Source organism: Styela clava, chromosome 7 (assembly GCF_964204865.1).
Source record: "Styela clava chromosome 7, kaStyClav1.hap1.2, whole genome shotgun sequence".
In the NCBI taxonomy this organism is placed as follows: Eukaryota; Metazoa; Chordata; class Ascidiacea; order Stolidobranchia; family Styelidae; genus Styela; species Styela clava.
This window is the reverse complement of record NC_135256.1, coordinates 18,472,091-18,533,038: the sequence shown is the minus strand read 5'-3', so window position 1 is coordinate 18,533,038 and position 60,948 is coordinate 18,472,091. Positions and strand designations below refer to the sequence as shown.

Here is a 60,948-nt window from a genome sequence, read left to right as displayed (position 1 = left end):
TTGGCAATTCTTCTTGTCAAATAATAATTCCTTGGTACAATTCTAGAAAAATTTCGCACAATAATTCCATTCTGACTGACTCAAACTGTAAGCGTGGAAGGCTTTTTTTCAAAATAAGTATTAAATAAAATGGTATCCCTCCCATTTGTGAGAATATCTATTTGTGGATAACAAAGCCTTAATCCCGGGATTTTTAGGAAATAATTGCGGGATCGGGATTTGGGATTGAAAAAAACAGTCCAACTCCCGAGATTTCGGGATTGGGATTTCTCGGGGTCCCAACCCTATGTAAAATAGATCACCCACCATCATGTGATGGTTTTTGAAGATAGATTTAGGGGGCCATCGCCGATAATAATAATTAATATTATGAAATATTAATGAATGCGCGAAATCAAAATATCCAGAGCACAGAATATCTGATATAAATAAAATTGACAACCGTCGTCTTCAGATGCCCGGGACCGGTTTAATAAAATAATCTCAATTTGTTAATAAGGTCGCGGGGTAGCGTGATAGAGCAGCAATCGTTGGATTGTCGATTTGATGTGAATGCCAAGGCGATGTTTGCTTTCTGTATTTGGGGAGTAAACGTAGACCGGGTTTGACCGGGTTTTGATTTTTACTATTCATATGTATTGGGGGGAATGGGATTAAAATAAAAACATGGAAAAAAAAAAACTATTTATATATTTATAATAAAATGATTTGATACCAAAATATTAATACGAAAATTCTGTTTGGCATTGGAATTTATTTGGCACAAAAAAAAAAGTAGACCGGGTTTGTTAATATTCCTCGTAAAAAAGTCATAATAACAAACTTGCCCAGTTCCATGAGTTCTGTAATTCTAGAATCAGATACTGTAGTTAAGACAATGTTCTTCAGCTTTCCAAAGTTGCATGTACCGTATGTAATTCGCTTTCTTCAAGGGCCAAGGCTGACATTGCATTGTTATACCTGTACCTGTGTAACTTATTGAGTTATTTTGTGTTGATACAACCCATGCATGGGTGGTGGAAAGTTGAGAGTAGGGGCTGGAGGGTCTGAGGGTGGAATTGTTTTGTGGTTTAACTTAACCAAACAATATGGCGGACATCGGAATGTAATATGTGTACTAGGTTAGGGTTAGGCCATAACTTTAGGTATAGGGTGGCTTACCCACTTTGCGGCCACGACCTATTTGCGACCATCAACTTCATCGAATAAATTAATGCCTAAAAAATTAACCAACCGCGACGATATTTCTCACGCGTTATCGTCCACTCATCCCTTGCAGCTCTGCGAAATTACACTAAAATGTGGCCACAAACAAAAAGTTTACGACTGAAAACCCGACCGAAGAAAAAAACGGACCATTTTTCCATGTCGCCAACTACCCATTGTTCCTTTGAAAAAGCTTGAAAATCCACACAAATATAAGAGATAAAAAGATGAAACTTGGCAGGTGGGAAAAGTTGTGTTTCTTTTAACCATCTTTAAAGTTTCGTGTTCCCACATTTAAAGGAGAGGGGATAGGAGGGTGCGCATTTCCAATACGTCGATAATATCTTTGTCCACCAATTTGCGACCACCGTGTTTTAGTCTGTTTGATTGCTGTGATGCGGTGTTTTGTTTATAATTTGACGAGTTTTGTTCGAAATAACCGTGTTCTTAAAATATATGACGGTCAGAAATGCAATTAGAAGCCCATTTTTTCACGCATGGCTGCGTATGCCCTAGTCTCGCCGCAGCAGAAACGATGTTCAAGGCTTGAAATCCGTGGTCGCACACTGGTCGTTCGGTCGCAAATGCGTCTTCAGAGTGTCGTACTTCGGTGGTTTGTATAGCTTTAACCCCTGGTCGTAGAAAGTTAATTCGAGTTTTAGCGTGTAGAATAATAAATGCCAATGCACCTACCGTAAAAAAATCAACGGGTTAGAAATATTGGTTTTTGTTTTATAGCGGTTTGAATGAAATCGTCCGCAGACTGGCTACACCACCCTAAATACTACGGGCTGACGGGAGGCTCTTGGCTAGTCTTCGAACTGATATTAGGATTAAAATAAGGAAAATTGGAAAAAAATTATCGCCTAACCCTAACCGATGTCCGCCATCTTGGTTCACATACTTCGGGAGCACCCAATATACTGACTGAGTGATCTTGTTCATATACTTGGTATAAACAGTAATATAGGTGCATGAATGCGAAGGATGTCAACTTTCTGACTTTATCTGTCTATACTGATATGCTAATACAGTAGGACTCAATTCTCTGATTCCAAGATCTCCCGACATATGATACGGTTCAATAAAATAAACCCTTTAGTTGTCTCTAAAACAAGGACATCTGGCATGACGGCAGATAGGCTACCATATGTCTGTATGTCAGATTCAGATCGCAGGACTACTGGACTATTCTTGGAATCAGAAAACTGTGTCCCACTGATGGAACTAATGTTTTACTTACTGCTGTACTGTGCTAAATAATGTAACTAGTTAGCAACAATAACCTTATACATCAGTACATATGTGATATTTTGAGATTTATTTATATTTGCTTACAGAATTTTCATTTGGTTAGGAAACTTTCGTGCTTCAAATTTCAATAGTCAATCAGTCGTAGTACAGAAGAATTATGGTTTAGATAAGATCTCCAGTAATGAAACAGCTTGAGCTGTACCAATTTTATATTTGAAGACATTTTGCAACTTTGAAATGACTTCGGAGAACTCACTCTGGCTGAGATCTTTACTTGCTGATGTTCAGTTAGAACAATTTTATGCTGAAATAAGGGATGCATTGCAGGTGAGATGTGTGAGAATACTGGATCCCAAATCAAATATTCGAATCTTTCTATCAGAGTTAGTTATTCAGCATGAAGTTGTTCTATTCTTATTGCTATAAATAATCAAACATCATAGTGATGTAAGTCAATGAGAGTTGAGACATTCGGATTTGAACTGTCATAGTAAATGCAAGTTTAATTCAACTAAAATCTTGAGTCGTATTTTTGAAACAACGAGTTTAATATAATAAAAATAGGATAAGAACATGTTTTATTTGTGATCAAGGTCATTTAAAATCCAATTTATTTTTGTCAGTGTCCCTATATCTGTATATTGTTCAACAAATATATTTATAGGTCACAGAAATTTTTTTGAGAAAAGCTCATTGCAAGATCATGAGCACTTGATTAGAAGTAAATGAGTTTGTTCCCTGAGCAAAATTATGGGCGACCAATGATGGCAAACTAAATACTTATGAGCCGAACTATGCCACATTTTATGAATGCTATTTTTCAGGTCACCAGACTTTCTCATTTTGACTATGTTAAAAGTGAAGATTTGGACAAGATTGGGCTCGGCAAACCAGCTCAAAGACGATTGCTTGATGCAGTGAAAAAGGCCAAAGCTGCTCAGAAGAAGAAAAACAAGGTTTATAATAATCTTTGAAATAACATTGTTTGAATGCTTGAGGGTCTTGTCATCTGTTTATACTGTAGTGGGAGTTTGGAATATTTTTAGTTGGAACCAGAGTTTATATTTCAAAATCCCTGTTGCTAGAGTGGAAATTTTTGTTTTTCAACATGGAATTGAGGTCTAAATTCCTATGAACCAGGAGTCACAGCCGAAGTTTTTTTTAAATTGCTTGAAACCTCCTAAAATGAATAGTTTGTTATATGGTAAATACCGGTATTTTTATTCACTTATATTCGCCTATTTAATCTTCAAAAATTTCAGAATAAACCTGGAAATTTGAATATTGCTGCCAAAGATTTTGAAAGATCGAGTTTGACCTGTTTTATTAGTGAAAAAGAACTCACTCAACAAGAAAAGATTGGTGATGGATCATTTGGTGTTGTACGTAAAGGAGAGTGGACCACACCGAGTGGAACTACGGTTAGATTTATGTTGGATTTAGTAAAATATCTAGCACAGGTTGATGTATTCTCCTGCATTTTTTAGGTAATGGTATTATTTTGTTAATAGTATTATTTCATTTTTACAAGTATGACTTTCGAGAAGTTTGTTTGATTGTCGCTAATAATATGCCACATTGTTTGTTAATTTTTCCGTTAGTCAATTTTTTATTTATTTTAAACTTGGGAACTAGTGGTTTTCTGATAAAGGTAATTTGATACTCAGCGTTCTGATGTTATACATCAATTTTCATTGATTAAATTTGACAGAAGATGGTTTTTATTGGCAATCAATTGTTTTGATCATTAGCATTTAAAACTCCCTCATAAATCATGACTCAATAAAATATTCTTTTTGGTAAAATCCATGTTGTCCCGTCTTTTCAAGTTTGATGTTGTTCAGTTACTGGTACTGTCATTCACTAAGTTTGGAAATATGTGATGACTAATTACTCTGTAAGGTCGATATGATATAATCTTATGATTTAATCTATGAAAATAGGCAAATTACAGTATCTATGAATATGATCTATGATTTTATCTACGTGACCGCTGACCATAAATGGTTCTGAAACTGGTCACAGCAAGAATTTTTTTCATTATAAATTATTTTTTATATTTAAAGTAGTTTTGTCTTGTCTCAATCAAGGATGGAACAATTTTTTTTGTATGTGTGAAAAATGGTTTGAACTTGACAAAGCCAGACATGTTTTGGTTTCCTATGTTCAGAATCCATTTAGAGAAGATGACATGGTTTCTTTCGTGTTAATTAATTTTAATTATAAGTTGTTCCATTACTGTTTTAACATCTTTGTCAGTATAATAAATGCTATGTGCAATTTGACTCAATGGTAACATAAATAACCAAATTGGCTGGAAGAAAATTTTTGAGAATATTTATCAAAGAAATTGTATTTAAGAAATACAAAGGAATTGTAATAAAATCAGGGTTTATGTTTTATAAATTCATAAAAGTTATGTTATACCACTTTTTCAACTATACTGTATATGGTAACTATATTCTACTCTTTTATTCATTTTTAAAGTAATACTAATACTAGAGATGTCCAAAACTAATTGCATATTCAAATCAATTCAAAATAAATTGTATTTGATATTCAATAATTTTGATTTTCAGAAATTATTTAGAATAGTTTCAATTAAAAAAATTATCATCTTCAGTGATGAAGTCTCACAATATGACCAACTATAAAAATGACACTGAACTATAAAAATAGATAATCTGACAAATCACTGTTTATTTATATAAACTTTTCTGTGTTTCCAAATTCAAACTTATTGACTTCCATATTATGTACATGTCCAAATTTAGTTTTTAGGATATTACATTATTTGCTCTGGTCTTCATTTATTGAGACACATCTGGAATGGTTAACCTCCAGTAAAATAATGTGCAATTCATATATATTAGTATCAATGTTTTAAATTTTTTAGTATGTGCCAAAAATTTTTGACTCATACTTTCAAGTTGTTAACAAGTTCGTGTCAACCAAAGGTAGCCGCCAACTTGTCTACTCATAAATTTCTTAGTTCAACATTTCCTTTTCAGATCGCTGTCGCCGTGAAAAGTCTAAAGTTGAACATGTTGACAGAACCGGAAGTATTTGAAGATTTTGTAAAAGAAGTGAATGCAATGCATATGCTCGACCATCCAAATCTCATTCGATTATATGGAGTTGTTATATCATCTCCCATGAAAATGGTAAGAATTTTTGCTGCATTTTCTATAGGACGAACTAAAAATTTGGATATTGATCCACTAGTGTTCTATAAGCGGGTTATCATATCAACATCCACGTTTTGCCTTTTGCCCAGGAAATAATAATTCACATGAATGTAGAACGATGAAGATTTTATTGCATAAAGTTATAGGAGAAAATTGCCTAAGATATGTTCATACTTATATATACTTTTACTTTGGAAAAAAAAGTAGAAAATTTCTGGAAATTTAATATTATTCCCTCTTTTTGTCGAGATAATCATTGATTAGAATATTTGTCCCATTACCTATGATGATTTATTTGTATCCTAGCAGTATCCATATTTATAGTTATTTCACTGTTCTTCCTATTGGTGCAAAATTGGAATTAGGATTTAAATTGTTTCGGAAGAATTCATATTTCTGGATATTAGTTAGCTTTTAGTTGAATACTGAAACATATTCGCATAATGAAAAGTTTTCTCCTTTTATGGCAAATTCAATATTGTTGTTTTGTATTGACCGTCAGTATAATCAACAGTTACGAGCCTAAACTATTGTAAATATTCATATATTTTCACTCATCTATGTTGAGACTGACACTCTGGTATGCAGCGATATCCACAGGCTATATCCAACTGTTTTTGTTGTTTCTTTTGACGTCATTGTCTTTGTTATTCTTAAAATCTCTGGAATGTACACATTTAATTAAACTACTAATATGGCCATATTGATAATACTATGAATTCAGTTTCTATCTGCCATATATGAATGAATTACGTTGCATTTTGTAACTAACACTGAACGCTTTATCTTATGTTACGCTGAAAAGTATGTAAGAGGTCATATATGTATAAACTTCACATTGTTTTTCTCCCTAACTGATTGATGTGTGTTGTAAACAAAGATTAGCAACAAAGTTAAGCTTTTCTGTGTCAAAAGGTGAATTTGTTTTAGGTCTCTTTGTTTATTAAGCTCAAGTTTTAGATCACAATATTATTCATAAGTATTGTTTGCTTATGTTATTTAGAATTGAACTCAGTACTGTGTTTGCTATTACAATAGTGTTCTCTAGGTACTCCCATATTGTGTGTACAAGGTTAAGGTTAGGCCATAATTTTATTACGATTTTCCTCGTTTTATTTTTGTTATGGGTTCGGGGTCTGTATGTGTTAGCCAAGTGAATTAATACTCCCATAGATTTCAGTCCCTTTACACAACTTGATGTAAAGTAGGCGAACAAAATTAGTTACCTTCATATTGGGAGACACACTTCTGGAGTGTTGTTTATTATTCTTTTGTTTATGTATGCCGTTCATGCAACCAAGGTCACTATTTTCTATTATCTGTAATGCAGTCTGAAGTATTATTAATCGCATAGTTTTTCTCCTACTTTATAATGAAGGGAAGTTTAGACATGTACATTGAAATTTATTCCAATTTATACCAAGCTTGATTTATTCCACATTTACAGTAAATTTATAGTTTTTATATTTAATATAATTTATAGAACTTGATAAACTTATCTCTTTGATAAATCTTAAAAACTGTTCTCAGAACATGCAAACAGCCATTTAAAAAACTAATAGCGACTGAGCATCTTATTGACCAGAATTTTTGTGGATTGGCATAACGTAACAATTTTAATAAATCTTAGTTAGCTAGTATGTCTTACTAGACTTCTAGGCTGATCAGCCTAGAAAACGGATCCATTCAATCTGTAATGCCTTTATTGACTAGTTAGCACAATGTCATCACCGCTAGTTCATTTCACTCCATTATTTTTTCTGTTTTATTTCTATATATGCTTTCACAATGTTGTGGCATATAATCTACCAGAATATGTGTTTGAAATTTGGATGAAATAATGTTACCCAACCGATGGAACTCGTCTGTTTATAATAGTTATATAGTTGAATCTTATATATTTTTTTTTAGGTCACTGAACTTGCAAATTTGGGTTGTTTGCTTGATCACCTAAGAAAATTTCAACGTCATGTTATTTTCACGCTCTGTGAATATGCTGTTCAAATCGCCACTGGGATGGCTTATCTTGAACATAAACATTTCATTCATAGGGATCTTGCTGCAAGAAATATATTGCTGTCTTCCAAAGAAAAAGTGAGTTGAAATATGTGGTATTAGAATTGTAGTGAATTCGGATTAATGGCAGAATCTTGATAGTTTGTAGACTTTGTTAAAAAATTTTCCAATCAGTTATATCAACTTATATGAAATAAACTATTTGTTCGGTTTCTGAACTTCTGATTAAAAAACTTTAATAGTTTTTCTTCTTTACTCTTCTTGTATCTCACAAGGTGGGATTGGCCATATAGTACTTTCATATCGCATTTTTTAATTCAGAAACCTGATTTGAAGTTTTAGAAATTCCAGTAGGTTTGTTATTTTTTGTACAATGGTGGAGATTATATTAAACAAACCATTTTTCTATTCTCATGTCAATGCTTAGAAGTTCTTGTCCTTATACAGTTCTTTTGCATCGATTTGCTTACTTTACAATATTTTTAACATAGCTGGTGTCTCATACAAATTTTATTCATATCTTAAATCTGGGTAGCCTTATCAGTTTTAGTTTTGTATGTTGTCTATATTTTGATTTATAGTTTCATACTTCACTTATACTACTATTGCTTCCATCAGGTAAAGATTGGTGACTTTGGTCTCATGAGAGTTCTTGATACTAAAGATGATCATTATGTCATGGCAGAGAAAAGAAAAATACCTTTTGCTTGGTAAGTTGAGTAACTTTTTAGGGTATTCCCGTAGTGTGTGTACCAGGTTAGGGTTAGGCCATGATTTTCCTTGCCCACAGGTTTCAGTCCTGTCATACAACTCATGTAAAGTAGTTAAGTAGGCAAACAAAATTAGTTACCTCCATAATGGTACACACACACACACTTCTGGAGCTCCCTTTTTATTACACAAGAAATGAAAAATCTGCGTTTGTAAAAAAATATTACCTATATTGTCCAGAAATATCAATACAATGCAATTTACAATTTTTTTTTCTATTCCAAGTGGCAAATATTATAGGACCTAATCTCAATCAATATATTGTAATTCTATCCTATGATATCCTAAGAAGCAAATTCAATGATACAAACTTTTTATGTTACATTTTGCTGAAATGGCTTGCTGAGTGTAATACAGTGCATTTCTAAAGTACCCTTGCGATTTTAGTTTTGCTATCAAATCAGTTCTCAATATATCTTAATTAACCTGTTTTTATTATTTCAATCAGTTTGCATTTAATTTTTATTATACCTTTCAGGGACCAGCAAACTTATATGGTATCAATAAATTCCCTATGCAATTTTAAAAATCTCAAGACCTCATGAATATATCCTTTTGAAGAAAAAAAAAAATTAATATACATGTATGTTACCTTATGCTGAAAAAGGCTTGTGAATTTAATAGAATATGCAACCCTAAAATCGGTATTTATTCACTACAGTTTTACTACAATGCTTTTTCTTTTTTAGGTCTGCTCCAGAATCTCTAAAAAGACGTCAATTTTCCCATGCAAGTGATGTATGGATGTTTGGAGTTACATTGTGGGAAATGTTCACTTATGGACAGGAACCATGGTTAAGTTACAATGGTGCTCAGGTAGGTCCAGATCCAAATGCATTCGTTTACAGTAAGTGTAATCGTATGTAATGTATGTAGGCAGTTTCAATACGAACGGTTTTGTTTAATTAGTAGCAAATATCAATGATAACTGTGAGGAATTTCATATTTATATCTAGTTTATTGGATATATTTAAAGATGTTTTTGAGGAATTTCCATTATCCATTTTTAACTTGGATTGTTGTGAAATATTTTAGGTTTTGCCTTTTCCACTTTACTGAAGGTTGAAGTAACAAATAAATTTCTATTTTGTATTGTTAGGTGTTTTCCTATTATTTATTAAAGTCTTTAATTCTTTCAGATATTACACAAAGTAGACAAAGAAAATGAACGATTATTGCAACCAGACAATTGTCCGAATAATATTTATAGATTAATGTTGAATTGTTGGAGGCTTCAACCTGATCAAAGACCAACATTCAAACGAATAAAAGAAGTCATTCCCCAAGTAAGAAAACTTTCATCATTATTTGAAACTGTAAATAGCCTTGTTTGATTATTGAACATGATTTATGGATTATTTCACTGAAATTTTGTTTATGGGGTATTGTTATTAAGAATAAGATTGCTGTTCTACTGGGCCAATCAATTTTAAATTTGCAATACCCAAAAATGGAAGAAGTCGCTATATTGCTAAATACTTGAATTTTTTTTCAAACTTCTTTTCGAGTGATATTGGACCTGATATTTTACCAGCTGAATCAAAGTTTTTTACAAACAAGACATTAGAATATAAAACCAAATTCTAAATTGAAGACGAGTAAAAGAATTTTCATCCAAATATTTTAGCGCCAAATTACTCTCCTTTCATTTTCTATGGCATTAATTTTGTACATATACGATCATTTACAAGATATAAAATGTACGGTAATTGTGATTAAATTCTTATGATGAATTATCTTTCTCTTATTATCTTGATCTTGGTAACTAGTGAAATTTAGGTGTCATATTTCATACAGTATTGCAGAACGATTCTTAATTTCTAGATCTTTATCATCAACAAACGCTAGGTCGTTTGTCAGAACATATACTTTGCTTTGGATTATATTTTTTCTCCTAACTCAAATTGGTCTTATTGATCATGATTCTCAAGCTATGCATTGCATTCCTGAATAATGAGCCTTTTACAACTTGACAAGGATTCGTTTCATGTTGTGTATGTGTATGTATGTACCTTGCGTATAATGTTTGTAAGTTAGTTGTAAAATCGTACTAAAATGCATAAAGGTAAAACATGTTTTAATAAGCTGGCTGTTTTTGGACGATTTTTTCAACCCTTGTAACCTTCCCGCTGGCTGGGAACGCCAATCTCTTTTTATTCAGACACACTCAGTTTGTTATGCCTTGCATTAGGTGGGCCCATGCTTATATCTATTGCTCATACAATGCCAATACACTAATTATTATGTCGGTTGAAATATCTAATATTTATCTTATAGTCCTATATTGTGTCAAAATTGTGTGTTATATTAGTGTCAAGGCCTAGCGATCCTGGTTGAAACTCCATGACCAACCTTTATGTAGTATATTTTGTAGTAGTGCACATTTCATTGACTGCTTGTCTTTTGCCTAGTTTGGAGAAGATATGTGTAAGAAGGGTTATTGCTAATATGGTTCACTAGAGGTGTTCTTATTGACTTTTCCATATCCAAGGATAACTATAAAATCCTATTTTATATCTGAGATTTAACTTGAGGGTTAAGAAGTTAAGCTTCCCAACAGCATTGCTGTTCAGTTCGAGAATATGATCATACATGGTCCAAATGTATTTTGAAAGTTTCTTCCTAGTTTTCCAATCAATCAATAAAATACTGGAGATCAATAGTTTTAATCTTGATTGTAAATATAACAATCAAAAACTTTTTATTAATTACTTTTCAAGTTATTTCTATAGTATAACAGGGCATATGTGTGTGTGGCATATATCACTAATTTGGCGTTTAATATTAAAATAATATTATTAATGGCTAAAAGCCACTAAAGAGGATTATACTTTCGATAAAAACATCTTGTAATAGATAAAATGTCAGCTTGTGCCAAATTATGAACAAACAGATGCTCCTAATTTGAGATGTTATTAATATTTTCATATTTATTATATAATAGTTCATTAGTTCGCTTTTATTAATTTCCATTTTTAATAATCATTGATGGCAGGAAGTCACTGACATGTGACTTCCTGCCGGTCATATACCGGTTATAAACATCCTTTTCAGTGATGGACCGTTACTATTTGCATATTATTCTATTCTGGCATGTACATTCTGCCTAATGTTCCTTGGCATGGATCGAATGCACAATTTTAACAGACAATCACTTCCGTCCGCCTGCACGATTTTTTAACGTGATCTAAAAAAAATGGACTTCCTATCCGCTTTGTCTCATCGCATGAAAAACGCTTGTCGCTACTTGTTTCTCGTCATTTTTCTTCAGATGTTCCCGAAAGAACTTCTCTCGACCTGTGACCTTAATGAACCAGATCGACTGAAAATCATGAAAGGAGACAAAATCACTGTTATACGTGGAAGGTATGTGATAAAGTTTTTTTCAATTTCTGTAAGATTTTATTTTATTTTTATGAGCTCTGAATAGCTGTTCGTTATTTAATATCATATTCTCGTATAGGATTTTGGGATGGTTGTCTGTACTTTGTCAAGTATTGCAATAAAGACCTGCATTAAATTAGGTGAAAATACTTTGATGTGCTTCGTGCACCAAATGGTGGAAATATAAAGGTGTATTAAAAGGAGTGAAAAACTTGAATAAACAATGGTTATTTATTAGGCCTATACATTGAAAACTGACTTCAAAACAAAATTTTGATTGTAACTGAATTTTATGATCATTTACATTATTAATGCTTTTGCTTAGTTGAAATGGCCTAGCTCAGGGGGATCCAAACCCAGGCAACTTCATTATCTGTGGCCCGCGTTACATTCGGAGAATAATTAAAAAATCGCATTTCGTGTTGTTTCGTAATAAAATTTAGCAGAAAAATCTTTTGAGAAAATTGTTACATCTCTAATGTCACTGAATTGACTAGTGTTATGGCTAACGGAGGCAACTAGCGAAGTTGAATGATGTGCTTGGCAGTCTAAATTATTATCTGGCTTTTCATCTTTTGGGTCGGAAATATATGCTAACAATACAGGCATCATAGAAAACTAAAAATCGAATGCGGATTCTTTTACCCTTGAATGGCTGTGTCTGATAACTATGTGTTTGCACAATAAAAGTGTTTGTTTTGTATTGCACTGTTTACCTATTCTTGGCACTATTGTGGCCTGCGAACAATGCAAAAATAAATTTGTTGCCCGCGGAGCCCACAACCTTGAACCAGCCTGACCTAGCTTATCTTACATAATATATTAATCTAGGGTGTCTAAAAACAGAATATTTTATAGAAGTGTGTTGTTTATATATTTTTATTCGATTAAGAAACAATAATAATTGAACTTATGTTCAAATAATAGTTTAGCTCACTGATTTTGCTTTTTTTTCAAGTTTTTGTAGTTGATGTAAATTTATTCATGAAGTTCCTTTGTTGTTTGAGTTGATCCACACCTAGGGAATTCCCATTTCTACATTGTATTTTATTTTAATTTTAAATGATTTTAAATATTTTAATTTTACCTGAATTGATCCATAATTGCAGAAGAATCATGGTTTATGTAAAATTTGATCAATAAATCACTGCCTGTATATCAAACAGTTCTTGAAAGTATTGTATTTGTATAATAACTGCAGATGCAATAAGATATTATTGAAAAAAATTTTTGTATCATAAATACTGAAAAAAATTTAATAAATTAAATTTAAATTAATTTAATAAAAAATTTAATAATAAATGCTGAGTAGTAAATGCTTTCTACATATCTAGTAGAAACATCAATTATTAATTATCCACAATTTTCATTTTGATTCAATATTGCTCGTTTCAGGGCTGAACATCATTGGTGGAGGGGCCAAAATAAAAGAACACTAGAAGTTGGAGTTTTTCCAAGACTAGTGACAAATTCAGGTAATTTAATATGTTAATTTATTTTGTTTGTCTGTTTGTAAATTAGTCAAAGTATGATCCCTTTTACGTTCTACTTCATTGGGTAATGATATCAATCGTTTATGCCTGGCCAAAGTTTTTTTTCTTTCTAGAAAGATGTCAAAGATCTAATACATAAAAATTTCAGTTTGGATTCCTAATTTCAAATTTTTTAACTACTCGCGGTAGAAGCAGTTTTTATATTTTTATTTTGACTTAATTTGCAGTATTGTTTAGATTTTATTAAGCGTCATCTTGACCAAATTTCAGAACAAATATTTTCACCACAGTCTGATATTGATTAATGGGGCGAATACCAGGCATATTTATCTATTGACTGTAAACATTATCTCAAGCCTTATCTCACTAAGGAGATAATCTGCCAGTTACACTTATATTATTATTAAGTGCCCGCCCCGGTTTCCCTTTTCAGTGGCCTATTCTCCTTATACGTAATTTGAAGTCGTCTACCAGTAAATAATATAGCGTTTTCCATGAGAAACAAATTTAAGAGGAAATCATGATATTTGTACCTTTTGATCAGATTATTTTGCCGGATTGATTAAATGTAAATTTTTTGTCATTGAAAGGGCAAGATGGATTCAGTCGTGATGATATCAGCCGTCCACTCAAAAACTCGTTTATTCATACTGGACACGGGGATATTGACCCGACTCGGAGTTGGGGATTTCACGAACGAATTGATGAGTAAGGGTTTGGTTACTTTGTAATATTTATTTTGTTTTGTTTATATTGTGTTTTAGTTTGGACCAATCATGGGGAACTTATAAACCAAACCTGAATGACTTGATGTAACCTGCCTGTTTAAATATTTACTCTTCATTGTTAAAAATACTTGCTGATTCCATGTATGGCCAATCAAAAAATCACAAATATGATTTTGATGAGTACAAATAAGCCTCGGGCCAGATTTGACTCAACATAAAAATACCTGAAATGATTATGTTATTCAACTATGGTTCGTGCTTGAACTGATGATGCATCATCATCATAATTGACCCAGTCATAGGTCACCATAATGTTTATACTCTGTATTTGCCAATAAGGATTTTCTCCTAACTTGTATCTTAGTCATTTAATGCCAGAAGCCTGAGACACGGCTGGGTGATAGTACACTAGTGCACAGGAGACGATCGTTAAACAGTCTGTCACCTATGTCTTGAAATGATATTTTTTGAATTGGTTGTACAGAGAATAAGGATATAAGGATTTAGAATTGTTGCTTTTGTGGCTTTGTCAGTGAGTTGTAGCAAATACACAAAAAAGATAATGATAGTATAGGCTGTAGAAAATATTCGTATATTGCAAAACTCGTATGTTCGTAAGTCTTTTCAAAGATATTTTAATAAGTATTGGTTTGTAATAGGGAAAAGGGGTATTTGTAGTTTATTATAGTTTGTTTGTGTTATTCAGTATTCTTAAAATTTTGAAGGTATTGTTAGGATGTCTGTTTTGTTTATATTTAGTGTTGGTTTCGGAATCAGTGTCGTTTGCAATTTTGTAATATTTAGTCTAACAATGAGAAATTAAATTATATTTACTGTAAAAACAGAGTGGAATGCTCTTTAGTGAGAGATTGAAAATCATTGATTGAGATAATTTATCATTCTTGAGTTTGGCAACCAATGCAGAATGCAGTTAATAAATAATGAATAAACCTATGCTAATGTATTCAAACTTTTTATGTAGTTGCATTGTGCTTTTTGGGACATTATATTTTATGGTATTATATGAAGATGTTTTTATTCGAATATTTGGGCATTTTAGAATGCTATCTTGCAATTCATTCAGATTTGAAATCATATCTTTTTTTTTAGAAATATGATAATTTTTTGACATTATAATAGTATCAAAGATGTCTAAAAAGAATCAAATATTTAAATAATTTGAAATTGGGAATATTTGACATTAGCAAATTCAATTCCTATACATTTTAGATAATTTTGTGAATTCTTTTTTTTTTGAAAATTACCCAATTTAAATTGTATCGAAAACGTTATTTCAGGATGTATTCCTAACAGTAAATTATTCGATTTTGGCCATCCCTGGATAATATGTTAATAAATTATGTGATGTGAAGTATGACCATCAGTCATTTAGCGTACTTATCAGAAACATTAGTAATTTCTGCTATCTAAAAATTTGTAAAAAACATATTTAAATGTCCTTCGCATCAAATTTCATCTATAGCTAAATTATTTATCCTTAGCCCTGTATGATGTGTGTATTTAAGCATGCAGGGTGAACCAAAAAAACAGACACATAAATTTTTTTACTTCTATGAAATCAAAAAAATTATTTAACAGTTGCACTTCTGTTTGTGTATGATTCTACCCAAAGTGTTTCAGTAATCTTGGAAGCTTTGCATAAAAGTTATATTCTCTCTAGAACAGTAGTTCTCTTTGAGGGTGGGTGATGCTAATTAAAAATAAAAATATTTGTTAGATTTGATTTTGTCAGTCTTATTATAGATATCTACATTTCTTTATTTTGAATATTCACATTCCTTCCACATATTTTTGACATGTTTTTTGAATAAAACATACTTTCACCTTAGTTAGTTGTAGCTTATTGTTAGCTAGTTAGGGGCGCGAGACTTGACAAATTCTAAAAAGGAGGCAAGACTTGAAAATTTGAAAACCACTGCTCAAGAACATGTTCCACTGATCTGTGTTCTCTTTTTGTAATTGGTAATGGATTCTTCTTGCCACTTTTGTACAAACTTCAGAACTCCTATTCATTTTCTCTCTATATTACAGTTAAATAGTTGTTATCATCAAAATGTTCTTCATTTTAGTCTCTACCTTGGAAATCCTATGGAACCACCCGATCTGGTTGCAATAGATAGTATAGAGAAAACCAACGACACAGAAGGAGGTAATTGCTTGAATAAAATTTAAATTTATGAATATTTCTCCCAGACATTATATAACACATCTGATAGGAGATCAGTGGTCTGGGAATTGAAAATGGCTTTCATCTCCACTTTCTGCAAAATGCGATAATTTATTGATTGATTTGCTGTGAATTTTTCTCAAGGTTGAAATTTGAATACTTCTATGAATATTTATCCAAATTTCTGTTACCAGCCTTACAATCTGACTTTAAGTGTAGGTCTAAGTGGAATTTTTTTTTGTCTACAATTGGCATTTTTAATTTCAGTTTGGTTCTCAGCTCTGGGTCTTCAGTCCTTGTACATTTATTCCATCCATGAGCAGAATAAAATTCATTTATTTCTTCAATAACAAACTTGGTTTTGTAATTGTAATATTTATGATTGTGGAATCTGGATGTCCAAATGATTCGAATATATTGAATTTGCTTGTATTTGCTATAGTAAATTCTTGATTTTATGAATAATTTGAAATGGTTTAACTTGAAATTTGTCAATCTGGGCATTTATTTGATATCTGATAAATAATCAAGGCATAAACAGATTTCATTCAACTTCTAACAGCGTAAAAAAATGGGAAATTTTTTTTTTACTAAGTTTATTTCTTATATATTTACAATGATTGCTGCATATTTCTCTATTGAACATGGTCATATTTGGAATATACTCATAATTCCATATTTGAATGTATTCCCATAGATGAATTATTTAGTTTGGGTCGTTTTAAATATGGCATTTGCTTGGTGATTTACATGGATGTTCTATATGGATTAGTTCATATTATTCTGCTCAAATTTACTTCATATATAATAACATTATAAACTTGAAAATATCTACTTCTTAAAAAAAATAAAATGATCTTGTTTATCATATTAAAAAATGTGAATAATTCATATTTTTGTCATGTTTCATCATTTCCTGTAATCATTTTCTTGTTTTCGATTTTTTTCAAATTGATCATAAAAGCAACTCAATACACTTGATGACAGGTTGTAGGAGAAAAGTGCATTTTTCCTCTCTCAATGATACTAATTTGCTATTTCGAGGTAGAACAGAATAAACATGTTTTTTTTCCTGTTTTCATCATTCGACAAACACTTTTGGTTATTTAACATATTATTTCGCATACCATGATTTAAAAAAAGAATAAAATACAGGATGTTCACAAAGTCCTGTTACATTTTTCACAACTTAATTTCAGGATCTCCACCAGGAACAAGCAAAAGAATATTCTCTAAATCAGCTAAAGACAAATACAAAAAACTTGAAAACACTGTAAAATCGAAGTGAGTTTCACATATTTTATCAATATATTTTGTTGATATTATCTATATTGCCAAAATTCATTGTAAACGGATATTATTGGATCTAACACGATAGTCGTATGATCAGTACATTTACCCAATAGTTCTGATTAATTAATTCAACATACCTAACATGCAGTTCTGAGCTATTGAATGAATTTGATATTTCCTTGTATAATTATAGTCAAATGCAAATAGGTGATTTAAGCTAGATTCTTTTGGTTTGCATAAATTAACCATAAAAATATTTCGAGCCCATAGAAAATTTTTGGCAATGAATGTTACTATGAATGCTTACAAGTTTGAGATGTCAATAACTAAGCAGTTTTAGCATTCTAGAAATCTGTCTTGCTAAAAATTTTCAGAATTTTTAAATATTTCAAAAAATTATAAAATCATGAAACAATATCAATTAAATCATGCCACAAATTATGCTTTTAATACGATATTTACAAAGAAACCAATGATAGTTTTCTCAAATAACACCAACTTTGAATTTTGTTTAGCCATCTTAAGTTTTTCAGTTATGTCATCCTGTAACATTCTGTTTTTTGTAGGAACAGTATAGCCTCTTTAATATAAGTGGCTCCTTATTAAAATGAAGGTGCAAAACACTTCATACAAGTTATTATTTTCACTACCAAAACTTATTTTTTGCTTACCGGTATGTAGTACAGAGGTGTGCAACATGCGACTTTCGGGCCAAATGCGGCCCACAAGGAAAAATTGTGCGGCCTGTGCAACGAGTTTTAATTCAGTTTAATCTGGTACGTGCAAGTAATTCCAAGCCTGTACTCGAGTCCAAGTTGTTCAATCTACACTTATGGTGTTACAATGCCCTCATGCCCTAACAGCTAGCTTGAGCGAAGCCAAAACTCATGTCATAAGATAGATACCATAATTTTGTGCCCGCAACTACTTCAGAGCCCATGTTAAATAAAGGTACGGCCCGCGGCTTCACCCAGTTATTTGTATTTGGCCCTACTGTATTAAAGGTTGTACACCCCTGATGTAGTGGATAAAAGGAAATCCAAAATAACTTTTTTTTATTTATTTCAGAATTGTTTGGAGAGAACCAAATAAATGTAAACAACCAACATCAATGGAAAACCAAAAGAAAACTAAAACTTCTACAAGACAGAGACGAAGAAATTCCTCAGATTATCCAGGGTCACCTCCCGTAAATCATGAATATTCTCATCCTCCTGTTTCACTTGCTCGATCAAACTCTCAAGAAAATCCGAGGGTACATTCAGTACTGGATGAAAGTTTATCGCAGTCTCCAACAAAAGGAGGTAAGAAGACAAGATGTTAGTTTATATATAATTTTACGTTTGACTTTTTACGTTTTCAGTGCAAGGATTTTATGTGTCAGTGATTCGTTGCAGTTGTTTTTTGTACCAAGTCAAGCAAATGAATGATTTACGCCAGGGGTGTGCAACCTTTTTTATTGGCGGGCCGAATACAAGTAACTGGGTGAAGCTGCGGGCCGCACCTTTATTTAATTTAGGCTTTCTGGTAGTTGCAAGCACAAAAATTGCCTATATTTGCTATTGACCTTACGGCATTATTAGGGGTTCTTGCAGAAATAGTAGATTTAAAACGCATAAACTTCTGAAGAAACCGCTATTTAAATTTTTTGTCACACCGACTTCAGACGAATGCAGTGAGAAACACGTTTTTGTAATATAAATCGTGTATTTTGCAACAGAATTTTGCTAGCTTGTTTTGCTAATATGACTGGTATGGGCTTTGCGACGAAAAAGAATAAATACTCGTTTTGCGGGTACACCATTCGAAATTGTTATGCCTCCGCGGGCCGCACAACTTCTTCTTGCGGGCCGCATTTGGCCCGCGGGCCGCAGTTTGCACACCCCTGATTTACACTATATCATTTGTGATTTGTAGTAGTTATCTGTAATAATATCTTACTCTCAATAAGAATTTTTTTTGCAAAAAACGCTTATTCAAATATTTCATGTTTTTAGGATCACTACCTTCGCCAATTAAACCTTTCTACGCATCTGAAAATTTCTTTCCTGAAAATAATGATTCGAAAAATCAGTGGAAGACAGGGTATGATAATAAAGCTGCTAACCTTGCCGAGGTAAAATTTTCTTTTTCCACCTGGACCAGATATTGCAATTTTTGCTTTTGCATGTTCATATGTATTTAAGTGGTTTCTTCACTTTTGAGTTGGTATTTGTGCTTTTCGGTGGGGCTGATGAATAATTTTTTTCAATACACATCGTTTCTAGTCATCTCTGGCTAATTGAACATATGCGATCATAGCCTCAATTATGTAGGATGTAGAAGTACAGTAATATATTATATATATAATAGCTTGACTAATAAGAGAGATTTGCCCTATTAAACTATGCACTTTCTCTACTCTGGAAGGATGTGAATCTATAAATGTATTCGAAGTGAGCAATGCAAAAGAACTTTGAATTTTCTGACGTAATACTGATTTTAATTTTAACCTAAGAGATGACATAATATAAAATATGGGTGCTCCGGTTGTGTGTATACCAATATGGAGGTAACTAATTTTGTTCACCTACTTTACACCAAGTTGTGTAAAGGGACTGAAACTTATGGGCAGGGAAATATATTCACTTTGCTAACACAGACAATCCCCGAACTCGTAATAGAACTAAATTGAAGAAAATCGGAATTAAATTATGGCCTGACCCTAACCTGGTACACATACTACGGGAGTACCAAAATATGTATATAACATTATGTTCATTTACAGACGCAATCGACCCCCGTTTATGATGAAGTCGAACCTGATCGAGAAGATTCTGTAGGTCGTAAGTAATTATATTTCTAGGTGTCACTACTGTATAGTTATGCATGCATTACAATATAAAATTTGCTACAACAGGTCTTAAAATTATTATATAGAGAAATTCTTGAATTAAGTTTTGTATAGATAAGTATATTTTAGATCAAACGAACTGAATGTTCTACAAGAATTAACATTTCGATTTTTGTAAATTAACCTTGCATAAAATTCCCAAGTGTTTTCAGGTAACATCAAGATGGCATTTTTTTTAGTTTAATTGTTAGGTTATTGGAGCGATGTTAAATTTCAAAATTATTTCTTGAATATAACTGGCAATTAATGAAATCAATAAAAGTGAATTTATAATTAAAATTATTTGATTATCTGATTGAAATTATTGATTCATGGAATTTAAAGCATTCGCATGCTTGCTAATGTAACATAAATTTGTTGATTGCAAGTTAAGTTTTTATGCATGTATTGATGCCTTCTACATACTATTTTATCTAAATTTTCTTTCTTCCTTTAGAATATTCATGGGACGTTCACTTTCATGATGATATGGAGAATGAAACAATGGAAGGTGTACGACAAGCCTTACAACTGTCGTCAATGCAAGAATCTGCTATAAAAAGAACAGAACAAGACATTTCGTCTGCTTTCTTGAGTGATAGTAGCGGAACACCACCAAGCGTCGTGTCACAATCACTTGGAAATTCCGCAAACTTTTCTCACAATCCATTTTACGAGACAGCAAACAACAGCAATAATCCATCTCCCAATTTGAGATTTCGTTCTTATTCAGTCGGGGTGCCGGCACCATCGACTCCTCCGCAGCCCCCACAAAAACCCAAGATTGAATTAAAACCAGATGCTTTCGAAGATCTTAAATGTGAATTTTTGAAGAAATATCACTTGGATAAGACCAGTGCAATAGTAACTCCTGATTTATTTCCCGAACGGACAAGCTTGAAATCTAACTCTCCTACCACTGCTATAAAACCTTTATGTATGACGGAACCTTTAACTCCCTCACCGGTAAATTTGTCATCAAGTAGAGGTGCTAGTCCTGTTGTGATACCAGAAATCGCACCTTTTCCTGTATCCCAGCCCAGTACATTATCTGCGTCAGTCGCTGCTATTGCATCTAAATATAATTATGTTCCACCTAGTGGCAGAACTGATGATCATAATGTTGTAAAACGAAGCCATTCCGCTAACGTTCACACAACGAGGGTGAAAAGCTGGTCTGAAGCCCCACCACAGATCCCGCCACGAGAACCAACGCGAATTAATGCTGGGCCTGGTTTTTCTTCTGTTTCCAACAATCAGCAAGTATATAGTACTGATAATGGACAGAAACAACAATGCACAACTCGTTCTATATTCTCTGCAACACCTTCAATAGGTCAAGCACATCCTGTTATTTTGCCAATCATTAGAGATGGAAAAAAACTCAGTTCAACGCATTACTATCTTCTGCCTGAAGAAAAGGTGGCGTATTATTTTTCTTTATTTATCTACTGTATATTGTTTTTAAGCTTAAAGTATGGGTTTAATTATTAGATAAATTCTATTTGTTCCAGAAACTATATTTTCACTATTTTGAATTTTTATCACAGTTAACTCTTGAGCCAGAGCATACTGACTTGCTATAATTTATTGGTATTGAATAGATAAAGAGTTAATTTGCGATGCTGTTGGAGGAACTATATTTGTTTTCCAAAATTCTGAAAATCTTATGTCAGATCTGAAATTTCACGTAAATTAAAGCTGAAGTCTATGTTAAATGGGTACTCTCGTAGTGTGTGTACCAGGTTAGGGTTAGGCCATATTTTTATTTCCTTATTTTAGTTACATTACGGCCTACGGGTTCTGGGACTGCCTGTGGGACTGCCTGCCTAAAGTAGGCGAACAAAATTAGTTACCTCCATATTGATATACACACTTCTGGAGTGCCGTTAAATGTTCTTGAATCCATTGTCAGGGACGAAATATTTGCCAACCTAGAGCTTTTTTGATCCTAGATTTTTAAGTTTTCCGATTCCCATTTATTGATATTAAACACAAAAATCAATTTGAATTTACATTTCAGGCTTCTGGGAGAAATGTACCTCGTGCTCATGTAATGCCTTTTTCTCAAACAACCACTGCCTACAGCTTGCCAGCTTATAATCCTGGTATGTTGCATTTTACACACAACTTATGTATATTATTTTCCTGTACTATCATTATGAAATTTATGGCAAATATCATTTATTAAAATACTTTTTTGATATTTTTTGTAATTAAGAATGGACTTGAATCAAAGTTTTGCGCTATTTTTGTAATTTACCCTTATTCTTAATTTTGATATTTTGACTCAATTTCAGTCTTTTTTTGGCGAAATTTTTTTTCATTCAAATCGAGTCAACCATTCACCTATGTTGTTGATTTTGTATTAATCCAATGGAAATAACCTTTCAATATTGATGTGAAATGTTAAATGAACATTTGCCAATCAACGAACTATCCAGTTTTCCTATTGTTGTTTATGGAGTGTCAATTTTAGAATAGTTCGGTATTATAGAATTCTTACATTAATTTTCATATTTTTATTTTTGATAAGTTAATTTCACTCCAATATATATACCAGATTTGACACAAATCACGATTTTGCTATTATAATTCAAATATGGCAATGTGATAGCGTAAACCTAACTGGAATTATTCCAGTCCGTCCAGTAGTATTTCCTTACATATTGTTTCATGTTAGTTGATGCTTGTATAAGGTCTTGTTTGGAGCAAACATTGTAAATAAGTGTCATAAAAAAGAAACATTCAATTTAATCATCTTAGTTCTTGGAAACACCTTTTCAAATTTAGTTATCTGTGGTTTTGTATTTAAACTATTTATTGAACAATTATAATTGTAATTGATTACAAAACAAAATTCTGGAATTCCAAGCTGTTTGCCGAGTTTGTTGTTAACATGATGGGTGCTGCTGCTTGATAACCAGTAATGGTTCTTATGTAAATTGTATGTCGTGAGTGGTTTTAAGGAAGGTGAAAAAGTAAACTACTGATTAGATCATCGTTTTAGACTACATTTAGATATCCATGTGTGCCACTAAAGTATTTTTTTTTAAAACTTGAATAAGAATTTTTCATTTTAGCCACAACCTCACCTGCTATTCAGACAGCACATAGTAGAGAACAATATGCTGCCTCTGCTGCTGCCCGATTAAATTATTCACAAATGAGACCGGAAGATAAAATGAAAGAATTACAGAAAGAAGTTTTTGGAGTCACTGATGAACAGTGTGAACATGCTCTCAAACTCAATGTATGGGATGTTTCGAAAGCCATCAAGTATTTGAAGGTAAAATGATGCTTAGAAACACTTTCTGCTGTAACTGTGGTCCTAGCATTGCTGTGAGAAATCACCCGATGGCTCATAGTGGTTAAAGCGTTATACCAGGGGTGGGCAAGGTTTTTGGACCAGGGGCCAAAAATGTTGCCCACATAGACTGGCAGGCAATGTAAGTGTGACGTAAAAGTTACATTTTATTTACAATATTTACAGTGTTACAAAAGCAAAAGTCGAAAACAATAAGCTTTGTGCCAAAACTAAATTTAATCGCAATCTTAACACATTCCTTGGGCTATTTTTAGCTGAAACATCAAAATTTGGTTTTGTTTGATTGTGGCCACATCCGGCGGGCCCGATTACATTACCTAACGGGTCGGATTTGGCCTGGGCGCCACAGTTTGCCCATGTCAGCGCTAGACTAAACTATGATAGCATTGCATGTTAAAATTTCGGTTACAAAACCCATGCCCACCCCCTCACCCAGGGTGTAATAAATTGAGTAGAAAATGCTGAACGGGGGAGATTTCAGTTCTTTTAAGATATAGTAGCTTCCTACCAAGCAGTGGCTGTATGTCCTTGTTCAGAGCAAAAGCATATATGTGCGTCATGTCATGTATGAAAAATTTATTCTGAGGCATTTATTCTCTTTAAATAAATGTCAGTTTTATTGGAAATTAGCATGACTGTTATTTTTTAACAAAAATCCAAAAGTTCTTTTTTGAACATCCTTATATAGTGTTAGATATCTGCGAAATGCGCAATCAAAAAGTTTTTATCTGACGTTTCTAAATTTGTATTTATAAGACATTTAAACTGTCAAATCCATAAATGAAACTATATACAATTTCATATATCAATCCATCATTTCTGACTATATATTCAAATTTTAATTGATCTGTATACGAATCGCTCATATTTCATTAGAAATCTAATTCTGGAAGTTTTCTTTGACATTTCGATATTTTCTTCTTTATTTTCTATTATTATCACATGTCAGGTCATAGGCAGTGTCAAAAAAATTCTCATTTCCCATCGACTAATGACTTCCTTTTTGTCTGATCACGAAATATTAAGTAACGGTTGAATAATGTCATCTGACCTTGGAATTTCTGTAAGAAAAAAACAAACTTTGTGTAATGACATTCAAGATGCTATTTCACTGTATTTCTGTTTATGTTTTATTTAATAAGTTGATTCATATGTAATGTTATATTTGGTGATTTGATATTGGATGTGGCTAACCAATTATTAGTAAAAAGTTTTTAGTACTTTTTTGTGATTTTTTTTGTTATTGTAGTAATATACACCAGGGGTGGCCAACCTATTTCCGACAGAGATCGAGTAAATTTTTGCAATACAATGCGATCGCGACTGATCAATAATAAATTCACACACAAAAATTAACTACAATTTTTGGCCTACAAAATTTCGTCATAGGAAATCTCACCGCAGGAAGTTTCGTCGCATAGGAAAAATTGCCCAAAGAGCATTTTGCTGTAAAACAAGTATTTGTGATAAAAACAGTTAGGTTTTTTGAGTACTTTTTTATTTAAAAAAGATTCATTATTTAAGAGCATACCCAAACCCTATACACCTAACTGTTTTTATCACAAATACTTGTTTTACAGCAAATGCTCTTCCGGCGATTTTTCGTGCTATCACAAATCGAAACCGGACTCTAGTCCAAGAATCAGAGCCAGAATACTGAGGTTTACATGTAGGCTGTGACTGCAATATAATAAATCTAATATAGGTCACTGACTGCTGAAACCAATTTTCTGATTTGACTCAAATAATAATAATCCGTATGCCCAATTTCCTAATTCTACTATTTTATCAATTTTAGATTGAGCAATTGTTTAGCATGGGAATTGCTCCTCGTAATCGTTGCCAGCAAATGCTACAAATAATGAACTGGAATCTGGAAACCTCTTCTAATGTCCTTCTACAGGAATTCAAAAACGATGCATCACAATAATAATAAAATTAATCATCCTATTTAGAGAGTAATGATAAAATTGAGGATATACGAGACTACAAGATTCAGCAGACTACTTTTATGCATATTGTTCTCTATTCAAATTCGAAAATAGTTACATTTGAAAATTTCGAATTGGCAATTTGTTCAACTTCTTTGTTATGTAAGAAAAAAGAACAAATTACATAAATTTGATTGTAAATTCAGAAACAGTTTCTTTCGCTGGTGGTAAAATATAAATTGATTCTTCACAAAAATTTGTGAACTACTGAAAATTGAATTTGAATTGCTGCAAATTCATAAAAAAATTGATACAAGTTTGCATTATTGCTTTTACCATCTGAATACCTTTAAGAGCTGTAAACAATCTTCTCATCGCTTACTCAAAATGTTTAAAAAAAGAACTACTACAGTGTTGTTTTAAATTCATTTTTGATTCTTATCAAGAGCATGTTTTCATTTAATATTTTAATTATTCACTCTTTCATCCCAGTATTTTAAACGGTGAAACATCTATATATTGTACTACTTTGTTTTATTTTTATTTATTACTCAGTATTTTATTTACCGATAAAGCGTAAGACATTATCCATATTTGATGTTATAGAATTTATCGTCATTGCAATCGAGGTTAAAAATTTTGTTGTGATCACACCAATCAATAAATTCTAAAGCTGTCTTTGTTTCAGAATTTCGCATCTCGTTTGAAATTAACTTTCAAGTATATATGATTGTGTTTGTATTGCATTTTCAAGTTACAGGACGGTGACGTGACCTTGGGTCTAGAATTTGGGGTTCAGAATTTTAATTTATGTATCTAATTTAGCTTGAATTAGCATCTAAGGGTTTTTCAAACACTTAGTGTTATGGAGCCTGCGAAAAGGTTGACTATTACCGGTATTTACGAAGCCCCATTATAAATTTTAAACATGAAAACAAAAAAAACATTGTTATTCGTTACTACCTGAGTGAATTAAAATTACTTTATTTATTGACTCGAGCATATTCGAAGCTTTGTATTTGAAAAATATTCAAATTGCGGTTCAATTTAAGTCACCTGAAATATCAGATCATTTCCCACATTTAACCGGTTTCTCTTACAGAGCCTTGGGCCCCTGAACCTATGGCATAGACATAGTAAAAAGTGGTATTAAGGAATATAGTTAAATTAAAATTAGGCCTTAAATAATTGATTGAGCAAAGCATTATTGTCGAATTATCCTAATTGACACGGTGAAATTTTGGTTCCCCATCAATATTATTATTGCACTCCCAGTCCCAGGATTTCAAGTTTTGCAAAATCCAAATTATAAAATATCCCACTATGTCTATAAAAATACTCTAGTCCTGACATTGTTAAAGTATACTTGTCTTATTCTTTATCCTTTATTTTGCACCATTTTTATTGGAACGTGGTATCATGTTATTGTGCTATTACATTCTAAATCTTTATCATTATTTGTATCAGTACATATAGTTATTTTCATAGTCAAAAGATAGTGTTATATGTTGAAATTTTACAGATATATGTTTAAAAAGATGGTTTTGGATTGGTCTGAAATGCCCAAGTGGATAGAGGACCTGAATGCATCCATGATATAGAGTTTTATCGCGGTTATAATCTAATCAAGAATATTATTTTTACCTATGGATTTGGCCTGATATTCTTTGATAGATTTATGGATAAGGCTAAAAAATAAGTATCAACCAAAGGCTTGTGATCTTCGATTTTTTTATCAAAAAGGTGGATTTTATCAATTTTACACCAAAACTTGATTTACAATATACTCTTTATTCAGGCTTCGAAAATAATTTTAAAATATGTTAAAATAAATAATAATTTGATTTGGCCATTTCTGTATACCAGTTTTTCTAAGTTTTTGCACTGACCCTCTTTTATTCTTGTTTGAAAATGACAATCCGGCCTTATTCTATTGGTTGTATTACATAAACCAGTTAAGTATGTGGAGTTAAAAGGTATAGCCAAGCTTAACTACAAAAACAAAACATGAGATCTAGACTTAGTGTTAAAGTGGTGATATTTTACATGTTATTGTGAATGAAAACGGCTAACCATACCTTCTATGCTCAATATGAACCCTTTTAAACAAGTAAACCACCTATTAATACTCATTCTACCTGTGACTACCAAACAACCCATTGATTGAAATTGATATAGTCGAAATTTTCTTGAAGTATAACCAAAATGACATTTTCATCTTCCACGCTGTGGAAGCGACAATAAGATAAAGGAACTTTTGGTAATTGGTTTGAGCGCTGGTAGTTCTCTCCTTTTGTACTTTATTGAATAAAGATTTGTCCTCTCACTTCACTATTACTAACTATCCTGGACACCAGACGCATGGCTTGAAAGTTATACATTTTGTTGTATTTTGATACTGCATATTAATATAAGTACTGGTGATTTTCAAATTCGTCTGCCGAATCTGAGCATGGTGAAATGGGGCCATTAAGTACAAAGAGTGTGGGACCAACTCTATGGTTGTTGGAGATTCGGATTTATTCCTATTCTTTCCAATAAGTTGTTACTAACAAATTTTGGTGTTCACAATATATATCGATTGAATAAGAGTAGTCAAATACGTAGCAACTGATTAATACATGATCTCTTTGTTTAACGATTTAATAAAAACATTCAGTCTTTAAGTTTGAGGCTGAGACCATCGAGAATATCCATGCAGTCGTATAAGCCTACTCTGACGCACTTATGGTCAAAGTACTCAACAGGGACGATGCGAAAGTACTGTGCCGTAATTGCCTCTTTGAACTCGTTTGATTTCGGCGTTTGGTTGTCGTGATTACCAACGAATATCTGTAAAAGAAGGCGATGTATTTTGAACTTTCGATCAAGACAAGAATGTAGCAAAACAAGAAAATATATCTATTAAATTAGGATAGGTGACAAAATTTGCAGCAACATTCTCGTCTTCATATCAAGGATGAAACAATATTAAACCGACATATAGAAGATCACTATCACTTTTAAATCAGAGACGAGTTTTTTTTTCTCCCACTTAACAGAACTGACTAAATCACTGATTTGCGAAATCGACCAAGAGTTTAGTAAAAGATTATGATCTCTTACACCTTACTAAATGTTTTATAGCTCATTGTCTGCATTGACTTTTATCGGCGAGTGGTCAGAGTTATTTTATTTGTCACTTTTGTCACACAAAGTTTCTGAATACTATGGAAATGACAGAAGTTGTGAAAGACGGATTGCTCCGTCATCAAGTTTACAACTCCCCTCGATGAACAGCAAAAAAATAAATAAAGTAGTAACGATAGAAATACAATAATTTTGAGGGGATCACTGGCATACTCCAGTGCGGGGGTTCCCAAACTGGAGTACATTAAATTGGGTATAAGACTATTCTTTCCAAAATATTTTTTATCAATCGATGTTAACAGTTTGAAGAAGAACCCTTCAGTAATTTTCATTCCAGTGGAAACTACCAGCTTTACACGACTCCCTTTTGTCCAGTCACAGCATGCAAGACAATTTTGGGAGTATACGAGCGATCTATTAATTGTCCGAAGGGTACCAATGAACGGAAGGTTTGGGAAACCCTGCTCTAGTGGCTACCGTATCAGAATTGAGTTCATTATTGACTAGTTTATTGTACAAAAACAAACATCTTCCGAAGGAAGTCAGGAAGGTAAGATTTTTATAATTACGATCGAATTATATATGTGTCGAAGTTCGTGAAAAAAGATACTGATGACCGAGTTGTGAAGTAGTCTTAGTATTATGGCCATGTACTGACGACTAAGTCGTGAAGTAACCCTGGAAAGCTCTAGTCTAGGCAACATATTATGTGTGAATTAGTGCATGATTTTGGCAACCTCTAGTATGTGGATATCATCAAATTTGTAAATATTAGATAACTGATATGGTTGGCTAAAGCTCGTTGATCTAACAGAATTTGTCAAAAATCGAATTGCTTTGTTTTTCAGAGATCTAATTTTGAAGCTGTGAGTCTTTTGGGGAGTTATTCCCCACTCTGTTATTCCATATTTCCCATATGATTGAAAATGGACAAATATACCGGCATTAAGGTAAACCTGGATAGATAATTTCGATGTTTGCATATTATTCCTACATCTCTTGAAAGGTTTGCTAAAATAATATCAACATTTGGTAGACTAATGGTAGATCATTAGCAAAGATCATAAACAACAATGTGGCTAGGTTCGAACCCCTGGAAACAGCACATGTTGTGGGTAGGTCGTTGATGAAAATATGCATATATAAAAACGATTGTTATAGAATATAGATCGGGCGTAATAAACCAACCTTATCATTTCCGTCATCAGTTGTGATGGTGGTGTAACTTGTGCCGTCGTCGGAATATTGTACTTTGTATGATAGCACGTATGAATCTGCGTGACTTGATCCTTGTGTTATGACACCTTGTACAAGTACCGATGAATCAAGATTTATTGTTATAGAATCGCTAGCGTCGCCATCTGTTTCAGCGCACCACGCTCCTGGCGTTTCAATCACTCCAGTAGTTGATCTTTCAGCAGATGAGGTAAAGGATAGTTTTCCGTCAATGTTCAGGCTGCAAAGCTTTTCTGTGACGATTATGCCATGAAATGCATTTGATGCAATAATTTTTTTTTTCGTTTGAGACAAGTGGCAGTGGAAATTTTATTATAAATGTTGACTTGAATAACGTTCAGCATAGTGGTATTGGCTTTTCATCATGTTTATGCTACCTTGTGTATACGAACAGCCACTTACTTTGAACCCGGTTAGATACTTTGATTGGTAAAACAAAACAAAAAGCATTTATTTTGCATAAATGTTGGAATAAAGAACCATACGAAACTATTTCCTTTTCAAAATGCATTTGCACTTTTGCCCGAAAGATATGCATATGAACTGCATATCGCCTCCAAACGAACGCGCTTACCTGGATTTGCTTTGACTAATCTTGAAAGAACATCTGAATTAGAAAAAAATATTAAACTTTATTTTCGACTACGCCAAGAATGTCATATTTTGAACTGTTATCAGTGTTATGTTTATAACCGATTCGCACAATGATTGTCATAATGAAGATTTCTCTCAATGCTCTTGAGCAATGAAAGATTTGCATGAGTGACAGTAATTAACGGTAGTTAATGAGAAAAAATGATTTTTTTTCCATAACGATAAGAAGAAAAATAGAAACAATTAGAACAGGAATAATAACAACAAAACGATCCATATGTACGTCTCCTGTCAAATAATAAGCTCACCAGCAACTTTGGGTAAAACATATCTCGTTGACTTTCTTCTATCATTTACACGTGAAGACGGTGGCCACGCGTTGTTTGTGTATCGTTGTATTCGAGCTTCTGAAAACTTGCACATCACAAATATCAATAAGGTCACGGTTGCAACTTTACCACAAATCTTCAGCATCATAATGTAATAATTTTGAAGGCCTTGTACTGCGAACCTGTCAATTGTCTGTATTGTAAAAGAAACGTCGACTACAGTGACGAACTTGCAGTTTTGTAACCCTACGATGCACAAATTTATATCATTAACTAAGTATATACACATATTTATTGAACTAAAGTTCCTATTCTATCTTTAAACCCAATTCTTATTACTATCGTTTATTTGTTCGCGGGATAAAAACTTATGCTTTCAATGGGATATAAGCAGCGTAGCGTATATAATATATATATATACAGTACATATATATATATATATTATACAAGATTGAGTCGAATATTTATCTATTTAGTTGATCTTAAAAAATATTGAAGAACATTATAATACAATTGTACATCTTCAATTCCTGGACAAAGCAGCATTCAACTGACGACAGAATTATAATATGCTTCAAAATCTAATACCAACATTTGAGCACGATATAAAATTACAGTAAGCTTTTGAATAATTTATTTTCCGTCCTGAATAATAGTAAATCATAATCGTTCTCTGAATTGGAGAGCAAGCTTCCGTACTGCGACGAAAACAAATATGAAACTTCAGTAGGATGACGAAGCGAAAGATGTTAATACTTTAATTCGAATAATCTTCCTGATAACAGTAAGGTATAGAGCGTATTTTTTCCTGTCCTGAGTAAAAGTAAATCATAATCGTTCTCTGAATTGGAGAGCAAGCTTCCGTATTGCGACGAAAACAAATATGAAACTTTAGTGGGATGATGAAGCAAAGATATTGAAAATACGGTAATTTAAAGCGAATAATCTTCCTGGTATCAGTGAAGTATTAAGCACTTCTTCAAATAGGCACTCTGATATGTACTGTATCGCAATTCGCGAAATATGAAAATGCAGCGGATACATAAAATGTTGGATTCGAAAATATGGAGAGTTCATAGTGCTCAAAATGTAGCCTACCTCCTGATAACAGTAGGGTATGGGGCACTTCTTTTCATGTCCTGAGTAATAGTAAATCATAATCGTTCTCTGAATTGGAGTGCAAGCTTCCGAATTGCGACGAAAACAAATATGAAACTTTAGTGGGATGATAAAGCAAAGATATTGGAAATACGGTAATTTAAAAAGCGAATAATCTTCCTGGTATCAGTGAAGTATTAAGCACTTCTTCAAATAGGCACTCTGGTATCTGATATGTACTCTATCGCAATTCGCAAAATATGAAAATGCAGCGGATACATAAAATGTTGGATTCGAAAATATGGAAAGTTCATAGTGTTCAAAATGTAGCCTACCTCCTGATAACAGTAAGGTATGGAGCATATCTTTTCCTGTCCTGAGTAATAGTAAATCTTAATCGTTCTCTGAATTGGAGTGCAAGCTTCCGTATTGCGACGAAAACAAATATGGAACTTTAGTGGGTTGATGAAGCAAAGATATTGGAAATACGGTAATTTAAAGCTAATAATCTTCCTGATATCAGTAAAGTATTGAGCATTTCTTCAAATAGGCACTCTAACATGTACTCTATCGCAATTCGCAAAATATGAAAATGCAGCGGATACATAAAAGGTTGGATTCGAAAATATGGAAAGTTCATAGTGTTCAAAATGTACCTTAAAACAAAACACTGAATTAAATCCCGGATTCGGTCCAAGTCATATCCGTGCAATGTAAGCAAACGATTTTGTATGGCTATGGTTTGAAGACAGGGCAAACCGAAATCACGCTGAATGCCGGGCCTAATAACTTGTTGAAATATCGCTGAAATTAAATCGGCATTAAAAAATTGATAGTTTTGAAACATACACGGTATCTAGAAAAATACAATTCAAGTACGTACGTCCAGTTTATTTGATGTGAAAAAGTGACGGCTTTATCAATTGAATAATTGATTTCTATGGTACATTTCTTTTTATGACGATTTTAAAATCACCCACTTCAATGACCGAAAAAGTATTTAGTTTTAATATTGATAGGGCGTCGCAAAATTTTTCTTCTTTTGCGGATTTGTACCTTCAGTGCGTAAAAAGTCAAAATTTTCGTTATTCTCGTTTAAATCATACTTGAGAACTGGACATGACTGGAGTATATTAATTATTGTAACGATCGATCTTATCTATATGTGACTTGACAAACATCACGGATCATCCAAAATAACAAGTGCCCGTGCTTGATTAAGGGCCGGTTTGAATAAGGGCCCGGTTAGTGACTTTGGTTAAAAAAAAATATGGGCCCGGGCTATAAAACGAGCAAATACGGTAAGTCAAGTTCAAAAACACGGGGTTTGTCGACCATAATACATTCAAAGCTCCATTTTTCCAATAAATAGGAAGGGGGTCATCACCAGTGACTGCCACCGATGGTGAAGTCGAAGTTACCAAAGCATTCTAGTGTGTCAATAATTTAAACCCGACTTGTCTTATCAAGATGAGACCACAAGTAAACCTGGCCGGTCTGCTGGTCTGTGTTTTAAATTATCCAATCAGTCTCATTCACGAATCGTTAGATGCAGCGGGTTGAATCAATTCACAGAACACATAACCGAAATTACTACTAAAGCGTGAAGACACTAGGAACGCTTTGCATAATATCCACATGCATATGAATAATGTAGTTGAATTTTGGGTCTACAATGGACGAGCAAACGCTAAGTCCAACTTGGACAAGTGCCCGATTTTACAGACGTCGCTTAATATTCGGACGTTACAACAACCATTATTTATCAACAGAGGAGTAATATTTTTATGAGATTGTTGTCAGAAATTTATCAAGATCACATGCACGCATATGAGACGATCTCTAGATTTACAAATGCATTCTCATTTGATTAGGGCTTTTATAGTTGATTAACAGCTCAAAAACAGAAGGAATGTTTAAAGCCGTGTCTATCACCGCCATTGGTTTGCTGCAAAAATATCTCTTTTTCGTAATAGTTCTCGGAAACATGATTATGACGAAATGTAATGAAATCAATGTAACTGCGGAAGAAAGTGCTCTTCGCGAGTAACGTTTGGGCCAAAAACCAATGAACCCTTACGACAACTTGGATCCCAATCTTAGGGAATATACCCGATTTAATTTACGAGCCACTGTCAACTGTTCCCTCCGTTATTTAACATAACATCTATGTTGTGTTGTTTCGTGGATTAAAATGAGACAAAGAGTGTGGCGACAAAATAAAGGCAAATCCCAAAATCAATCCTCACTTTATCAAAATGCTGGCGTTAAACCATTCTAGTTAGAATCTTCCAATTTTTATGACAGGTGCGATACGGCGTTCTAACTCTACGTTTGCCATAAAATTCCTGAATTTAACTACTTGACACAAGTCTGATAGACACAGTATTTTATTTGGACACTTCGATTTTCAATTTAATATATATATGTACATCATAATGAACTACAAATCATACAACAATTCTTTCAACGAATTGTAAAGATCAAATCTTAACGCCTGATATTATTTTTGCAAATGATATGATGAACAATTGTTAGTTTCAGAATATATTAGTGCAATCTTGTCATCTATTTATCGTCATCATCAAGATCCAGGACTTCAAGGACACTTTCACAATCGTATAGGCCGACTCTCATGCACTTCTCCCCAACAATCGATACTGGTACGATGCGAAAGTACCGTTTCTCCACAGTTTCAGGAAATGCATTAGATACTGGTGTTTGGTTGTCGAAGTTTCCTTCGAATATCTGAAAATAAAGTTTTTCGGTCAAATAGTATTAAGACAAAAATGGGGGACAACATTATTCTATAGCCTACCAAGGATATATCAGTTATGAAACTGACGCGTCTTATATAGTTCACGAGCCCCCAAGTAAATGTAGAGAGAGAAATGACTGACAGAAAAGTTGCGATCAATCACAAGCGGGCTAAGCACCATGTATGGGCTTCTGATATAGAACCTGTTTATGGTGTAGAAAAGGACTCAACAATTCAAGTCTAAATTAGTAGCGAACAGTAATGAAGAATCAATTCCACAAATCTGAAAAATCCACTTAAAATATAACTTTCGTAGGCAGTGCAAAACGTCGTATACCATGTTAGGATAAAGACACCAATCGATATGGAGAGCGGGAAGTTGGACAAACACACTGAGTGTGTTGTAATGTGCCTAAGAAGCGTCATAGAAGGTTTAATTAGCCAACATCTACTTTTGAGAAAAATTGTAACTATTACTCTTTATTGGTTGAAAAAAAAAACGGATATAGCATCAATGCAAATATCGTAGAAATATATTTGTAATTTTTATGGGTGAAGTAGTCTACGAATTCTGGTGGAATCATTACAATGGAATACTGGATAAACGTTACCTTATCCAAGCCGTTTTCGTCTTTGATCGCTGTGTATGTTGTGCCATCGTCAGAGGTTTCGACTTTGTACTCGGTAACGTACCAGTCATTATTGCTGTGTCCTTGTGTGATGATGCCTTCTACACGATCAACCGAACCAAGGTCAATAGCGATATAATCTGTAGCGTCGTTTGTAGTTTCTGTGCACATGGCGCCCTCAGTGTTGAGCACACCTGTTTTAGAGTCAGTTCCGGTTGTCGATATAGTCAGTTTACCAACAACATCAATACTGCACAGCTTCTCTATAATATATATTTGTGATGAAAAAATATTTATCAGTATCAGGTTCATTTAATAAACTAATAAAGAACCCTGAAACAGTCTGAAGTATTTATTACCTGGGTTTGCTCTGACTAAATCGGACAGTAGACCTGCAAAGTTGAAAAAATGATGTTTAGCACCGGTGATAACTGATAACAGACTATAAATTTGCAACATTAGGTTTTAAGGACAACAGTAAAGTGATTTCTTCGAACTCTCTTATGCAATTTTTTTTGTCAAACTGTTGCTAAATAAGCGTGATACTCGCATTTCGAAAATTTATTCTCATAAGAAAGATAATTTTACGACTTTCCACGCATTTGAATATATATTTCAGTTAATATTTTATTAATGTTGATAAGATGTCATCCCAGCTTGCAATGCATATCTGTTCCTAGAAAACTCTGTTATCCTTTTATTCTCACACTTTACCAGGAGAAAGAAGAGAATTAAATATAGTCGCAGGTGAACTTTTGCGGGTGTTGCGTTAATTACTTTTATTGTTTTCCAATTGGTTGGCGCGACAGCCGCGCTTTATGATATCAGGAAAAATAGAAAACGTTATCTAAATAGGTACAGTTGGAAAAAATATTATCATTACAAGTATTAATTACTTACTTGCAATGCCTTTGATACGCTCTTTCCCATGTCCATGTTTCGGCTTTCCTCCACGCTTCCTGCCACGCCTCGCTTCTAACATTTCACCAAAAGCCAAAATTATCAAAAGCAGAACAATTGATCGAGAAAACCTTGTCATATTTTCAGATTGTCTTGTCTAACTACTAGATCTTTTACAAAATTAAAAACAAAAATTCAATCTTGGCGAGGTCGAAGTCCGCTGCCACACAGACAGGTTTATTCGCTTTTACTTATACAAAAACACTTCAGAAATGAGGCGATATACAGAGTACCAGCGCCTTCAAATTAATATAGGCATAATTTTATCGTGGATCATTTGAAGTTAATTAAGTGAATTATACTCGTACATGGTTCTTACAAGCGGTTGGTATTTGATGAAAAAAAACACGTTAATTCATTCAGACAAGATGCTACGTCGTTCAGACGGTATAATAGGTATTCAAATGCTTATACACCATAAATAAAGACGCCACCTCACTTAGTCACATATCCTTCCTATTCCGGAGTTTTATTCATAGTCGTTATCGTTCCATGTATTAATATTCAATACAACGCTTCCGAGTTCTCGTGAATTAACAGATCGTAAATTATTTACATTACACAATGGATTTATATAATGTTTTGCGATTTCATATCACAAAGGGCAAAGTGTGATATTATTTAATTAACAACATTAAATATATGCATCTATTGTGTGTTTTTGTTCAACTGCTGTTTTTTTATTCTTAATGGCTATGATTATCGCCCCAACTTACTTATAAATTGCTCGATCTTTATTTGGTTCTTGTGCGCTCATCAATTTTATACTTTGTGTGTTTGCTGGAGACGCGTGTGTCACTAAATAAGAGTGATCTGCTGACCTATTGGGTTATCAGCAAATCTGAAAGTATTTATATATATTTGACGCATGCACATCTCCTATTTTTTATTACGCAATGGATATGATGATTCGATTTCACAAAGGGCTGTAAGTGTTGATTCTGGCACAATATACCGGAGCAGAAAGCAGGAATTTCAGGTTTCTTTAAATTTTATGTCGTACATATGCAACTAAAAAATTCGTACTCCCGTAGTATGTAAACCAAGATGGCGGACACCAGAACGTAGTATGTGTACTAGGTTAGAGTTAGGCCATAATTTCAGGTACAAATACTACGGGAGTTCTCGAACTTGCAATGGAACTAAAATAAAGATAATTGGAATAAAATTATGTCCTATTTTTAATCTGGTACACATACTACGTTCCGGTGTCCACCATCTTGGTTCACATACTACGGGAACACTGAAAAATGATAAAAAAGAACACCTTAAAAACATGCGTTAAGTTGCTGTTGACTAGGCGCGATCAGGGAGATCGATCAGCTGAAATCACCGTGGGTAGGCTACCCCCTTTTTGTCAGAATTTTCAGTATTTATTACAAAGCACCCGCTCAAGAAAAATGTTTCCTGGGTGACAATCGTTCGTTGCAAGAAAAAGCAACTCTGTGTCCCAACAACAACGTAGCAAAACTATCCATCTGTCCACTAAGTGTGACGACCCGTATTTTTAGATTCATAACACCATTATTTTGCAAATAATCAGCTAATTAGGTATAACGTTCGGGATTTCAGTTTTTTTTAAATTTTGGGTGTTGTTATTGATTTCAGGGTTTTTCTTCAGATTTCAGGTCTTTTATTGTTTATATATATTGTTTTTATTACATTACGACGCCTGGTGATTTAAGCCTGGTGATCCCAGTGATTCAATTAAGTCTTCGGTTGTACTAAGATTGTTGATTGGGTTAATAAATAAAATTAAAATGACCTTAATTGAAGTGAACATTGAGAAAAAGATTGATACCAGACCATATAAAAGATATGTCGAACTGGGAAAATGTATACATATACTGACGATACGCTACATTCATATATAAGCAAATGTCAGAGTCAAAATTTATTTGAATCCGGAGTCAAACATCGTATAGGACTTTTCAATGCCTTGCAGTCGGGTTTGGAAATGTTTCCGACAACACTGATTTCTTCAAATTAAGAAATAAATGTATATTGCCCGCAAAAATTTAAAAATGAAGAAAAGTAATAGGCTTCTAGCGAAAAATGCATTTTTTAACCACCGAAAACTTCAAAGCAATTGGTCTATTAGTTAAAGAGAAAATTCTTTTGTAACGATAAGAAGAAAAATACCGACAACATAATAACAAAACGATCCATATGTACATTTCGTGTCCAATAAAACAAAATTGTTAACACTAATTTTTGTGTACGGTATATTCGAAGCACGCGTTTATTTACAGGGAACTACAACACGGAGTGAGTATTATTGAATCATCAAGGAAATGAATAATTTTGTGAATGTTTATAGTTTTCACTGGTACATCCTCTTCGTGCGCATCAATACCTACCTGGTACTATCAATATAGATATGTTGCTTCCTTATTGAGCATACTCACTGCTTCATATTGGAAGTGCAGTGTATCTGTACCAATTGTAACAATTTAGCTTTACTGTTTCTTTTACACGACTTAATCTGCCAATTCCATGTCTTTGTTGCATACTGAACACATGGAACACTTAACCCCGAATTTTAAACAGTAAAGTGAGAAAGTGCTGTTGAAAGGCAGCAAACGATAGGTTCCGGCGTATCAAGCAGTGGCGTGCCTAGAGGGGGCGAAAGGGACAGCCGCCCCGGGCAGCACGTTGTAGGGGGTAGCAGAACTGGCGTTATTACACATGTTTTTCTCGATGTATTTTTATTTATTTGAGAGCTGACATTATGTGTTTAGTCTTGTGTGGCTGACTGCGGGGAATGTGAGTCAACAATGGCCGACCATTAGCCTCAGAAAAATTCTTTCTATCCTATTCTTGGTGCTCATTTTAAGGGTGGTTTCGCGAGTTAGCGCATAATAACTAGTTTATATTTTCAAACAATCGCTTTAATTTAAAATATTATTCAACCCTGTTATTTCAAAGTACCGGTAGAAAAGTTTAGCCTTGTCGATAACAGTTATTTTTGGACTAATTTCTGATTACTGCAATTAAATAATATGAGAAGACAGTATAATCATTGGGTTCTATTATCTTTGCACCCACGTAGATTTTCATCCACGTACATTTGAACCGAAATACATTTAAACTTACGGACATTTGCGCTCAGTACATTTGCGCTCATGTTTTGCACCCACGGATATTCGCATCTATGGAGACTTGTACCCATTGAATTTTGCACCCGTAAACATTTACACCCATTGATACCCGGCTTTAAAGAAAAAGAGATTCTATTGCCATTTGTGCCGAAATAGGAACATCCTAATCTTATATTTTGTAATGAAAACAAACTCACCGCAAACTCGAACGTACATGGGCGCAAATGTCTATGTTTAAAAATTTCCAGAGTGCAAATGTCCGTACAACGGTGCAAATGTCCATGGGTGCAAATGTCTGTGGGTGAAAATGTTCATGGGTGCAAATGTCCATGGGTACAAATGCCTGTGGGTAAAATGTCCAATGTGCAAATGTCCGAAGGTGCAAATGTACAAGGGTGAAAATGTCCGCGGATGAAAGTGTAGCCTACTGGGTACAGAAGTGCATGGGTGTAAATGTCTGCGGGTCTAATCTATATGCGGGTGGTAAAATCTATGGATGGAAATGTCTCTGGGTGCAAAAGTATGCACGTGCAAATGTACGTGGGTGCAAATGTGCTGTCACCTAATCATTGAGTTCTTTGATTCGTTCTGAAACGCCCCTGCCTACAAGACTCCTTATAATGCGCCAATTGGTGCATTAAATTGATGACTAACAAGGCTCTTGCTCGTCTTGTGCGGCGCATCTTCTCTACGTGCTTAATAAAGCGCACGCAAAACTGTAAAGACAACTCCATTTAATAAATTATAGACTGATCTACGATTCAATTTCGATCTCTGTGGGTCAAAGACTTCATCTGCATTTGTGTCATTATTTTGTCTGGAATGGCGCAGACGAGATGTTGTTAATGGATTGTTCTTTTTTTGCCCCGCGGCATAATGGAGTCAGTCAGCAGGGACTTCAGGTGTGGAATTATCTGGCCAGGCAATCCTTCCAAACACGTGAACTTGAATAGCCCAACAACGACTATCCAACTGCGTTGAAATATTTAGTCTTTTTGGAAACACATGGGTCGTTTTGTTATTATGTTGTTGTTGTTTTTCTTCCTCTTTTTCATGTTTTCATTGTGGAATAATCGCTTTTTTCTCTCGAATTTCTCACTAGAAAGCTGTTACCGGTACTTTTGTTTTTATCCAAGAATTTCTGTGGCCTCTATGGAATCGTTTTTTGTGTGCTTGACGTCATCAAAATTAACAATTGCTCACCGTGTATCGGTTCCGCGTTCGCTTCAGTTGCTATATGGTAGTACATCGTATTGGCCGACCATATTATATTTGAGCATTGCTCTCCTGTTTGACACCAAGACATTCACCCTGTAAAAGACAATAAAACGGCTTAATAGTTTATTAGATCATGGTTTCTCATCCGGGCGATGTATATCAATAGCTAGTTTTCCCCACCTATGGGCCCTTATTGCCAGAGCGGAGACTGACATTATTGGCGCTGCCAGTATCAAATCATGAATATATATACATAACACATAGCCATGTGGTTGAAACGAAATATCTTAACATCAAGATTGCACAAGTGCCCTCATCCTTGTTCTGACTAAGTTGCAAAAAATGTTGTTTTATGTTCCGGGGACCACAGATAAGATCTAGTATTAAAATTGTCTCTTCGTGGAGCTTTATTTCTTCACACAAGATGGGCTGGAAGCAGTGATGGGTTTCAAAATTCCTATAACAGGTTATACTTTGTGCCGAACTAACTGGGTTCGCTCATTTCAGAAAATATGTCGAACATATAGCTCTGTCTATATAATATACCAACAAGTCTCAAAAATGAGTTTGCTCATTATCACGACATTCCAAGACTGAGTTCAGGCGAATCTAATCACTGCTTGACTACGACCAACGTTTATTATACGAACGAGGAGATATGGTGGGGAATATCTTTCTTCACGTCTATGTATAAAATGCTGTGCAATTCTTTAATATTTCATACGACTTTCAATACACTCTTTTATCATTTACCTAGCATACTAGTCATTTTACCATCGACATATTCAAAATTGCTCTTTTGTTGAAACATTGTTAGTTGACACATCATGTATATATAAACTGATAATTAGTATTGCACAATGACTCACTGAGGCGCTGGTTGATCATCACATCAGGATTAGTCAGAACAGAGGTCATTTCCTTGAATAAAATGGCCAGAGTTGACAGCGAATGTATTTTGGGGTCAATTCTATAGGCATTACTTTGGTACTGGTAACAAGAAAAACAAAAACATGTATGTACGTTTATTTGCCTCAAAAATGTAAAATTATCTGCATAATAGTTAAACCGTAAATATATACTACTACGGTTAAACGGTATAAAAGAGACGGAATACATGTTCAAGACCTTACTGGCCTAAGACACAGATATGCGACATGCACCCCAACAAGTATGACTGCAGTTTAGAACTGCTGCGTTATAGTAGGACAACGGACATAAAATATACAAATAAAACTCTTGTACAATACACAGGACAAAGAGGTACGGCACCACGATGATATGTACAATAGGCAGTTTATGGCACGTTCATGTCCCAGGTTCTGGTGTGAAGGGGTAGGAATAGGGTATAAATCGCATTTTTGTGTGTTTTACAGTAGATTGTACAAAACAAGTAAAAATTTCTTCTGGACATGAACTTGCCAAAACCCAACGTTGGGTGGGACCACGACACAAAAGGATTAGGTTCTAAGAAGGTAAACAATAAACGACATATGTAGAAATTCTTTGTTTACACACGAGTTGTTAATCATAAGTTGTATGCGAATAAAGTAATGAGAACAATAGAGTCTGGCAGAAAATGCAGGTCAATTTCGTAGGCGCTATTGTGTGGATTTATTGTCACCAGGCGTCTGTATCTAATACAGACTAATTTCATTTACTATTTCTGAAGTATATATAGTTTGGAATCAGGTCATGACATTATTTATTCGAACACTGATCAAACTCATAATTGAGGGCAGATTGTAGTGGCATTTATTTTTTAACATAATAAGCCTTGGATATTGCACTTTTGGAAATGGAAATAGACACTTGAAAAGGCCAAATAATTGGAATCTTTAAAAATGATTTAAAAGAGCCTACTAAGCGATAATATCATCGGACGTGCAATGAGGCATATAATATTTAATCATCGATGATTTGAAATAGTTGAAACGATTCAAAGAAGTTCATCAAACAAATGACGTTATTAGGAGAGTTAGTAATAGTAATAATATAGCCTAATGATAGTAAGCCGTAAACAAAAACCAGAATCGCGATGTGTACTGGTTGCATATAAAGTACATTGTACACCGATATTCATCGAGTACTGTACTGGTTAGAGGTTCATTTATATTCTAAGATATTGCATTTTCGCCCATACAAATATTATATCAAGCAACATTAATTGATGACTATAGGACACCAAGCCTTCGTATTCCTCCCAAACACGCCAATGATTGTGCATCAGCGAGAGAACAGTTTCGAATACGCCAACGTATATACTCATGTTTAAAAACAAATAATAAGTAACTTATTGATATAAACAGTTATTCACGGTATTCAACTTGCGTGAAACAGATAGCATCACTCTTGTCGATTTTATATTTCATTTCGACCTTACGTAATAGACAAACGCATCAGTTGCATCAACTTAATGCAGACATTTAATAAGAAGGATGCCTTCAAACATTCGAGACCAGGATCGAGAACCAGAAGTATTAGAACGTGAGATTAACATGTCACAGAATACTGCTGCCACCGAGTACAATGAAGACGACGTAATGGTAAAATCAAGCACAAACCAAGTATCCATCAAGCCGCATGATAGAGAAAAAGTGCTGCACAACATGATAATATTTTTGAATCCTTCGTCAACAACACCAGAAATTGGATTAAGATGTGACAGTCATAAAAACGTGGCATTAGAATTTAGTCAAACTGAAATACTTTACAAAGACATGAAGTTAAGTTCACTCGATATATACAAAATGAACCTGCAACAGCATTTGGCAGAAGCAACCTTTTTTTTATCGGACAATTATATCAGGTCGGTATTGTTGCAAGTAACCGGCGCTATTGATCATTTGCATAAACTTGGAAAAAAGTTTGGTCGGATAACGGCTGAGCACATTTACTTATCTTGTCAGGAGCAAAGTCAGGATTCCCCAAAAATAGTTCTAACAGAATCTAGTCAAGCAAATGCCGAAAGCGGGGAACTTGATAAAGCCGAAGATGTCGCATTTTTGGGAGAGTTTTTCAAATGGTTTCTAGAGGAAGTATGGAAAAAAAAGAAAGACATCTACAATGCTACGAAAAATCTACGGCGAAAGACTTGATTTCCAAAATGGTGGAAAAGAGTGTTAATACGAAAGATATATTGCAACATCCGTTGATGTGGACTGTTGAGAAAAAGATCACTTTTCTTTGTGACGCTCATGATTCCATTAAACACCGGTCTATTGAGGAAAGGGTAGAAAGAGAAGGACAATCAGTAACAGGCGGAGATTGGATCAAAACGCTATCACTTTTTCCTCGAGAGAAGACAGAAATTGAAGCTGTGCATATAAATGGAAAAAAGAAACAAATCAATATAGACATTCTAAAGAATTGTGCGTCGGGCAAAACAAAAAATACGAAGTTTGACTATGCAACATACCTGTACGACGAGCGAAAATCAAAACTGACTGAAATGAGCTGGACCGCACTACAATCATTTATATCAAACAACAACAATAATTCGGAAAACCACATCGGGAGAAGAGAAGAGATTAAAAAACTACTAGAGGAGGAAAGAATAAACAAAGAACCGGCACCGTTTGAGATATTTGGTCCCGTGATATTGGTAAAGACGTCGGAAGAATTTAAGAAAGATTCCTTATGTGATCTTTTGCGTTTTTTTCGTAATCGCAAAGCCCATTACTGGGAAAGTAAGCAAAACATCAAGCGCTGTTTTCAGAGTTATCCAGACGGATTTTGGAGATTCTTTTCCTCGCGATATCCTGATCTTTTACCTTTTGTATACGAACACAGAATGATGTTCATGGGCCCTCTGCAAAATGCATAATTTCCAATTTGTATTAACTATGTTAACATTTTTTGAGTGTTTCCGTTGTTTAAGCGTCAAAATGATAATCTTCACCGAAAAAATATCTTCCAGAATTCTGAACCCCTGTCTGTAGCTACTCATATAATTCTTATTAATCCAGTGGAGTAGGTATCAGTTACTAAATTACGTAAACATTTTATATTAGGCCTTAGAATTGAAAGAGTTTTGGAACAATAAGATAAGAGTTTAATCTCTTTACAATTGATTGGTTGTGCTTAACTGGGAATATTTGTCATTCTTGATGTGCTAATTTTTTCATAGACATTTTGGTGGAAATATTGGAAGAAATTAATGAAACTGGTACATTTTGTTTGCAACCCTGTAATTTGTCTCACGTAAACCCCATTGGTAAAACTGAAACTAAGTTTGGAAACCACTGATCTAGAATCTAAATAAAATATATCATCAACAATATTCAAATGAAAATAGCTGTCATGTGTTTATTACTTTTGTAGTGAAATTATTGCTTTTTTTAATAAAAATGCTTAAGTTGTTGTAAGTTATTACAAGCAAATATTCTTTTTGAACAAGATATACAGTATCTATATTTCTAATCTGTTTTTAAACTGTACGTACATTTTTTATTCATTTTGAAATTGTAAAACTGTCCGTTATGCTTATTCGAAAGTTCCTCCTTTCTTCCAAATAATTGGAGGCTCATATTCAGGAGAGGAAGTCTAATATATTGAAAAGTAGATTCGAACATTGCGACTTCGATAATTTTATATATGTATTAATAACAGTTTGGACGCTGGGCAAAACACGGATGCTAATTATCGCGTAAAGTACGCCTAACTGAAGGTCATTTGAAAACAATAGTGCAATTTCATTTCATTCGAGAAGTCTGTTATCATTTTTTGACCCAAGTCTCATTTATAGTAAATGCTCTTGTATTTGACCACTAGTAAGTCAATCCAGTTCAAGTCCAAATGCTAGTTTGATCTTCCTTTGTTCTGAAGCACCAATATTGTGATAATCAGGACGAATCCACCGGAATTAATAGAATTTCGATATTGCTAGAATTGAGAGAAACCATAAGCAATGGTCAATACCCAATCCGATTCAGGATACTCATAGGTAATGACAAAATACAAAGTAATTACAATAAGAATGTGGACACGGAGATAGAACAGAACCGACGGTAACTAACTGAGCTCCAAGTTCGCCAAAGACATCGGCGGTCAAACCTGGCGTAATACAACGTGTTGTTGGAGTATATCGATAAACAAATACTACCGAATTTGGTGTGAATTGTTCGGTACATGGGACCCAAAGGAGAGACAGGACAAACAGAAAAGTAATAATCTTGTAGTGACTTCAACCACTTTTAATTATACACTCAAAATGTGAAATCGATTGGTTCATTACTAGCGAGAAAAACAATTTTAGCGAAAGCGAGAAATTGTTCAACGCATCACTCACCTACTATCTAAAACTGAACAGTACTTTTCCAAAATTAAAAGTTCTACTATATGTTATACTGTGAATATATACTACTCCCTTTGCTACAGTTAATAGTTTATCGGACCAAAACACGAATGCAAGGGGAAAATATCCTTAAAATGTACAGTCATGTTGAATATATATTCTAAAAATGTCAAGTTAGTATTTGGGCCAGCCATATGCAATCCAACGCAATATAAGTCTCGCGCCCGACCTCTACAATATCTAGCTAACAATAAGTTACAAATAACAAGTAGTAAATCGCAAATTTGTTTTATTCAAGAAACACGCTTAAAATACGTGGATGGAACGTAAATATCCAAAAATAAAGAAATTCAAATATTCAAATTAAGGTGGTCAAGATAAAAAATTGTCTACACCGACCTGGTGGGGCGTGCGCCACCGTTTGAGAACCACTGATCCAGGACCAACGTTTACATTGAATAGATGATGAAGACTTGACTTGACTTGACTACTGTAAAATATATATTTTGCAATCAAATCGTTGAAAGCCAATTATAGTGGTGCAAATAATAAGTAGGTAATTATTCAACACGAATCATCACTACCATTTTAATAATGCGACTCATTTTACCTATTGCGTCATGATTACTCAAAACCAACAAGGAAGTTAATATTGCCATTTCGCATATATAACGTTCATGGCAGTAGAATAATGTACGTACGTGATTTATTAATATGGCAATATTATGACTTATTATCAGGACATTCAAAATAGTCATCCATAGAGCCTACGTTATCATAAGATAGTCTCTGCCACGTGATGGACAGAGTGTTTAAAAGAATTTTTCAATCCGAAGGTTCCAGATATGCTGATATTTTTTACTGTAGCGCATATTCTGAACATAATGTGCAGAAAATATTTTCCCATATACTTTTTCTAATTTTAAAAGTATGTATATAAAAAAAAGGAAGTGTTCAGGTTCGTGGCAGTGTATTTTATCTGAATTTATGTATAACTCGGTGTCGCAGAGATCGTCAGATCGCGGTGGTTGCCAGGCCTTATTGTAGTAAATTGATGAAAGCGTAGACAAATTTTCATATTTTTATATATATAGTTTTTTAACATCTGTCGTGGCACGGTTAGCGACATCCATCTGCTGAATTTGGCTTTAGACTCGAGTTATTCTGGTGTCCTTGCACATATTTCAGCATTTGCTCTGAATCAGGCTCTATATGAGCAGCCAGTGAAAGATTAATCTGATTTACATGTGCATGTTATTCATTTGCTCGCACAGATCCTAGTACCAGGTTTAGGAGGAAGTTATTATTCAGGTATCATTTTGAACGACTCATTAGCCTTAGTGTACGAGGAAGAAAATAAAATTATTTCATCATCCCCTTTGTCACAACCTTAGTAAATTAGCATACTTGTGAATTTTGATGAAGTGAATTAATGCATCGATTACTGGATTTGCAAAATTTGCTTCGAAATATATTTTTGATAGGTATTTCCTCGTGTCGTCATTCTCCGGGTGACTGTTTCTGTGAGTCGATGTCGTTATTTTTAGTGAATTAAATCCAATCCACATCAAATGATAAAAAAATGTATTACCATTGATATCCTGATATCTCTAGAAATATTACATATTGCGTAGAATGGTTACATTTTACTGTAATTTGAAATAGACTACGGTACGCCACGGTAGATACTACTGTACTATGAAAAATCTTTGATTCGAAAAGACTTCAGGACCTACGGTACCTATCGTTTTGTTTAATTGTATTGTGGTTGTGTAAAATACATTTTCTCGCGACCATGGACCAATTAATTCCAAATTTTCTATCCTATGGGACCCTATGCTTCATTGCGATGGCCATATTAGTTATTTGACCTCCATGCCGATATATTTGAGCATTTCTCTCTTTTCAGTTGTTGTTATATATACAGATTTAGAGTTTAAGAGCACCGTTTTATCACAACTCAGTTTAATTGTAGAATTGCGGATAAGCTTTTTTAAAAACAGTGTTGAGCTATATTCAATATATGCTTGTGTTCATTCTTACATTCTCTCCGAACTAGGCTCTGTCTGTTCTCTGTTTGTAAGAAAGAACTTTGTAATTAAAAGTAAATGGGTGTATTCATCTGTGAATTCTTTCAAAACCTGGCAGTACCAGTACATAACAAACAACCAATTTGTATGGGCATGTCCAACCAGACAGCCAGATCTAAGTTTTGTACAAAATGTTCCGAGTTCCGAGCAAAACTTTAAATGAGAAAACCTCAAACTTTTGAGTTACATCTTGAAAAAGGCTTAACTTAACTCAGCACTAAGGTGTGATCGAAACTCCTTATATTGTTGTGGTAGCTTTTACAGAACCTGGTTTACAGTGAACATATTGGCGGAGAATCCCACCCTTTTTTAGCAGTCACTTGTGGAGCGCATGTTCAGAGTCATTGTATGAAAATTCATCTTATAATTGAAAGCTTTTGTTTGTGCAGGGCCTAGTTCAGCTTATATATTTATTGAGTGGTTGCCCCTACTGAGCATAATCTAGAGTAGGGTTTCCCAAACTGGGGTCCACGTACCCATGGGGGTTCGTTAATTCCAAAGCAAAATACACAATGATAAACCTTTTAAACATGTACATCAGTCTGACAAATAGATTTAATTACTATTCTTAATAAATATCCTTGTATAGAATGAGGGGTCTGTAAAAACTAAGATTTACAAATAGGGATCTGCAGCTCAAAAAGTTTGAGAAACACTGATCTATAGTAAATGGGAGAGTGAGCACTACATATTTGAAGTAATTGCTTGCACAGAGCATAGTTCAGAGACAATCTGTAAACTCGACCACAGCCATATTTGAAATTATGAATTTTATGAGTCAAAATTTTTTAGGCGATGGTAATAACCAAGTACAAATTTGCAACAGAAACTGAAAACGCATTAAGTTATATTTGGTTTTCTGAGCTGAAAATGAAGTCAAAGTTTACTCCAAACTGGAGCAATATCCTCTATTCTATACGGTCAATCATGAATCGCACTTAGATATGTTTTTCAAATAATTTATACTTGGTTTAGAGTTGGAGTGTTGCTAACTCAACAGCTCGGTTAGTACCACCAATGAGAATATGGTTTGGATTTTCCAGTTTTAAAGGATTCATTGTTTCTATCTCACAAATGGGAAAGAAAACATGAAAAATATTTTTAAGCATAGCAAGATACCATCAAATACTCTTTAAGTATTCCCATTTTTGTTTGTTGTATGTAATTTTGTGGATTTATTTGTATTTCCTGTTACTTAGTGTGCAACGGTATTATTTTGGATTATCAAATATCAAAGATTTGTAAATCAGGTATTTATGATGAATTCTTGATTTCAGGAACAAACTTTTATGTATTGTAAACATTTAACTTCTTCATATGCTGGTTTATATCCAATATGTCCTTTTGAGCAGGATATATTGAATATCACATCAGACAGATTTAAGTGGAAATTATTAAGTTTTGTTCATCCCAGTGTAATATCCATGATATCTCAAACATTTTAAGAAAAAATATGATAGATATATTTTCGTAAAGAATTAGGAATAATAATACTCTGATGCGCCAGGAATTGTAACTGTAAATTGTGAAACCTCCCTTTTCACCGGATAAAATTCCTGATGTGAAGGTATAATTTCGTCAAGCTTCAATATTTGAACATCGATTTTGTAAATAATGAGTTACTTATTAGAAGTATTATTGCCGTCATACCAAGGGAACTGTATGCACAGGTAATATAATATTTCAATTTAAAACTTGACTTGACTAAATCAAATTAATTATCTATTGGAATCGATTTCAACATTTATAATATGAGGTGTTTTACTATTGAGTTTTCTATTGAGTTTTACTATTGAGAATTTTCGTGTGATTCATAGCTGCAACTATATGTTTTCTTGTAAGTCAAAAACAACTGTATGATAAATATAAATGATCTGTTGACTGTTAGAAGTAATTTACACCATATTCACATTTTTATTCCTGAAAAATGTTTTAAAGAATTCAGATTATTAAAATTATTGTTATTATGAAACATGTTCGTAGATCCCCCTGTCTTGAAGGCCAATTGCCAAATCCCAAGTTTATCAAAATCTGTTAATTTGTTTTTTCATTTTGTAATAGTTATAATTCACCCTGGTTGGAATATTGTTGTTCAACATTTGTGGAATGATTACTACATGTTTTGTGAAATTAACCTAAAGACTTCCCAATTACATCAATTCGTGGTAAAGAGACAGTTAAATCCAATTGCACTATACAATTTAAATAAATTTGTTGCAGCTTTGTTTATTGTCTGATTTCTGATAAGCAGTATACTTTTGATTACCCTAACTTTATTACTTAGCATAAATTAAGTTTGAACTGAACTATGAATCAGGGATGGCCAATACCGAATAGTTCACTATTTCGAATACATTCGAAATTATTTTTTTCGAATATGAAATTTCGAATACTTCGAAAATAAAATTCACTAATTGAAGCTTATCTAAATGTATGTAGGAATTTCCATACAATAAGCAATGGAATAACTGCTATCTACAAGTTACAACCTAGTTATATTACCAGGCATTTCATATTTGCAGATTATTGCAGTATATATTTTATATACCTTGAGTCATGTTAACAGAATTAAATTAATACGGCAATAGTGGTATCGGTGATGGATTTGAATATTTGCGCAACACAAAATCATCCTAGTAAAACGCCCATACTTTTAAATATCAACCATTATCCAAATTATTTGCCAAAAAGCGGGATAAAGTATGAGTTATTTTTCCGACTTGTGACAATTTTTTATACGAATCAAAAATTTTTTATATTCGGAAACTTTACCACACATTTTAAGTCCGCAGATCGCCGTTGTATGTTTGAGTAATAATACTTTTATTATTTTATAAATATGAAAATAGGAAGCAAAAGCTATTCATAATCGGGTAGTTTACCACACATTCTAAGTCCACAGATCGCCGTTGTATTTTGTAAATACAAAAATAGGAATCAAAAATTAATATTAATCGCGAGTTTGCCACACAATTTATGTCCACAGATTGCCGTGATATTGTGCCGAATATAATTAGTTTTTGATTCTTATTTTCGTACTCACGAAAAAATTGTCACAAGTCGGAGAAAGAAATTATACTTTTTGGGAACTAATTTGAATAATGGTTGCCATTGGTTTGTATTTAAAAGTATGGACTTTTTACTCGGATGATTTTTTGCTGCGTAAAATATTCAAATCCATGCTGATACCACTATTTAAAATGCCTTACCGTGATAATTTAGTTCTATTATCATAACTCAAATGTTGGTAAATCGGGCAGTTTACCACACATTTTAAGGCCACAAATCGCCATTGCATTTTAGAATTATAATAGTTTTATTATTTTGTAAATACGAATCCAAAATTAAATATAATTGGGCAGTTTACCACGTATTTCATGTCCACAAATACCCGTGATATTTGGTATTAATACTTTCATTATTTTCTCAATATGAAAATAGGAATCAATATTTAATAATATCGGTCAGTTTACCACACATTTTATGTCCACAGATTGTCCATACAACCATGAGTTACGTTGAACGGAATTAAATTAATACGACATGACATTTTAAATGCTGGTACTCGTCACGGATTGGATTATTTTGCGCAACAAAAAATCATCCTGGTAAAGGATCGATACTTTTAACTATCGTTATCAAAATTATTTTCTAATGAATCGACTTGTTTTTCCAACTTTGACAATTTATTGGATATCGTAACAATGACGGCTATAAATACCGTATTTCCCGGCTAATAAGTCCACATGGCAAATAGGACGATGTCTATTTTTAGCACTCAAAAAAGTTTTTTTTTCATATAGGCCTCCAATAAGACTGGTAGAAAAATTGTGTCCCTGTGATATGCGCTAATAATTTTATATGTTTAGAACCAGATCATGTTAGTTTGGTAGAATCATACTCACAGAATTAACTATTTTTAACAATTGAGCGGTAAATTTAAGTTGTAAAGCGGCGATCATTTTGGACAACCTATTAACCCGAATGTTAAAATAATTTTGGAATGTGATAAGTACTACACTGTACGTCCACGGGTTATTTCACAGCTGTGTTTTCCTGTCCCTGTCGTGTTCTGCTGAATCGGCAAAACGAAAGGTTCACAAATCACTTTCACTCGGTGGCCATGTTTCTCTTTAAAGTAACGATAATTGGCCTGCGATTAAATATCATGATTGGCAGACCCTAAGACCCAAATATAAGGTTACACAAATCATGCTTGAGAAGACTAATAAGCAGGACACATAGAAATAAAATAAACATACTTTCTCAATTAGACGCCCCCCAAAAAAAAAATCAGGCCGAAAAATTGGGCCTAGAAAAGCGGTAATTGTCAATTTTTTGACGTGATGGAAATGAATTTGTAAATTAAAAGCCTCGTAGACGAATGTCGGCAATGTCCACCCACGCAAACGTGCAAATGTGTCGCAACACTATGCGACGTACGATCGCACAGAATATAAACAATCAAAGTGCCGATTCTATTTCATCGTCATTACAATACGTGAGACAGCGTAAAAAGTCGTTTGAAGATTCCCGTAAAACGAAACACCACGTTTACGGCGAAAAGTGACTACTATTCGGAATTATTCGAAAATCAGCCGAAAAGGTATTCGAATACTATGATATTCGAATATATTCGAATATTCGATTCGTTTTGGACAACCCTGAATAACATGTTTTGTCTGTTTGCTAATATGCAGTGAAATTCAAATATAGTCTATGTAGGGTGAAGTTTCAATTATTAGCAATGCATAAAATAATATAATTTGGAGATGAAAATAAACGAAATTAAAAAAAAGAACCATGGAATCCTTCCAATCAACTGAATATGGGGGTAAGTTAAAAATAATTGAATGAATTAACATTAAAAAGTAAATTTCAAGTATATCAACCAGCTCTCTAGTGAAACCAAATATTTTGTCGTTTCGCAAGAAAATAATCTTCTCATACTCTCAAAAGTTCGATAACTTCCCCAACTCAGAGAAACTACTTTTGATGCCTCTAAGAGACATTTCACTGTTTATCAAGACATTAGGGGTGAAGATGATTGTGATTATCTATTTATAAGCAAGATATTGAAAGATAAGGAATTTTGATAAGGAAAGAATTAGTTTTGTTGCCCAAGCTGGATGCGGTTAAACAACTGTACTTAAAATAATATATCAAGTAGTAATGAATGAAAACATACGAACTCTTTCAGATATATGCCCCATGTTTTTCTTGGATTGTCAAAATCTTGATCCAAAAAGGAACATGACACCAGAAGATCTTATTTTTCAAAATATCAAACTTGATGAAGAAGAGAAGATATCCATTTCAGAGATGATCAAACAGCAACCAAGAAAAGGCTTATTTGTTTTGGATATACCTGATATCTTCGATTATAAATCCCCTAATAAAAAAATTTCCAAGGAAGAGAATTGCAAACCTTTAAGAATTTTGTTGCCGTTGATTCGTGAAAATTTGTTTCCTCGTGACCGCGTCATTACATCTGAGAGATATTTCAACTCAAATGATTCTGAGCCTCAGAAAATAATAGCTTTTTCTGGTCTGACTCATGATTCTATTGGAATGATTGCTATGGGATATCTTGGGGGAACACATGTAATTGAAATGTTGCAAAATTCACAACTGAAATCAACTTCACTCCCATCGCTTTGCAACATTCCAATATTCTTGACATACTCTATCAATGGCATAACAAGTGATGACTATTTTAGGCGAAATACAATATCAGGTGTTATGATTATTTTTTTTCAAAGTTTTATCGAGTCAAAAAATATCTTGAACACATTTATGGAGGATCTCCTTGAAAAATTGAAACTGTTAGTATACACAGGAATTCAAAAGTGTAAAGCAATATTCAATTCTCGAGATTTACCAAGACACCACCTTACATTGAAAGAAACTGGAGATTTCACATTTTCAAAAGTTGGGATGCCTAAGGAAACAACTAGAGGTGAGAATGCGTATCGAGTATCAGTATATTTTATAGGAGTTGACAACACTTACGATTATGGATAGTGAGTAGAAACAATCTATATCTGGAATAAGTAAAAAAATATTTGCTTCACCATATGAATAATTTTAGAACGGTTTCCAAATCTTATAATCCTCTACTAATTTTGCTTTTGATAAGTGAAAATATAAGACATCCCCCGTAAAATAATCCCTAGTGCTATTTTTCGGGAAAGAATTGAAATAAGACCTATTTTCAGAGAAACACGGTATATACTCTTACACTTATAGCACAAGTTGAGATCTCCACTCTAGTACTTGATGAGTCCCTGGAAATGGATTGAGATTCCATCTATTCAAATTTTTCTTTCATTCTAGATTTAGCTGTGGAGCAAATCATGACAAATTTTCTTGATGGAGTAGAAACACCTTATGACATGATCGAAAAATGTCGAGAACAAAATGTACTACATTGGAATGAGATTCAAATCGCTCATATGAATGTTACAAAATCTACAATCGAGTTCGTTTCAAAAGTCATCAGTATTCCATCTAGTATATTAGAATTTGCATTGCGTGATGTAAACCTGACAACAGACAACATTCTCTCTTACTTCAAGAATTCTTTTTGCTATGTGAGATTTCAAAATGAATTTATTGATCTAAAATAACTAATAACTATCAAAATATAAATCAGAAAAATAAAACTATCAAAAATATGAATCATCAGGTTCAGTACTATTTTTCATTTAAATATTTCTCTTGAATTGATATGGCCATTTAGTAGTTTTTTCATTTTAGTTTCTAGAGACTTTAGAAACGGTATACAACCATTTGATATTTTATTTTCCTCAATTTTGTACTTTACAGATACGCGAGTTTTCAGTTAACTGCGAAAAAAACATATCCACTTTACTGCCTACAATTTGCAAGATTTTATCAAACTGCAAATCTAAAATACTCAACGTGAGCGAAAATGATATTTCAGAAGAATTTCTTAGAGAGTTATCGCAAAATCTTGATGAAACTAACTTGGTAAGATTTATTGACTTAAATTTATTAGAGCCTGAATCAATTCACCATTGAAACTCATGAAGGTTATTAGTTTATTTAGAGAATATGGTCGGTGCATCAAAACCTACCAAATTTATTGCACCTCAGCTATCCATTAAAGATTAAACCATCGTACCCAAATTTTTTTTAGCATTGTTCCCATGGCTTATTTGAATGCTAAGGTTACTTTCAATTCAGGTTTGGTTTATTTATTTAACATGAGTTACATTTAACATACCGTACTTTCTGTCATTTCATTTAGGTGAAGACACTCATTGGGCTAGATCTCAGCCACAACACAACTATTCAAGATTTTTCTTCGCTAGCTGATATTATGAAGAAATTACCAATTGAAGTATTGAGACTGATGAATTGTGGAATAATAGAAGAACACCTAAAATCTTTAACCAAAAATATTTTTGAGGGAAAGGCAAGATACAATTGTATTGTTATTTGTTAAAAATATTCATACTATCTAAGTCTAGGCAATTTAGATATCACTCGTCGTAAAATAAAACATGAAACTATCTATATATATATATCTGAGCTTTTATCGATCAACTTTTGAGTATATTCTATTATTTCTCTAGGTAAAACATCTGAATCTGAGTTACAATCCTGAAATGACATCTTCTTGTTTTAAAATGATTGTTCCTTTGCTGCATAAAAATGGTGTTGATTTTCTTGGTTTGAGTGAATGCGAGTTGACTGATGAGAAAATTCATACATTACGCGAGTCATTGCAATCTGGAACTTCGGTGAGAAACATCATTACTGTTATCTATTTCATTATTTAATACAATGGTAAAGTAAAGTTCCACCAGTAAAGTTCATGGGTTCCGCAAGTTTACATTCGAATTTGAGAGTTATATTGTTACACAACTAATTCTTAAATATAATAAAATACCTGTTAGGTTTACCATTTTTATTTAACTTGTTACACCTTAAAGATCATTTTGTCTCTCCAGTATTAGGATAGATTTGCTTTTATTTATATATATGAGTGTCCGAGCCTCTGAAATATTTTATTGGGATCCACTCCAACAGAATAATTGAAAATCACTGATCTAATAGAAGACATTTAAAAGGATGTGCTTGTAATTTAGCAGAAATTTAAAACTTAATTTGAAGTCACACAACCTCAAATAAAAATAGTGAGGACAATGAGAAAGCGGATAAAATATGCTTCGCAATAAAAAGCAACAGTTTTCTGATGATAACATTTTGGTATTTTAAGTATAAAGAATTATAGAACTTGTTTGCAGCAAAATTGTGTAACGCTCGATGAAAATGAAACTGCTACTCAACATCTTTCTGAAAATAATTACTATTTTGCTCATTCCATTGTTTTAAATACCATATGTTTTGTTTTTGGAATATATTTCACAGAAAGGCCTCAGATTGATTTCATTTAACAATAAAATATTTAATACTATGGTCCTTATTAAGATTCGTGCTTTTGACGTCAGTTATAATGAATGTTTGGAGTTTGGGGATGAATCAGACATAATACTGCTGATAAAAAATCGTAATGTCAAAGATCTAAATGTATCCGGTTGTGAGTTGACGGAAGATCAAGTTGAATCAATGGGGAAAGCTTTACAAGAACATGAGGTACGACGTTGTAATATAATATGATTTCTATATTCTACTATATATCTTCAAGTACATTTGTGGATAACCAAAAACTTTGGCTATTTATTTTAAAAATGTCATGATTTGTGTTCTTGTGCTATCAGAGGAAACATTCATTATTGGGTCTATTAGCTTACCTATTTCCTGAATTTTGTTTTGAAGACTTACTTACTTAATTGCAGTTTGAAACACTAAGCATCAGTGATAATGTGTCCATACGTGACGGTGTCAAACATGTCGGAGAAATGGTTGGAACCTGTCCTATAATTAATCTTGATATGAGCGAATGCATGTTCAACACAAGACAACTACATACTTTCGTCGACGAACTTGGTTCTTCTCAGGTATATTTAAATATTTATTCACAATTGAACTAAAAATGACATGTTTTTTGTTTTTTTGAAGAATAACAACTGGTAGTCTTCAATGTGCACACTAATTAAAATGAACTACTTTTTATAGAAAGAATCTGGCTCATAGATCTGTAACTGTACTGTGGAATCGACATGGCAGTGGTGTCACCTGCATGGTGCTCCACAAATTTTGATGCCATAGCGTCTGCCACGCCAACTGCATGGTCATATGCCAAAAGCAATTGACCTAGCAGATTAGGTGTATCAAAGCTGTTTTGCCAGCAGAAAAGAAATGGTTGGTTAGTACTACTGACAGTCATGCAAGCAACATATCAGTTGCTCGAGTCCAATGGTGGTGAATTCCGGGCCAAAACAGTTTGGTGCTAACTTGGCATAGCACCATAGTAGACTATTTGGTATAGCACCATAGCCTACTTGGTACACTATGCTACATTGCATACAAGGCCGATATGACTGTTTTGTCAACCTCCAGTGGATCTCTTATTTGAAATTCAAAGTAATTTTGAGACCATTCTGTGAGCGAGACCTGTCATTAAAAGCGGTACCGACCACAATAGTCGCTAAAACGGAATCATCAATTACCACCCTGACTTCAGATGAAGGTACATGATGACTGCTAAACCTCTCAAGTATGGTAAGCTTTTTTTGTGGTGTACATATGCCAATACAAAAATATTGGTGAAGTGCTACTTGATGTGACAACCCACCGGTAGTTCTCAGTGTTTTGAAGCTATGAATGATTCGAATAATTTTGAATACTCGATGGATCGCGGTGAGTTACACTACATCTTCTGTCTGAATCAAAGGTGTGGAAGACCTTCTACAAAACTTCATGATTAACCTCCAAGCAGAGAGGTAATACAGAGGTAATGGTCAATAGTCATCACTCAGAGATGGAATTTGATGGTGGATTACTGTATGCTACCGTACTAGGGATACTATATCTTTCTTTAAAATTGCAACTACTGGAGACTGAAGCTGAAATTGCACAATGAAGAAGGAAAGAAGGAAAATTATAATGTTCAAGTGTTTGTAAGCCGGTTTGTTAACAGTTACTGAAGAAAAAATGCAGTGCCCATCAGATTGATGTGACAATGCGTACTCGATTACACTGGATATTTTGAAGACTCGTGTTACAGTTTGACACACGCCAGACTACTGCACGAAATACGATACAATCGTATTTCTGGTCATGATTTTGGCATTCTAAAATCATTTCTCTCTGTTCGCAAACTCATTGTCATTGTTGATGAATAGCGGTTCCAGATAGGTGTATTCAATTTTTCTGGAGTTCCTCAGAACTCAACATTTGACCCTACATTGTTTCCAATATTCATCAATGCCCTTCCCAATGTTCTTGATCACTGATATGTCTGTTCCTGGTGTCATATTTAAACTAATGCTCCAGTGACTGTTGACCCCGCTAAACCGAATGCAAAACAGATGATCAAATATTATTTACCCCCGGTCAATTTTCGAATTACACTTCTGTGCGATCAATGCATCGCTGCGTTTATTCTACATTTGTTATAATAATGGATTGTATTGTACTTACCTTTCAGAAACTGTCCCTAAAAAGTTATTTTTTTATCATTCATGTGCGTGCGGGCGTTGAGGTGGTGCTGCTGGTCTGTCATAGATTTCTCCACCTATAATCGTACTACCTCATCAATCAAGTGCTGCTTTGAAATATTTCAATCAGATGCTGTAGTTAGTTTGAGATTGAACTATCTTTTTCTCTATCCCAGTATAAATGTGACAAACCCATCCCACAATGCTCTGTAGGTATCGATATTTTATATTCATTCGATATTTGTATTCTTGTAGTTGGAGACTCTAAATATCAGTGATTCGAAGCGATATGTCGACACAAATTATATTAAAGTTGTCTGCAAACTTGTTCCAAAAGTTAAAAAGGAATTAACTGTATGCTTCCCCCGCATGTCTGAAGATTGCTTGGATTTGTTGCAAACAACATTGGATCATACTGGCAACAAAGTAAGTGAAATTTATTGCATATGGATAGTACTGGATGTAGATATATATAGAACTCCGTGCCCTAATCTTGCGCTTTCAAAATTTTGTTTTAAAAGTTGGTTTTTGTCAATGTTGTTGTTTCTTGACTCACGTACGATCGGTTAGTATAAAAAACTGACTGAAATCCACGATTAACAAAGTGACTGAATTTAAATATCATGTAAATCCGAGCATTATCGACTCTAGTATCGTCTAAAGATTTTAAACATAATTAAAATTGCTGTTATTCAAAATTCTGTTGAAAATAATTTCTAGAATGCAAGCCGATAACTTTCAAGCATAGAGGTATAGTGAACAATATGAGCAACTGCAAAAATTAAATTTTTGCGTCTGTTCATTCCTTATGAACGCAAATAAAAATAATTAACAACCCACTAAGTCTCTGTTAATCATTGAAAGGATAACTCTGTTGTTAATTCCACAGAATCTTCGTATTACCTATGGCTACAAAACTGACAGCATCAAATCAATAAACAGCGTCAAGTTCACTCCTTCTGTCGACATGAGGAAATATCTTGTACACAAGCCCAATATACCGTCATGATGATTGGTTTCATGATTTACTGTAATATACATTATAGCCAGTGTTTTATATTAAGTACATGCATTACTGGTAAGAAATATACTTGTAAGAAAATGATATTGATAACGGCCGCACTAGGGAATACATTTGATAGCAAGAACAAAACATTGTGCATTGTTTTAACCTTGCTTCTTGATATTAAATGCATTTATTAGATAGAAGTATAGACAATATACCCGTTTATTATTGCCTGTAAACTTGTCAAACTTATATTCTATGTTTCTTACCTGTCATGACTGTACTTTCTGTGCAATATGCATTGCCTTCTGTGAATGTAATTCACCTCAGTTGTGCGAATTACCAATCCCATGTATGGGTTTTTTGTTTTGTACTTTTCAAGATATACAATAGCACTTATGACCGCTGAAAATTATTAATTTAATTCAATTAACTTTAACCTATCTCCCTATTTGTTCCGTCATTTGTTTTTGTGAATCCATATTTATATATAGCACAATCAATAGTTAACTATTCTTATACTTTCTTATACTGAATAGTTGACATCAGTTATCCAGTTATTTATTTAAACAATAATGCACGACTGATGAAAACATGATTTTTGTTAATTATCGTTCCTTCATCTGCCCATACAAACAGTTTTTTGCAACGGGAGAACATATATATATATATATATGGTATAAATTGATGAGTGACTTACCTTGGCTACATTGTTTACCTAATAACAATAACTAAAAAGTGTCGGATAGTATATAAATCTTACCAAAATTAGGTTTTAAACTTATTCTCTTCACGAAATAAATATAATTAAAAGTGGCACAAACAACAATTTTAACATTAGCTCGAATGAAGATATGGTCACTAAAGCATAAATTTTCATTTTTCGTAGTTTTCAGTTTTCATTGTGAATGTAAGCTTTTTTATTGGGAAGATTTTTGGTCATTTTCAATATTTTTAACATGACAAATATAATCAAATTTTTGGAAACTAAGACACGTTCTTTTACCCGTTTTAAGTATTTCCTACTGAAGCACTAAGCGACCTATCAATAAAGACGTAATGACATGTCAAGTTTCTGGATATACGTTTATTAAAACTTCAATGGACGTGGTGATGCGATCATGTCTTGTATCGTCGTTCTGAAACGGCTTTTTCTGCGATTAATCAATATCTCAACTACTGGTTTTACATTTACTAACTAACATACGTGTAGTTAAGATACTGATTTATTTCAGAAAAAGCAGTTTCAGAGCGACGATA

The 60,948-nt window shown here is 33.5% G+C and overlaps 4 protein-coding genes across 7 annotated transcripts in view; 2 read left to right on the top strand and 2 right to left on the bottom strand.

The window, feature by feature from the left end:
* Positions 1-2,534: 2,534 nt before the first annotated feature.
* On the top strand, positions 2,535-27,978 carry LOC120328951 (activated CDC42 kinase 1-like). 2 transcript variants are annotated; one of them, XM_039395542.2, is made up of 20 exons: positions 2,535-2,787; positions 3,285-3,416; positions 3,723-3,881; positions 5,472-5,624; positions 7,560-7,742; positions 8,283-8,374; positions 9,125-9,251; positions 9,575-9,721; positions 11,707-11,801; positions 13,215-13,294; positions 13,903-14,020; positions 16,131-16,210; positions 17,428-17,512; positions 18,590-18,825; positions 19,519-19,637; positions 20,289-20,343; positions 20,851-21,815; positions 22,417-22,501; positions 23,477-23,682; positions 25,520-27,978. In XM_039395542.2, exons 1-20 carry the CDS (start codon positions 2,698-2,700, stop codon positions 25,649-25,651), a joined length of 3,339 nt encoding a protein of 1,112 aa, XP_039251476.2. In that variant the 5' UTR covers positions 2,535-2,697; the 3' UTR covers positions 25,652-27,978. The 2 variants fall into 2 exon arrangements, with proteins under 2 accessions (XP_039251476.2, XP_039251475.2); XM_039395541.2 differs by having other exon boundaries at positions 2,536-2,787; positions 20,289-20,346.
* An 8-nt stretch (positions 27,979-27,986) lies between these two features.
* LOC120328952 (retinoschisin-like) lies at positions 27,987-32,826 on the bottom strand. Of its 3 annotated transcripts, none has more exons than XM_039395545.2 (5): positions 32,695-32,826; positions 30,920-31,133; positions 30,592-30,624; positions 29,970-30,250; positions 27,987-28,484 (listed from the first exon to the last, which is right to left on the bottom strand). In XM_039395545.2, exons 2-5 carry the CDS (start codon positions 31,086-31,088, stop codon positions 28,308-28,310), a joined length of 660 nt encoding a protein of 219 aa, XP_039251479.2. In that variant the 5' UTR covers positions 31,089-31,133; positions 32,695-32,826; the 3' UTR covers positions 27,987-28,307. The 3 variants fall into 3 exon arrangements, with proteins under 3 accessions (XP_039251479.2, XP_039251478.2, XP_077970283.1); XM_039395544.2 differs by having other exon boundaries at positions 30,920-31,122; positions 32,695-32,820; XM_078114157.1 differs by lacking the exon at positions 32,695-32,826 and having other exon boundaries at positions 30,920-31,174.
* A 1,600-nt stretch (positions 32,827-34,426) lies between these two features.
* On the bottom strand, positions 34,427-36,494 carry LOC120328139 (lactadherin-like). Its single transcript, XM_039394548.2, has 4 exons — positions 36,326-36,494; positions 35,785-35,817; positions 35,408-35,688; positions 34,427-34,786 (listed from the first exon to the last, which is right to left on the bottom strand). Exons 1-4 carry the CDS (start codon positions 36,462-36,464, stop codon positions 34,607-34,609), a joined length of 633 nt encoding a protein of 210 aa, XP_039250482.2. The 5' UTR covers positions 36,465-36,494; the 3' UTR covers positions 34,427-34,606.
* A 14,844-nt stretch (positions 36,495-51,338) lies between these two features.
* Positions 51,339-60,948, top strand: part of LOC120328767 (uncharacterized) — a 10,326-nt gene continuing 716 nt past the window's right edge. Inside the window, exons 1-10 of the mRNA XM_039395303.2 lie at positions 51,339-52,924; positions 53,291-54,049; positions 54,427-54,683; positions 54,919-55,083; positions 55,364-55,531; positions 55,692-55,859; positions 56,551-56,715; positions 56,919-57,080; positions 58,938-59,108; positions 59,572-60,948. The exon at positions 59,572-60,948 is cut by the window's right edge and continues 716 nt beyond it. Coding sequence (XP_039251237.2) covers positions 52,894-52,924; positions 53,291-54,049; positions 54,427-54,683; positions 54,919-55,083; positions 55,364-55,531; positions 55,692-55,859; positions 56,551-56,715; positions 56,919-57,080; positions 58,938-59,108; positions 59,572-59,691 — 2,166 coding nt within the window. The 5' untranslated portion in view covers positions 51,339-52,893 and the 3' untranslated portion in view covers positions 59,692-60,948. The remainder of the gene's footprint in view (positions 52,925-53,290; positions 54,050-54,426; positions 54,684-54,918; positions 55,084-55,363; positions 55,532-55,691; positions 55,860-56,550; positions 56,716-56,918; positions 57,081-58,937; positions 59,109-59,571) is intronic.

Bases quoted from the DNA above. Each gene is read 5' to 3' on its own strand.
- LOC120328951 (XM_039395541.2), top strand. From the start codon at position 2,698: ATGACTTCGGAGAACTCACTCTGGCTGAGATCTTTACTTGCTGATGTT. The intron at 8,375-9,124 runs GTAAGTTGAGTA...TTTCTTTTTTAG, and splicing joins AGAAAAATACCTTTTGCTTG to GTCTGCTCCAGAATCTCTAA. The intron at 9,252-9,574 runs GTAGGTCCAGAT...TAATTCTTTCAG, and splicing joins TAAGTTACAATGGTGCTCAG to ATATTACACAAAGTAGACAA.
- LOC120328952 (XM_039395545.2), bottom strand. From the start codon at position 31,088: ATGATGCTGAAGATTTGTGGTAAAGTTGCAACCGTGACCTTATTGATA. The intron at 30,251-30,591 runs GTAAGCGCGTTC...TAATCGTCACAG, and splicing joins ATTAGTCAAAGCAAATCCAG to AAAAGCTTTGCAGCCTGAAC. The intron at 28,485-29,969 runs GTTGGTTTATTA...CTTCTTTTACAG, and splicing joins CTGATGACGGAAATGATAAG to ATATTCGTTGGTAATCACGA.
- LOC120328139 (XM_039394548.2), bottom strand. From the start codon at position 36,464: ATGACAAGGTTTTCTCGATCAATTGTTCTGCTTTTGATAATTTTGGCT. The intron at 35,689-35,784 runs GTAATAAATACT...TATATATTATAG, and splicing joins TTTAGTCAGAGCAAACCCAG to AGAAGCTGTGCAGTATTGAT. The intron at 34,787-35,407 runs GTAACGTTTATC...CTTTATTTTCAG, and splicing joins ACGAAAACGGCTTGGATAAG to ATATTCGAAGGAAACTTCGA.